The sequence below is a fragment of the Phascolarctos cinereus genome, unplaced genomic scaffold (genome assembly GCF_003287225.1).
Source record: "Phascolarctos cinereus isolate Bilbo 61053 unplaced genomic scaffold, phaCin_HiC Scaffold_5;HRSCAF=322, whole genome shotgun sequence".
NCBI classification, from domain to species: Eukaryota; Metazoa; Chordata; class Mammalia; order Diprotodontia; family Phascolarctidae; genus Phascolarctos; species Phascolarctos cinereus.
Window position 1 is genome coordinate 247,476,171 of NW_027555958.1, and position 70,435 is coordinate 247,546,605.

The 70,435-nt window shown below is 42.2% G+C and overlaps 3 protein-coding genes across 8 annotated transcripts; 2 read left to right on the forward strand and 1 right to left on the reverse strand.

Moving 5' to 3' along the window:
* Window positions 1–3,799: 3,799 nt before the first annotated feature.
* On the reverse strand, window positions 3,800–9,712 carry TCF19 (transcription factor 19). Its single transcript, XM_020974153.2, has 5 exons — window positions 9,153–9,712; window positions 8,260–8,726; window positions 5,646–6,210; window positions 4,434–4,663; window positions 3,800–4,301 (listed from the first exon to the last, which is right to left on the reverse strand). Exons 2-4 carry the CDS (start codon window positions 8,495–8,497, stop codon window positions 4,435–4,437), a joined length of 1,032 nt encoding a protein of 343 aa, XP_020829812.1. The 5' UTR covers window positions 8,498–8,726; window positions 9,153–9,712; the 3' UTR covers window positions 3,800–4,301; window position 4,434.
* Window positions 9,713–9,734: 22 nt separating this feature from the next.
* On the forward strand, window positions 9,735–23,946 carry CCHCR1 (coiled-coil alpha-helical rod protein 1). 6 transcript variants are annotated; one of them, XM_078155480.1, is made up of 19 exons: window positions 10,306–10,548; window positions 11,081–11,147; window positions 11,242–11,458; window positions 12,587–12,887; window positions 14,099–14,262; window positions 14,375–14,510; window positions 14,764–14,874; window positions 15,109–15,258; window positions 19,466–19,576; window positions 19,659–19,765; window positions 19,884–19,996; window positions 20,217–20,265; window positions 20,394–20,527; window positions 20,686–20,874; window positions 21,030–21,131; window positions 21,443–21,594; window positions 21,723–21,855; window positions 22,034–22,115; window positions 23,857–23,946. In XM_078155480.1, the coding sequence occupies exons 1-19, from the start codon at window positions 10,333–10,335 to the stop codon at window positions 23,879–23,881; spliced, it is 2,559 nt and encodes an 852-aa protein (XP_078011606.1). In that variant the 5' UTR covers window positions 10,306–10,332; the 3' UTR covers window positions 23,882–23,946. The 6 variants fall into 6 exon arrangements, with proteins under 6 accessions (XP_078011607.1, XP_078011609.1, XP_078011606.1 ...); XM_078155481.1 differs by lacking the exons at window positions 10,306–10,548; window positions 23,857–23,946 and adding an exon at window positions 9,735–9,834 and having other exon boundaries at window positions 22,034–22,279; XM_078155483.1 differs by lacking the exons at window positions 10,306–10,548; window positions 23,857–23,946 and adding an exon at window positions 9,864–9,941 and having other exon boundaries at window positions 22,034–22,279.
* PSORS1C2 (psoriasis susceptibility 1 candidate 2) lies at window positions 23,893–25,706 on the forward strand. The gene is made up of 2 exons (XM_020974159.2): window positions 23,893–23,976; window positions 24,990–25,706. Exons 1-2 carry the CDS (start codon window positions 23,925–23,927, stop codon window positions 25,337–25,339), a joined length of 402 nt encoding a protein of 133 aa, XP_020829818.1. The 5' UTR covers window positions 23,893–23,924; the 3' UTR covers window positions 25,340–25,706.
* Window positions 25,707–70,435: the final 44,729 nt, after the last annotated feature.

The window sequence follows — 70,435 nt, forward strand, 5'->3', positions numbered from 1 at the left end:
AGAACCCTGTGCCTTCCTTGATCTCTTGGTTCCTTTGTCTACATCCCACCTAGAATCAAAAGCCTTGAGTTGTAGTCTCAGTTCTGCCATTTGCTACCTCTGTGACCTTGGGTAAAACACTTCACCTCAGTCCTCAACTCACTAAATAAAGGATTTTGATTAGATGATCTCTAGCCTTTCAGCTCTGAGTCTCCATGGTTCTCCCATATCTATAGAATGTTTTCCCTTGGATGTTCCAACATCACTTGATAAGTCTTTTGTTTTTACTTCAATTGTTTCAGCAGATACCTGTCTACTACTAGTTAAGCCATTCTTATGCAACAAGTGGGGGGAGGGGAAGTTTAAGGTGACAAATTGACTGGATTTGATAATGCAGACAGTATTCCATGCTGGTAGTTCCTCACTCCTCCACTGAAAAGAGGAATCATCTATTCGTTGAAAACTAGGTCCATCAGCTTTCTTCCCAACTTACCCATTTCCCTGTGTCTGATCAACAAGCATTTATTAAGCACTTACTATGTGTTAGACACTGTGCTAAGCACCATCAATATAAAAAGTCTGTGCCCTCAAGGAGATTACAATGTAATGTGGGAAACAGCACACAAACAATTGTGTATGAACAAGATACATACAGGATAAATCGGAAATAATCTCTGAAGGAAAGCACTAAATTAAGGGCGACAGAGAAAGACCTCGAAGATGAGATTTTAGCTGAGCCTTGAAGGAAGCCAAGTGGCAGTGATGAGGAGGGACAGCATTCCAGAACTGGGGGAGAGCCAATGAAAATACATGGAGTAGGGAGATGGATTGTCTTATGAGAGAATAGCAAGGAGGTCAGGGTCACTCAATTAAAGAGTACATGGAAGGGAATAAGGTGTAAAGATTAGAAGGGCATGAAAGGGCCAGGTTGTGGAGGGTTTTAAAAGCCAAAGAGGAATTTATATTTGCTTCTAGGGAGCTACTGAAGTTTATTAAATAGGAGGGTGACTTGGTAAGACTTGAGCTTCAGGAAGACCAAAATGACAGCTAAGCAGAAGATGGACTGTCACAGGGAGAGCAGAGTCAAGGAAACCAACCAGATGGCTATTTCAATAGTCCAGGTAGGAGGTGATTATTGTCTGCTTCAGGTTCGTGGAGAGAAGTGGGTATATGAGAGATGTTGTGAAGGTAGAATGGATGAAACTTGGCAAAAGATTGGATATTGGGAAAGGTGGGATTGAGAGAAAGGAATTAAGGACAACACCTAGGTTTTGGGGGTAGCATGGGAGTATGGTGGTACCCTCGTCAATAATAGGGAAATTGGGAAGAGGGTAAAGTTTGGGGATAGAGAATGAGAATGATTTTGGACAAGTTGAGTTTGCAATGTTTGTAGGACATCCAGTTTGAGATGTCCAACAGGCAATTGAAGATGAGACACTGGAAGCAGAAAGGCTGGGTTGAATAAGTAGAAGCGAAATACCATCATAAAGAAAAATAATACAGGGAGAAAACAAGAGCGACTAAGACAGAGCCTCAGAGGCCATCCATGGTTAGTAGGTGCAACCTGGATAAAGATACAGCAAAGGAGCCTGAGGAAGAATGGTTAGACAGGGAGAACCAGAGAGCAGTATAATCAAAACCTAGAGCAGGCCTGCACAATTGTAGCCCAAGGCTGCATTTGTGGCATGCCAAAGGATTTCCTCTACCTACAAGGGATGTTTTCCTCTACATTTTTCACAAGCCACAATCTGGCATGCTGCAAGTGGCCTGAGGGCTGTAAGCCGACCACTGGCCACCAGCTGTGTATGCCTGACCTAGAGAAATGGGAGTATCAAAGAAAAGACAGTGATTGCTAGTGTCTAAGGCTGCAAAGAGATCAAGGGGGATGAGGATTGAAAAAAGGACATTAGATTTGGCAATTAAGAGATCATTAGTAACTTTCGAGGAAGTAGTTTCATTCAAATTATGAGGCCAGAAGCGAGACTGAAGAGAATTAAGAAAGAAGAAAAGAAATGAAGACACTGATTATAGACAGCCTTCTCAAACTTGGCTACAAAGGAGAGAGATGGGACAATCACTAACAGGATAGAAGAGATCAAGCAGGTTTTTTTTTTTTTAACAGGAAAGAAGAGATCAAGTAGGGTTTTTTTTTTTGAGGATGGGGAAGACATGGGTGTGCTCATAGGCAGTAGAAAAGCAGCTAGTATAATGTGGTTTGAGAGGTTTAGGGACCCCTCAAGGACTGAAGTACAGAACAAGGTCGTCTGGAATGAATTCATGGACTCAAGCATTGTTTAAGTCAAGTTGGCAAAGGCTTAATATAACGCTAATATGGCAGTCAGAACTCCTTAAGAGATTCTGCTATCTAACAGGAATGATGCAAAAGCTTATATAGGAAAAGTAGTGGATTGTGTGCCAAGTATGCTAATTAGGTGATAACATACAACCTTAGTCACATGCATTATTGTCACATGCATTATTTACTACTGGAAACTGGGGTTGCTAAGGGGTGTATTTTTGGTCTGTTACATCTGCAAGAAGATAGCTTTGGGAGTTGATGCCTATAACTCGACCTCCAGATTATATATGATAACTGTGGGAATCAGTACATGACAGTTTTGTTGATTCAAGATAATCTTGTTCACACAAGTGCAACTCTACAGAGGACAGCTTGTTCTTGTAACAGGGAGAGGTAGTGAGATAGTTTACCTCACTGGGGCCCACTCAAGAGTTATTGCCAGAAATAGGGTCTTTGGGCTGGGGAGAAAACTGTCAGGGATAGTGTTTCAAGGCTAGGGAGAAATATGATCTTGGAAGTGTGGTCCAAGTACAAGTACCCTATCAAGCAGACTGGGAGAGACTGAAGATGATTGAGAATAGGAATGATGGAGCAAGTAATCTGCTGGAGAAGACAGGATGAAATGGGATCACTCCTGCATGTAAAATGATTGGCTTTGACAAGAAGGGCCATCTCTTCATGTGAAACAGGGGTGGAGGAGATAATGGCAAAGTGCCATTGAGATGTAAGATGAAGAGGGGAGAACAGGAAGCAAGCTCTTAGCAAATGGCCTTATTTTTAAAAGTTAAGGTTTTAAAAGTGAGGAAAGGTTCTTAACTGAGAGGATCAGACACGGAGGAGTCATGGAAGGTTTAAATCACTGTGTGGAGTGGGATCATCACTTTGATAAGGGAGGTATAGTGAGGGCCCAGTTGAGATTACGTAACATGATGTAACATGAATTTGCAGTGGGTCCAGTCAACCTGGTTTTCTGAGTTTTCCTCAGCAGCCTATGGAGCAGCAGAAGCAGGGGGTGGGAGTAATTCAAAATTGAAGTTCAAAAGGGCAAAAATAAGGGAACGAGAGACCCAAGAGAAGAGGACAGTGTAAAGTTGAACTGGTTTACTATGTAGTCAAGATAGGGAAGGGAGAATGTAGGCAATGCAGGGATGATGGGAAAAACTGAAGGGCAGAGGAATTGGAGGCTGCAGTGACAATCAAAAACAGTGTTAGGGATTGTAAGGAACAAAGGTGTCATGATAACAGATGGATTCCTCCCTCCTTTTCAAAACCATTTTCAATCCATCATCAAATGTTGATGATTCTTTCCACGATGTTTATTGGATTGGCTCTTCTTTCTACTTGAATTCATTTGGCATTCTTTTTCTTTGAAATAGATCTCATTGATCTCTTCAGGCTGGGATTACAGGCTACCCAGGTCTCCCCCAGAGCCAAGTTTAAGTCAATACACACCAAAGTGGTTGTGAGGAAGAGTGTGGGTGAAGTCTATGGTGTTAGGAAACAAAATAACAGAGGGACAAATCAGCAGCTGGCTCTTTATTTGGAAATAAGCAGGAAGGAGAAAGGGCAGATCAGAAAAGACCAAAAATTGGGGAACTGGACATAATGGCCAGTAGAGCTTTGGGGTAGGCTGTTATGATGGAAGCAGCATATTTGAGGAATCAGAGTCATACTGGAACTTTTTTTTTCTCCTTTTCCCTGCCCTCTCACAGCCAAACCTGAAGTTTTCCAGATTCTCCCAGGGAAGTACTGTAAATGGCCCTCCGAAATCTTTCTCATCCAATTTTAGGGTTCCTGAAGCCATTCATCTGACATGGTCTTGACTTCCAGAGTTGGCTAACTCTGGTCCCAGGCATATGGCATCTGGGAGCAACAGGACCCTGGAATCAGTTCCATGTTCTCTAGCAACTGGACACTCCTTGATACAACAACCACAGCCAAAAGGCACTTTTCTCCATGTTACTTTGGGGGACTGCTAAGGTCCCTTAGTCAGTTAGTAATTCCTTCCTGGAAGTCTTTCCTCCTGGGAAGGGAAGTAGAGAGTATCTCTTCAGAACCCCTTTCACTCCTACCATATCCAACCCCTGGCTTTTGGGTCCCATTTCCATGAAGCAGCAGCAAGTTGCCATGAACTTTTTTAACCGATTTCCATCACCTTAGGCTTGGCAACTAGAACAGCGGTAGTCAGCCTCTTGGGCAGCCCGGTAGCTGCAACCTGCGCAGGCCACATGGAACCACTCATCACAGCCATCACATTGGACCCAGGCCACTGTCTCTTCCTGGGGTGGTTGGCAGCTGGGGGCTGCACAGGGCTCCCCTCCCCCAACTGGAGGGGGGACTGAAGTCCGAGATGACAGGTACTTCCGGGGACGGCCACGTCGCTTTCTGAAAGGGGATTTGGTGGAAAGACACAGAAAAATCCTGAACAAGGGAAGGTAGAAATGCGCTCCTATTCCTAGGGATGAGTTTAGGGTCCAACCTGATTTAGTGTGGCAGACAACAGGAAGTACTTTCCCCCATTTCTGAGTAGAGCACTGGCACAGTGGAAAGAATGTTGATCTGGTGGTCAAGAGGCCTGAATTCATATTCTGACAGTAATACTTACTTGCTGTGTGACCCAAGGGCAAATCAAAGGCTACCTAGTCCAAATTCTCATCCTTCATAGGAGGAAAACAGTGCCCGCAGAGGCTGTGACTTGCCCAGAGTGATACAGGTAGCAAGTGGTAGCGGCAGATTTTGAACCCAAGCCCTCTGTGTCCACATTCAATGCTCTTGCCACTGTACCACACTGTCTCTCTATGAAAAAGGGCCAGGAATGTGTATATGTGTGTATGTTTAAACGCTATCATTTAACCTGAAGCCATTTCTTCATCTATAAAATGTGGATAATACTTGTTACCTCAGTGAGTTATGAGGTAAAAGCTCTGTAAATCTTCAAGTACTATACACTTTTCTTTCTTTCCCATGTCTACCATTCCTCTCTTCCTCCCCACTTTTGTTCTTATTTCCTCATAGTCCCTACCAAGCTCCTGTTTCTTCTTCTGTCTTTGTCTCTTAAGACAGAAGTTGTTAGGCATCTGTAGAGTTGAATGGTGAATATGGCTTATTGGCCTGGAGTTTTTCCAGAGCCTTCTCTCCCCTTCCTCTCTTGGGAGCATTCCTTCTCTCTTCCTGAGCCAGAGGGGAGAAAGAGCTCCCCCCAGCTCAGGTCCTCTCACAGCAAAGGTGTTTATGTGCACACATGTGCGTGAAAAGGAGGAGGTGAGGGGATATGATGGCAGGTTCCAGAGAACAAAGATGTTGGTAAAGATGGGGACAGCCCTAAGTTCCCTCTGTGTCTCTGAAGTTAGGGTGGTCCCCCACTTACCCACAGGGAGTGACTGGAATCTTCATTCCTCGAGGCTTCTTCCTGGTTTCAGCCAGAACTCTGGGAGGGCTCTCCTCAGTTCCTCCCTCATCCTCTAGCTCAGCCAGCACCTTGTGTGCCGACTTCCGCCGGTTCCGCGGGGCTGGAGGTGGGGTGGGAAGGGTGGCCCCCGCCTCCCTAAAGGTCACAGGAAAAGTCACGGCCTGACCTCCACCCTGGGCCCTGGAGAATGTAAGGGGCTGAGGCTGGAGTTTGCTGAGGCTGCCAATGGAGCTGAGAATCAGGGTAGCCTTGGGAGCAGGGGAGAGGGTGCTGAGGGGACGCTGTGGGGCCCCCCAAGGGGGCAGCACAGGCCAAAAACCACCTTCACTTCCTGATGCGCCCCCAGCTCTGGGGACAGTAATAGCAGCAAAGTCCTGGGGGCGGACTCGGACTCGCTGGAACATGAAGTAGAACTCAGGAGGGCTGGCCCCCACAGGCCCCTTAGGGCCAAAGGTTAGGAGGTCACCATCATTCAGTTGCAGTTGGTGACCCCTGGGGAGCCGGATATTGTTGACCAAGGTGCCTGCAAATAAGAGAGGGAGTGGGGGAAGAAGAGAGAGAGAGAGAGAAGGAGAGAGAGAGAGAGAGAGAGAGAGAGAGAGAGAGAGAGAGAGAGAGAGAGAGAGAGAGAGAGAGAAGAAACAGATGAAGAGCAGAAAGGCAGAGAAAAAGAAGGCAAGACAACGGTCAAAAAGTCATGAAGAATACCCAGGTTTCCTAAGGTGAAATTGAGAGGGTTAAGGAAACCATGGATATCCTCTCCTCCCACTTCAGCCTCACCCAGACTGTAACCTCAAGCTCTTAGAGGACAGGGACTGTTTTGTAAACTGGTAAAGCTGAAAGGGGCTTTATCATTCATTTAGGGCAGAGAAAGGGACCTGTCATAACCTGTTCCATAACACAGCAAGTCAATAAGCTGGAATTTGAATCTGCATCTTGATTCTATAAGCAGTGAGTTCACAGGTCTAAGGGATTTGCTTCTCTCTAGTTTCCTGTCTTGCCTGGCTCCTGATGAACTGGGGAGATGGGTTCCCCCAATCTCTCTGCTCACCACTCCTGGATGTTTCCTAACAAAGTTGGCACAGAATGGAAAGAGTTAGGAATTCTTCCCCAGTCCTTTTAAAAGCTTATTCTGTAAAGCCTCAGTCATTGTTGACAATAAGAAACCAATCTGGCTAGTTAGAAACCCAGACCTGTTTTGTAAACTGGTAAAGCTGAAAGGGGCTTTATCATTCATTTAGGGCAGAGAAACCCAAACAGGGACAGTCCTAGTTTTGGGATTTCCCCCATCCCACAAATATGGACCCTAGGGCTTCTGAGGCACAGAAGTACCTACTCTTTCTTTTGAGTCAAACATTAAAAAATCTTTTAGGTCAAGAGGAGCCTTTTCTGAAATCTATGGACATCTAGGTGACTTAGTGGACAGAGCAATGGGCCTGGGGTTAGGAAGACCTGAGTTCAAATCCAGCCTCTTATGAGCTGTGTGACCCTGGGTAAGTCCCTTAACCTCTGTTTGCCTAAATCCACTGGAGAAGGAAATGGCTACTCCAAGGGCCCGTGGACAAAAAAGGCCATGGGGCATGAAGAGTCAGACACAGCTGGATGGCTGAACAACAACACAGTCAGACCAAAGAAAAATACTAAAGCTTTGGGAACCTGGACTACTAGTGAACAGCAGAGGGAGTATGTCTACCTTGGAGATGTGATCTTAAAAAGTCCCTATATTTATTTAATTTCATTGCCAACTCCTTGGAAACCTGTGCCAGAGTTTCCCTACCTTTTCTCTTCTCTTCTAGAATGAATCCCACTCACCCTCCCCTTTTTTTCTTGCTCCACAATAACATCTTTACCTTGTGTACAGTCGCCTTGGTGCCCTGTTTTCTACTTTCCAAGGTGAAAGAGCTTGCTATTTTGCTAAAACAGGGGCAGTGTGTATGGAGTGAACTTCGGTTACCCTTTGAAATTTACTAACTATGGGACACTGGGTTAAGCATAGTTAGTACTCAGTTTCTTCATCTGTATAATGGGGAATAACAAATACCCTTACCCCGTAAGCCTTCCCTATAACAAAGATAATAATATTTACACTATATACTTCACAGGATTGCTGATAGGAAAACGCCAATAAACCTTAAAGTCCTATAGAAACATGAATTAAGTCACTTAACCTGAAACTCAGAAAACTATAAAATGGGGATACCTGCTCATACTACCTATCTCATATAATTATTTTAAAGATCATATGACAGGACAAATGAAACAATTCTGTAATAACAGAACACTAAAAATGGAACTAATCTTATAACTCAACATTGGAGCTAATCTGCTCTGATAGGCTTTCCCCCTTCTCAGGTAGGAGACAGGGGATAAATTATACACACACACACACACACATCATATATATCACATTACCCTAACAAATAGCTGGTACCTTTTGGAGACAGTCTTCTGATCTTTGCTGTTTAACCCAAAGGAAGAGAAATTCTAATGGCAATGACAAACTTCTCAAAGCATACCATACCTACTTATACCTATTCTGCCTAAAAACAGGGCCAGCCATGTCCAGGCTCACCATAGCTACTGCAGTCCTCCAGGCTGACTCTCCAGTCGTCACCTTGGCCTTCAGCATGCAGCTTGGCATGGACCGGGGAGATGAGGACAGGCTCACACTGGGGCCGAAGGGCCACATCACACAGATCAGCCCTGAGGCCCAAGTGGTAGGTACAGCCAGCCCCAGTTGGGGGGTGAAAAGTATAGAGATCTCCACCCCTCCCAACCCCCATGCGAAGCAGCTGGAAGCAGGGCAACATGGGGGGAGGGGCTTTCCCCTATGGACCCCCTCCTAAAGTCAGGGAATACATAGCTCTTTCTACCCTTGGGCAAATAAAAATTGAGAGATGTTCTGATGCAAACTTGGAGTACAGTTCTTGTGCAGTTCAACTCTAGATGTACATTCTCAGTGCAGTGCAAATCTGGAAGGCACTCAGCCAGTGCAATGAAAGATGAACAAATGCAAACCGAGGGGGACAACAACTTGGCCTTGAAAGAAAAAAATTAAGGTGTCATCCCTTGTGCAACGAAAAACTAGAACATGTGCATCACACTAAATTATGGGCTCATAATCTGTGCAACTAATACCCAGAGTATACTCAGTTTGTGCAATGTTATATAAAGGGGTAGTTAACTGAGGGTGTTGGGGCCAGTTTCCACATTAAGTTGGGGCTTAATAACTTAAGCCATCCAAGTGCAATTGGGGGCGAGGTGGCCCTTTCTTTCAAAAGGGCTCTTCCAGAGGCCCTCCCCTCACAACTTTCCTGACCCAACACCTCACTTGTGTCAGCGGGATTCAGAATCTTTCAAGGTGATGTGACTGCAACCCTGAAAATGCGGGCTGAGGCTTCCTATTTCTGGAGTAAAGCGAAGCAAGATCCCTTACCTCCCTCCCCCCTGGAGTGCAGTGCAAACCTGGGGTCCTACTGCTTCCGAAGCAACGCAAACGCGGGTCCCCCCAGCCCGGGCAGCCTAATTTCGGATCAATCAGTGCCGGACAATCTCAGCGTGCCGTGCCCCTGCCTCAGGCAATACAAACCTCTACAGTGCAGGCAATGCCCCAGGCCCCCTCCACGGGACCCCCACCCCACCCGGTCCCCGCGCGCACGCTCGGGCTGAGGTTTGACAGGGCTGGCAAAAGCAGAGGGCTCCGGCAAGAGCCGGGCCGGAGAGGAGCGGGGCGGAGCCTCAGAGGACAGGCGCGCCCAACACCTTCGTTAACTCCCGGGGCCCGAATTCCGCGCGCCCCAGAGGCCCCGCCCTCTCCCAATGCCATTTCCCCATTGGACCTTCCTCATTCCATCGCCGACACTCCATTGGGTGGTGGCCAGGAAGGGCACAAAAAGGACCCGGCGCGACCGCTTTCTTTGCTTCCCGATTGGTCATCGAATTTTCCCGGGTTTCAGGGAGAGGAGGAGGAGCTCGGTGGGGAGGCGGGATCTGTAAGGGCGCGGGGACCGGTCGAGTCCCTGGATTGGTTTACCATGTGGACGCCACGGCGCTTGCGTGTACCGATTCCCCCTTGTCCCCCCCATTCTTGATGAAGTACACGAATCCAAGAGCCCGCGGGCTAGCCCGCTCTGCGCAGGCGCAGAAAGTCAGTGGAGGGCCGGGAGGTGGAGAAGGGGGAGGAATGGGGGCGGTGTATTGTGGAGGAGGGCGGGGGATGTGGGACCACCGGGAGAGGGGGGCGTCTCGCGCTGGGTAAGGGGGCGCGAGAGTGAGTCAGTTGAGGGCGGGAAGGGGCGGAGAGGGGCAGGGCAACGTGGGCCTAGGGAGCTGAGGGGTCAGGGGCAGGGTAAAGAAAGTGCTGGAGGTCAGGGGCCGTGGGGCGAGGGGGTAACAGAGAGACGAGGAACGGGGACACGGAGGTCCCGGGGAAGGGGGAGCAGGAGGAAGGGGCCCGGCGGTTTGAGGGGGGGCTTGGGGGAAGTGGGGGCGCTGAGGGGCAGAGGGGGGACCGGCAGGCGACGGGGGCGGGAGAGCTGCAGTTGTGACGAGGCACGGGCGGAGCAAATAAAGGGGAAGGCGGGGAGGGAGGGAGCCGAGGACGGGGCTGCTGGGGTGGGGGCGGGGAGGAGGCCGGCTGGAATGGATGGCGAGGGGGACGGAGAGAGAAACCATGAGAGCATCAGGGTGGGATGGAAGACGGACTTCCAGAGCAGGGCCTAGAGCTGAGCAAAAGCCTTTAAACACGGGCAAAAGACGGTTAGACTTCCTGCTTGCCCAGGAAGATGGTTCCGAAAGTTGCTATGCAGTTAATGGTAACTCGAGATCTCTGCATCTTACAGACTTCGTCTGGTGCCAAGCAGTATGCTGATGGGGAAGGGGGAATCAGTCTTGGGAATAATGGTGTGGGGAGGGAATTTCCCCAGGGCCACACTGAGCAAACAATCCAGTAGAGCTGCTTCCCCAGCCCTTTAATTCCATATGTGCTCACTCACCTTCAAATCACAGAATCAATAAGAAAAATAGAGCCGTAAGGGGAGGGAAAGGCACTGCTTAAAGTCCTGTGAATGCCATGTAGACCCTTCAGGGGTCTGGAGGCATTAACCTTAGATCGTGCTTCCCTTAGAAAATTATTTTTTGTCATAGATTTTGTATAATGGAGTCTCTTATCAAACCTGGATAGGGCCAACCACTGATTATTTCCTAGATGTTCCAGTTTGTCTCTTTCAAAAGGGGGGTGATAGGGATGGGGAGGTTTGAAAGGAAAGTAATGACTGCTGCATAGACCTTAAATCATCTAAGGAATTGGGTAGGTTATTTTAGGATCTTTCCCAGGGATTAGTTGGAAGCTTGGAAAATGAATTGGAGCTTGAGGTGTTTCTCTTGATTCACAGGAAAGAATGGATGGTTGGAGAAGGAACCTGGAACTCCCATCCACTTTCAGGATGCTCCAGTCTTCTGGTAAAAGGGACAGGAATTGGAGCAATGGAATTGGAGATTGCACACTCTGTTCCTATACCTTCGATACTGACCCTTCTATTCTCTTTTTGCTCAGGTCTCAGCAGGCTCATGCCTCCATCTCATTTCCAGAAACGGCCCATTCCAGGCATGTCCAGGATCACTTCTGTACAGTCCCCACCCTTGCCCCTGGTCCTGCCTTCACCCCATCATGGTCATGATAACAGTGATCATAGATGGAAGCATCATGGACTACAGATTTTGAGAGAACAAAATGGGGCAGGTGATAGTGAGGATCCCAAAAGAAGGATCAGGTAGGGACCTACTTATCCTAGCTTCTGCCTGTAATTGTTCTTCACTCCTGTGTTATTTTTTTAAAAAGTTTTATTGATGCCTTTTTCTTTTACATTCCATTAATTTCCAGATGTGCCCTTCTCTCCTATCTTGCCCAGCAAGCCTTCACTTGTAACAAAGATAGAAAAAAACCAAACAGTTCTAATTGTTTTTTGATCTTATGTACCTTCTGCTTTCATGTGTGAAATTTGAACCATATTATTTGATTTTTTTTTGTATTTTTTCTTGTCTCATGTCTGTATCCTGACTCTTCTAAACTGTACTTTAATGTCTTAACAAAATTACTGGCTTTAAAGTGGAGTTACAGTGGAGTTGGATCTTGTCTGCTAGGGTTTTTTGCTCCTAAGTTACCAAAGGACTTTGTTATAAGTAGTCATGGATTCTAAAATAACATTATAATGAGAATAGAGCTGTTTCTCAAGGACGGGACCATGTCTTATTTTTATTGCCTCCTCTCAGAAAGTTTAGGACAGTTTATATAGTAAACTCTCAATAAATTATTATTAACTAGCCCCATATTCTCTCCACATTAGGAGAGAATCCATTTCCTTCTCTGCCTCTACCTCAGAATGGAGTTCAGGCTCCTCATTCTCTCACTCAACCACAAAAGACCCAGTAATCCTTCCCTTTTTCACCTCAAGCAAAACTCTTACCAGATATCCTAGCACTCATTGTCTTTACCATTCATGAGGCACACTTAATAGATGAAACTATGCAATAGATGCAACTATTGTCTTTAGTATTTGCCTTCCCTTCTCAACTAGATTAAGGCCCTTGATGACATATACCTTTTTATATCCCTAGCATCTAGCTTAGTGCCCTCCACATAAAAAGTGCTAGATAAATATTTGTTAAGGATAATCTCTTCAGAGTAGACCACAGAATCCTTACTTTTGCAGGTTTTGTATCCTTTCGTGTGTCTGACTGACTTCCAGTTTCCCCAGAGGCCCCCTTGTTCCTTCCTCATCCCTACATATCAGAGCAGGGAAGTCGTCCTCATAACTACCTAGATGGGAACAGAGAGGCCCATTTGTCCTTTTTTGTATAAGAGCAAAGAGACCGTATCTCACCTGTAACTTTCCCTAAAGGTCCCTGGACCATGTAGGGCCACAGGGCTTGAAGTCCCAGACTGAGTTCACTCAGCACCTGGAAGAGATGCGGAGTCTTGAGATGGAGAGTCAGGCCTTGCGGTTGGCTTCAGTCCATCAGAAGGCTCGGTTGGCAACTCAGGCTGAGGAGCTGAAAGTGTTGGGACAGGCAAAGGAGGCTATGCTTATTGAAGTAGAGGAGCTTCGTGCTGCCTTGGCTGGGGCAGAGCTCATTCGGCAGAAATTGGAAGAAGAAAACAGACAAGAGCTGGAAGAGACCCAGAAGCTGCACAAGGAACAGGTAAATGAGAATAAGGAAATATTAGGTGTTAGTTGGGATTTGTCTCAGTTCCACATTGTAGGGAATTAGTCTGAGGTAATCACTTTAGCAAAGATCCTTTGGTATTCGATTAGAACACTAATCTGTTTGGCCAGGAGGATGTTGAGAATCCAGAGTAAAGAACTTGAAGCTAGCAGGCTGGGGCAGTTAGGTCATTCTACATTCATCCTCTTTGTTCTCTCTCTCCACTTTTCAGAATTCAGATATCCTGCTTCTTTCCCAAAACTTTCATTTATTTCTTAGTACTCAAGTATTCTACCTATTTTCCTTTTGGAACCCAAGCATATGTTAAAATATCTGCCTAGACTATTGAAGTAGTCTCCTAAAAGTTCTTCCAACCACTACCCTCCCCACTCTTATCTATCCTCACATCATTGCCCTACATTAATATTCCTTAGCAGGTATATATTTGGTTGAATCACACTTATTCAAAATCCTTCAGTAGCTCCCTATTGCCTAAATAAAGTTAAAACTCTTTAGTTTGGCTTTCAAGAGTGTCCAAAATCTGGTCCTACCCAAACTTCTCTGGCCTTATTTCATATTACCCCCTTCTGTACACTGTATATGCTTCAGGATAAATTGGATGGTCCTTCATATATATCCTGTTCTTTCCCACCTCAGTACCTTTGTTCAAATTGTACTGTGTGCCTACCTGGAGTACCTCTTTGCTTAATGAATTCCTACTCGTTCTTTAAAAACTAGATTAAATGCCTCTTGCTCAAACAAAAGCCTTCAAACCCACAATTTTCCTGATTCTCCTTACACAGCACTTAATTTACACTTCTTTGATAGCCTTATTCACACACACACACATACACACACACAAACACATTATATGTTTTTTTTACTATAGACAATTGCATATGTGTCATATTCTCTTGGATCATCAACTTGATGAGATTAGGGACAATTTCTTAATTTAAGAATCTGTATCTGTCCCAATGCTTAGCACAGTGCTTAAAATACAGTAGCCATTTAATACAACTTTATCAGGTATTGGATTAATTAAAGTAAGAGAGTGGGGAAGATAGAAATATTGGCCCAGGAAGAGAAGGGACATAGGAAGGGAAGACAAGTAGGCCACTGGAAAGTTTGAGGAAGTGGGAACTTTTAGAGGAAAAGTGAGAAGCTTCTTCTTGCTGAGCCCCTGCTGTCATTCTTTTCTTCTTGAGATCTCCCACATGACTGAAGCTCACCAGGAAGCTCTTGCTGCCCTGGCTAACAAGGCCCATGAGTTGGAGGAGAAACTCAAGACCATGGAATCTAAGAGGGACAAAGAGACCAAAGAGTTGGCTGTTGTACAGAAGGAGGCTAAGATGTTAAGGGAGGAACTAAGGTGAGGAGGAATATAGGGTCAATAAAAGGAGTCAGCAGCAGTGTGGGAAGAGCAGGTTTCTGGGGCCTTTCAGTGATAGCCTTTACTTTCTCACTCCTACTCACCAATTTAGTAAGGCCCATGCAGAGCTCAAGACCCAGGTGGCCCTTGTTGAGCAGCTTAGGAGGTATGTAGGGGATCAAATCCCACCAGAGAACAAGAACCAGACGTGGGAGCAGGAGAGGAAGCAGCTGCTGGAGAAGATACAGGTGAGCCATAAGAGGAGTGGTTTTATCTTTGGGGTGGAGATAGAGATATGGGTTGGGAGATTGGAGGTGGATAGAGATTCTTTTGGAGGTGATGAATATATGTAGCTTCTAGGATGAATATACATAGCTTCTAGGGGAGAACAGTTCTTAGCTTAGAGGGTACACAGAGACCTGAGGGGAGGGAGAAGTAGGCACATTTTAGGGACAAGTACAAAGACACTACCATAGATAAGAATCTCCTTCCCATGGCCAGCATTTGCAAGAGGATCGGGATGCCTTATGTGCCACTTTGGAGTTGCTACAGGTTAGAGTGCAGAGCCTCCAGGACATCCTTGCCCTACAGGAAGAGGAGCTGGGTCGGAAGGTAAGCTTTGCTGTCTTCACAGAATTCAAGTATTCTTGCTTCCTCCTGGAACTTAGGGATCCCTTACCAGCCCAGTTCTTCTTGGACTCTTCCTCTTATCACTCTGCCTTCTTACTTTATAGATTTTCATTTTTATCTTGATCTTTTTGTTGTTCAAGATAGGCAGGAGCAGTAATGGATATTTACCTTACTCCCGTGGAAGCCTTGACCTCATGTTTCTTCTCTGCCTTGAAGGTCCAGCCCACAAACCCCCTGGAGTCTGATGCAGCCAAGAAGGCTCAGGCCCTGCTGAGCCGTTGGAGGGAAAAGGTGTTTGCCTTGATGGTACAGTTGAAAGGCCAGGAGTTGGAACATAGTCAGCATGCCCAAAAGCTGAAAGGAAAGGTAACATCACTTTTCAACACTCTCACACTCTCACTCTCTCTCTCACTCTCACTCTCACTTTTTAGGTGTATAGATCATTGACTGGGGAGATGTGAAATTCTTCGAGGGGAAAGGGATGAGGTGAAACAAGGAAGATAATGTATTCTACACTGGAGGCAGAGCCAAGATAGAGGAGTAGAAGGAAGCAGTATAGCTGAGCTGCTTGCCATAAAACTTCTCTAAATAGACCTAGAAAATATACTAGACCAAATCCTGATGGGGGCATCCAGAGAAAGTCACAGTGAGTCATTTGATCTATCCAAGTCATCATAGCAGGGAGACAAGAGAGGTCTGCTGACACTAGGGATGGTGTTGGACTAGAAATATGCTATGTGTGGAACATTCCAGAGCCCAGGGTGAGGTTGTGGTCCAGGGCAAAAGGGGGTCCCAGATCCATACTAGAGCACTAGGACAGAGACAGGTAGGAACTGGCAGCCTACTACCTAGTTCTCATAGATCCAGAGTGGACTGAGAAGGGGACTTGTGCCCTGGGGTGGTGTTCCCAAGTAGGGAGGCCCTGGGTGGAAAGGAAGAAGTTTAGAGGAAAGTAGGAAGGGTATGGTTTAGACCCCAGGAGCAGAGCTGTTTCTCACTTCTATCATCCAGCCCAGCCTGCAGAAGAATAATCAGGGTAGGAATTGCAGATTTAAGGGGAGTCAACAGTTCTGTCACTCTAAACCAATAGAACTTTCTGGCTGGCTGATAGTGTTTTGATCTGAGAGATTTAGATCCCTCAAGGACCAGAGTATAGGTTGGGGTAATCTGGAATGAATTCACAGACTCGAGCATTCTTTAAGTCAAAGTGGCAAAGATTTATTGTTACGGTATACAGCAGGTAAGGATTTTCAAGGAATCTGCCATGGTGGGTAGAACTCTTTAGGGAACTTGCAACCTAACAGGAATGATCTAAAAATAGGGAAATATATAGGAAAATCAGGGGATTATGTGCCAAGTATATTAATTAGGCGATAACATACAACCTCGGTCACAGGTGTCATTCCCTACTGAAAACCGGGGAGGGGGATTTCCTTAAGGGGTGTGTTTTTGGTCTGTTATGTTTGAAACAAGATAGCTTTAGGAGTTGGCATCTATAGCTTGACCTCTGGAGTGTATACGGTGACTGTGAGCATCAGTACTTGATAGTTCTGCTTGTATAAAATAGTCCTGTTCATTCATATAAAGGAAATTCTACAAAGGTCATCTTGTTCTTGTAGCAGGGACAGATAGTTTGCCTCACTGGGCCCACTCATTAGTTATTGCCAGAGATGGGTCCTTGGCCTGGAGGGAAATTGCCAGGTATAGTGTTTTAGAGGCCAGGGAGGAACTGGAGTCCAAGCACAGGTACCCAGGCACCCCATCAATAGGATCTGAGACCAACAGCTGTCTGCTGTTGCTTAGATGCAATCCCAGGTCAAGAACTTGCAGAGCTCAGGCTAGGGGGACAGCAGTTGGACTTTGCCCTGGGTTAGATCCCATTGGGAGCATTGAAAGCTTGCAGGTCCCCAGTCTGTTCCTGAATAACACAATACACAGTACCCCAAGAAAGCAACAGCAGGACCAGCCCATGCCTTCCCCCAGAAGTGCCACAGAGGCCATCCCTAACGTCAAGTCTGAAGTTAGGAAGTAGGTTGGAAGAATGAGCAAACAAAAAAAGAATCCCATTATAAAGAGCTATTATGGTGGCAGGGAATTTCAAGACACAAACCCAGAAAAAGAGAGTGACTCCAGAAAAATCTATAAGCAAAGCCTCAGAGCAAAACACAGCTTGGACACAAACAAACTCAATTGGAATTCCTAGAAGAGATGAAGGAAGAGGTTTGTGTTTTTTTTTTAGTTAAATTTTTTTTATAAGTAAAATGAGAACACTTGAGGAAAGAAAAATTGGAAAAGAAACAAAAGTTATGGTAGAAAGAATTGGAAAAAAAAACAAAACTGGCAGCTTGGCACAAGAGTTATAGAACCTTGTCCAAACAGATTGCCTAAAAATTAGAATAGACCAATGACTCCTTGAGGCAGCAAGAAATATTAAAGTCAAAAGACTGAAAAAAAATGAAATCTCTCATAACAACAACTGGCCTAGAAAACAGATCTTGATTGAACTCTGAATGCCATGATCAAAAAAAAGAGCATAGATATCATACTTAAAGAAATTTTTTTTTTTAAGATTTAGACCTTTACTTTTGAGTTTGTGAGAAAACAAGCAGTATTTTTAAATTTAGATCATGAATTTCCATTCTTAAGTTATTAGAGAACAACTTGAGTTCTTTGTTCTATATGTCCTAGAAATCGGATTATTTAGAGCAGACAGAGACAGTTTAGTTGCTAACATTTCTCATAAGGTCATTAGCTTCCATTTGCTCAATTCTAATTTTTAAGGAATTCTTTTCTTCAGTGAACTTTTGAACCTCCTTTTACATTTGGCCAATTCTGCTTTTTTTTCTTCATTGAATTTTTTGCCTCTTTTTCCATTTGGCCTGTTCTGCTTTTTAAGGCATTCTTTTCATTGGCTTTTTGGACCTCTTTTGCCATTTGGCCTAGGTGTTATTTTCTTCAGTATTTTTTTTTGTGTGTGTGTGTCTCCTTTACCAAGCTGTTGAATAGTTTTTCATTATTTTCTTGCATCACTCTCATTTCTCTTCCCAATTTTTCCTCTACTTCTCTTCCTTGATTTTCACAATCCTTTTTGAGCTTTTCCATGGCCTAAGACCAAGTCATACTTTTCTTGGAGGTTTTGGATGTAGGAAGCTTTGACTTTGTTATCTTTGTTTGTTTTGCTTTTCCTTGTCACTGTAGTAACTTTCTATGGTCAGAGTTTTTTTTTTCTGTTGTTTGCTCATATACTTAACCTATTACTTGACTTTTAACTCTTTGTTTAAGTAGGGCTCTGCTTCCAGGGTGGAGGGCACACTGTCCCAAGCTTCAAGGGTTTTGGCAGCTGTTTTCAGAGATACTTCTAGGAACCTGTAAGTTTCGAGTTCTTCCAAGGTGGTATCCAAGGTGGTATGATCTAAAGAGAGATGCATTTACTACTCTCCTGGCCTGTGCTTTGTTCTGTGAGTGACCACAAGCTCTCTTTTCTGCCCTGGAACTGTGAGGAGGGACCCTGCTCCACTGTGGCCTCAAGCTCTGGTGTGCTAGTGCTCCTTCTTGCCCTGGGACTGCCACCCAGGATCTGGATCTGAATATAGGCAAAGCAACAGAGTTCTACCTCAGTGCTAGCAAAGAGACCCCTGTAATCTTCTGACCATCTGTGGGTGAGAGCTCCAGAAGCAGCCGCTGCAGCTACTGCAGCTACCGATTCAGTGGCTCCGTTTTTTTGGTTTGCTTGCCAAGGCCCTGGTGATATAGCCTGTGCTGGATTGCACTTCTCTTTCACCCTGGTGTGAAAGATCTTTCCTGCTGATCTTCTAAGTTGTCTTGGGCTGGAAAGTTGTTTCACTCTGTCTTTTTGTGGATTCTGCTGCTCTTGAATTTGTTTAGACTCATTATTTAATGGTATTTGGAGGGTTTGGGGGAGAGCTCAGGCAAGTCCCTGCTTTTTCTCTGTTATCTTGGCTCTGCCTCTTCCAAATCCCACCTTCTGCAGAAGGCCTACCCTCCATCTCCCATTCACTGCATCTCCAGTACTTAGCATAGTGCTTGACATGTAGCAAATGCTTGTTATTAATTGAAAGGACAAATCCTTGAAAGAGAATATATACTGTGTAAGGACTGGTATGAAATCTTAACTCAATTTTGTAGTCTTTCAAAGGTCTAGCACGGTGTTCAACACACTGAGTAGCTAGGCACTGAATTATTTATAGAAACAGACTTTTCGCATAATAATGTAGTGTCCCAAATATAGGTTGTATTCCTCAATTGAAGTCTTTTAAAAGAGGAAAAAATACATAGGTAAACATTGGGAAACAATACTTATCAGCCATATTCAGATTTTGTACAAAGCTAGCTCTTAAGAGAGTTGGGGTAGGGGGTAGGGAAGAGAGTGTGACCTATATTTAGACAATTAGGATATATTTTTGAGAAGGTAACCCTAAATTGGTGTCCACTTCCCTCAAGAACCTTAAGCATTCTGCTACCAAGTTACTTAGGGTAACCTGTTCCTTTGTCTCCACTTGTTGTTTTCCTTAGGGATACAGGAACTTGGCACTCAATTTCTTCTTTATCCCAGGTGGCAGAACTTGAAGGGGAAGTAGTGTCTTGGGGCCAGGAGTCGGCCATCTTGCACCAATCCCTACAGGACAAAACTGCTGAAGTGGAGGTAGAAAGAATTAACAGCAAGGTGGGTACATGAGAAAAGGAGGCATGAGCTGAGTCATCGTGGGCTCTGGTCAGAGTCTTTCTCTCCTTTCCGTCCTTTCCAGGTGCTGCAGGGGGAGCTAACCCGAGCCCAGGAGGCTGGGCTGTGGCAGCAGCAGCAGACAAAGAAGGCTGAGGAGCACATGAAGCTTGTGGCCAATGCAGTGAGCAGGTATTCTAGATGTCTTCTCTGTCAAGGGGTCTTGGGTGAGAAGGGACCAGAAAGCAAGGGGATTTGGGGAGGAAAGAGGATTGTTCTTGGGGTAGTTGATGTTCTCTTGTCCCTTCAGTTCCCAAAACTGGCTACAGGATCGGGTAGCTAAGGTGGAAGAGGCTGTAGCTCAGCTTCCAAGCCTCAACAGCCGCCTTGGCTATGCTTCCCGACAGGTCCGTACTGTTCAAGGTAGGAAGGCCATTCCATTCAGATGCCCTTTTTCCTATTTAATTTCCCCCCTCCACACTCATATTTATCCTCTGTGTTTTAGATTCCATAATCTCCCTTGCATGTATCCCTTCACAAATCTAGCCAGTGATCACCTCTTCCCATTTTCCCTCTCTTTGCCTCTTCCCTTTGTTTTTTGCAGTAACCCAGCTCTGCTTTCTCTCTCTCCCCATTTTTAAAGGCCTTATGGCTCGGAAAATAGCACTTGCACAGCTGCAGCAGGAACAGAGGTAAGATTAGAAGGCAAAGAACCATTGGTCCTGGGAAGTGAACCTAGGGAGAAAGAGTAGGGCCAAAAGGGTTAGATGCTTGTGATGCTCTCTCTACTTGACCTGATATCTCTGTCTACTTCCTACAGTCTTCCACCTCCGCTGTCTGAAGAAATGAGACTTGAGTTGCAGCAGCTAAGAGAAGAAAGGGACCACCTAGAAAAAGAGCTACAACTGAGTGCCCACCTTATCCAACAGGAAGTGGGCCGAGCCCGGGCACAAGGTAGCACAAGGCTCTTGAGAATGGTTGGGTTTACTCTGAAGATATGGAGAACTATAAGTAGGAGAGCAAGATACTTATGGGGCGAGTGATGGTGGGTAAAAACCAAGCATCTACATTCTGATATGGTGGTGTGACGTTATTGATTATCTGATACTTAGGGGAGGAAGAGCGGATTCGGCTAAGTGAGGGGGTCCGGCAGTTGGAGCAGGAGCTGCAAAAAACCCAGGAATCTTTGGCGGAGGTTGGGGTTCAGCTGAAGGCAGCTCGAGTGAGCCAGAAGGAGAGCACAGAAGAGGCTGCCTGCCTTCGGCGGGAGCTAACCCAGCAGCAAGAGACCTATGGGAGAGGTACAGGGGAAAATGAAGAATTCTGAAAGGAGTGGAGGTGGGGAATTCATTCTGCAGTCTCATACCTAGCTCATGGATCCTGATTCTGAGGCAAGGGGTTCACAGGGGCAGACACTAAGGTAAAATGGGACTTAGATCTCCCCTTCCCTCCCTAGACTTACAGAAGAAGGTGGCTGAAGTGGAGTCGAGGCTTCGAGATCAGCTTTCAGAGTTGGAGAGAAGACTGAATGAAGCCCGGAAGGAACATTCTAAAGCTGGTGAACTCAGGGGTTTGGCCATGGAAAGGGAAAATAGCATTAGACAGCACCTTCTTGTTCCTCTGACATCACAGATTTATAGATGAATAGAATTTTAGAAGTAGAAGGAACTATAAAGATCATTCAGTCCAGCAGCTCTCATTTTTTTTATAAATGAAGCCTAGATAAGTAAAGTGATTTGCCCAAAGTTGCATAGCTATTAGCTGGAAATCGGCAATTAGAACACTGGGCTCCCAGTTCCTTGTCCAGGAACTACTTTGACAATAATCCCATTGGATTAGTCCCTACACCTCTTCCTTCTGTCCCTCCAGTGGTCTCCCTGCGCCAGGCCCAGCGCCAAGCAGCCCGAGACAAGGAGCGTAGCCAGGAGCTGGGACGTCTGCAAGAGGAAGCCCAGAGGGAAGAAGGCTTCCGGTTGCAGCAGAGGCTTCAAGAGCTGGAACGAGACAAAAACCTTATGTTGGTATGGATTTTACCCCTGTATGAGCTATAATTTTTCTCTTTCGTAGTCAGAGGACAAAGGAAATTGGAACTCTATCCTGGGAAGAACTGGGGATGGAGAAACATCTATTCTAACCGTCTTCTTCCTAGGCCACCCTAAAGCAAGAGGGTCTCCTTTCCCAATACAAACAGCGGCGGCTGTTTGCAATTCTTCCTTCCCCATCATTGGAACCTGGACCTGGAACCTCTCAAACTCAACACCCTACCAAGCAACTTTTGAAAGGTAGAATTCAGAAGAAGTTTGGGACCTTATTACCCACTAGGGATCCACAATATCTCTTAACTTTTTTTAGATTTTTCTCTTCTTTAGTATCCACACCAAACCCTCCCCTCTGCCTCATTTCATACCAAATATAAGAGCTTTCTCTTATGTAACTCCACTTTTATGGATTCCTTCTCAGGATCCTATCTCTCTGCATTGCTGGAAGATCTGCAGGAAATGAGTGAGGTTATCACTCGAGAAGAGGAGGGAGACAATGGGAGGTGCTCAATTGTAACATCCTCCTCTTACCAGTTGTAAGCTGTAAAGGGGAACAGAACAGGTGGAGAATATAGCAGATATGACCACCTGCTGGCTCTAATCCCCAAGCTACATCTGCCTTGATGTCTGAATTTTCTTACACTAAATAAAGGAGGTTTTAGTAGGATCTGTGAGTTTGGAAATATTCTGTCTAAGGATTTAAGAATGTCTTCCCAGCAGCTCTCTTTGCCCCATATGCCTCCTTTCCCCTTTCCTATGAAATGAAAGATTTTCCCTTTGTAGCTCACTCCCAGGAATAAGAGCCTTTTTCACATCCCCCCTTCCCTTTTTGGATCTGGATGATATTTTGAGAAGCAAATTTTTTTATCAATTAAAGATTTTTTCCAATTAAAATCAACCTTAAAAAAATTAAAATCAACCTTCTGTCTCTCCCTACCTTAGGGAAAAAAAAAGAAAGAAGGACAAAACCCTTATAACAAATATGTCAAGCAAAACAAATTTTTGAATTGTCCATATCTAAAAATATGTATGCCTCAGTCTGCACTCTCAGTCCATCACCTCTCTGTCAGGAGGTGGGTGGCATGTTTCATCATGAATGGAATTGTAATTGGTCATTGCCTTGCTCAGAGCTCTTAAGCCCTTCAAAGTTGTTGTTTTTTGCAATATTATTATTGTATAAATTGTGCTCTTAGTTTTGTTTCTTTGTCTGCATCAATTCATACAATTGAGAAGCAATACATTAAATAATAATTTTGAAAAGAAAAGCTTTCACCACTGGAAGAGGCAATTGAATGTGAAACCTGAAAGACTTCTAGGACTCGAAGGAATGACAAACTTTGAAATGGGAGTGGGGCCTAGAGAGACAGCTGTATGAGGGCAGAAGAGGGGGAAAGTGGAGGAGGAGAGCACTGAGGGACAGGAGAAGAAGATGGGCAAAGAAGATGACTGTTCATAATGTGGTACTTCTGCTGAATAATCTTTTTGGCTTGGCTGCAAAAAGGGGAATTAGGGTTTCCTGCTATTTCCTTCCTTGAGTCATTCTGAATCTGCTCCAGTTTCTTCCTTGTGTTGTTTTGTGTAGGGTGAAGTTTACAGGTTTTACAGTTTTTAGGTTGAGCACTTGGATCCCTGAGGAAGGGTAGGAATGTGGAGCAAAGATGGTTCCTGAAGAGAACAGGAACTGTAGGGAGATGTTTGTGTCCTGGGAAAAGATCACCCTGAGGGGTGATGTATAGGTATAGTGTCCCAGCTGTGACCCTTGTGTTCAAAGGGCATATAACACTTCCCCCCGCCTCCCTGAAAGCCAGGCGTCATTCTTGCTTCTGTTTCACTGCCTCTGTAATTAGGCTGCTTCCCCAAACATGATTTGCATCCTGTCTGTGACTCCTGACTGAGGTAGGACATCAAAAATGGAGGCCTCAGTATGAGTCTGGAGGGGGAGGAGTGTGTATTGACTTGGAAGCTACTTGGGTAGGGCAAGGCAGGGACAAAGAATCTAGGTGCCCCAGATTGCTGATGTGGAGAGCCAGGGAAGCTGGCAACCAGGACAGCTGAGACTGCCCTGAGACTGAGCTTAGAATGAGTAGCTATCACACCGAAAATGCAAACTCTCTGAACCCCCTCTTCCCCCTCCCAACAAGTCTGTCCAGTTATGTCCCTGCCTCTTTACTGGTACCAGATGAGTCATTGGGGTTTTCCCTTCTCAGAGCTTGGGCTCCTCCTCTTTCTCTCTTCCCTATAAAGTCAGTTCCTAGGCACTGCGGACTGAATCTCTGCCCCTCCTCTTGGGGCACAGGAGAGACCGCTTCATCATGCTGAATTGGAAGCTACTGGGAATACTGGTTCTTTGTCTTCTTGCAGGAGGTGAGCAGAGGAAGCAGGGGAGAGATAGTGGAATGGAGGTGCAAGAACAACTTGGTGATCTGAGGGGTGGGGGAAGGAAAGTGATAAAAGTGGGAGGTGACATACAGGTACAGGTTGGGAAGGTATTTGAGGGAGATGTCCAAGGTTTGTATAGATCCAAAAAATAAAATGGAGTAAATGCTATTTCAGGGTATTATGTTTTAGGGTATCAAATTAATTTGGGGCCAGACCATCTTTGGGATATAGGTCATGCTGTGGACTTCAGGGGTTTCTTTTGTTTGGGGATCTGGCTTGGTGTGGAGGTTAATGGATCAGAATTGAGGTGGAAATTAGTATCATAGCCAATATTAGTATTTAGAGGAATTTCTGCCTTCCATCTTGCCTGTTGAATTCCTACCTGTCCTTTACAACTCATACCCACCACCTTCATGTTCCTTCTCTAATCTCCAATTCCCACCTTAGACTTTTCCTAACATGTTGTTTTAAACCTTTTTGATGTAATTCTGGTTTATTCTTCTACTAGACTACAAGCCCTGTGAGGCAGGGATAAATTTGTATCTATGTATCTACTTTTTATCTTTCCCCCAGTGCCTAGCAAAGTGCTCTGCACTCTTTAGGTATTTAATAAATGTTTGAATGAATGAACAAAAGACATTTGAGAGATTTGAATGATTTTAGATTTGATGATAATCACTTTAGAAGCATAAATAAGTTTAAGAGGATGTGTTACTTTGTTGGCCCTTTGAATTTGAGCTTAGTTTGAGAGAACTCATCAACAAAGTTTGCACACCTTTAAGGGTTTAGGTCAATGTAGCAGACTGGTCAATTCAAGTTCAGTTAAAAATTCAGATTAATTTAGGACGTCATGGCGATTTAGGAATTTCTAGATTCTTGGTTTTCAGGGTTAATGTCCATTTCAGAATTTAGACAAATTCTGTCGTTCATAGCATTTGTGGGGAGGGCATCATCTATTCCAGTGACTTCACCCCACTCTATTTTTCTGTCCTTTACAGGCATCACAGGGAGCAATGACCATCCTTTGCCACCAGCCCTGGAGGCCCTTGAAGAAGAGGGTGCACCAACATGGCCACAGGGCCCACCAGTCCCTGGTGATCCCTGGCCAGGGATACCCCCTGTTTTTGAAGACCCCCCACCCCCAGGCCCTAGTCGTACTTGGAGAGATCTGCCTGAAAGTGGAGTCTGGCCCCCTGAGCCCCCTAGAACAACTACTCCCCAACCTCCACGGCCTGATGACCCCTGGCCTGCTGGACCCCAGCCCCCTGAGAATCCCTGGCCTCCTGGCCCTGAGGTAGATGCTCAGGATGAGTCAGATCTCGATCCACCCAAGGAGGAATACAGATAATTGGGTGTTCTCAGTTGCCTTCTCTCATGCACACGAGGCCTGGTTCATCTAACACATCTTCCTCATTCCCCTGGATCAGTAATCTTTCTGTACCTCAATACCCCCTTATCTTTGCCCTTCTGATTCCACTGTCCTCCCAAAGATTTACTCTTTCTCTCCACCTTTAATTCCTGTTGGTCACCCCCAAAGCATATCCCTGCCTCATGTTCTGACCTCTCTTTCCCGTACCAATTCTTCCAGAATCTCCACAACTGGGATGGCATAGCTGTGTTTTTCTGCCACCATTTTGGTGGCTGTGAACAGAGAGGTGAAGATGGACAATACCAGAACTTCCATGAAGTGGAAAAATAAAACCATACTAATAATCCTTGTGTATTCATATCCTTTTATTCTTGAATGAGGTTGCTAAGAATTTCTGTTAGCTTCCTAGTCACCCAAAGTGGGGAATGAGGAGGAAGAAAGGGGAGAGAAGCCTTACCCATAGTTTAAAAGTATCTTGATCCTCCTTTCATCTTCACAGTCCCTACTCCCTTCAGGGACCTGGGCATCTGGTTTATTAGTCCCCTATCTCAGGAACTCAAGAAATGTAACTTGGACCCATTGAGACCCAGAGAACTAGAGGGTCCCAGTTTCTGTGATAGCTGTTGATGTTTTGGGCTGGGGTTAAGAGAATAAAGGAATAAACATTCTTTAGGCCTCAGAAACCCAAAGGCTCAAAATATGGGACTAAGAGAAGTTGATAGGCTTAAAAGTAATATATATTATACTTTCAGTTTACAATGTGTTTGTATTACAAGCCTAGGAGTTAGGTAGTAATAAGTATTTTCATTTTACAGGTGAGAAAACAGGGTCAGTGATGTGTCTTGTGGCCTAGTATGTAGCCCAAGGACTCGGGTTTGACCCCAGATTGTCCATTTCTCTGGCTTGTTGCCCATGGTTTAATCCAGAAAAATTATCCAAAAGAAAGCCTCAAGTATAGTTTGTGACTAGGGTGTTCCCAAATTCTGCCCAGACACTCAACATTGTGATATATGGTTATTGGGTGTGGTATAATCTTTATTTTGCCCCACAAAGAAAAAAGGATCCTAAAAAATCATAAAGCATTCAGAAAGCTCAGCCGTTTTCCCAGAAAGGGAACCAACTTTGGGGTACATCATGTTGCAGTGAAAAGAGCACAGGACTTGAAGCATTAAACTCACAGGATCCGACTTCAAATTTAGACTTACAACTTGTGAAGCTTTGGCCAAGTCACTTAATCTCTAGGTCTCAGTTTCTTTATCTGTGAAAGGAGAGGGGTTGGATTAAGTAGCCTTTAAGATCTGCCTTCCAGATCTAAATCTATGATCCCAGGAGCCTATGGTACTTTCCAGATGCACACAGCTAGTAAATGTCAGAGCAGGGATTTGAATTTGTTCCCTAAATTAAAATCAATGCTTTCCCACTATAGTGCAGAGCCTGAAAGAAATAGCAAATCCATAGTATGTTTTGAGCTGGTCTGAATTCATTCAACATTCCCATTATGAGCATGTAGGATATGAACAGCTCTGTGCTAGAGAGGTTATAGGGGAGATAGGAAAAAGTGGTTCCTGTCTTTTAATTTTTTTTAAATTTATTTATTTTTAGTTTTCAACATTTCATTCCACAAGATTTTGAGTTCCAATTTTTCACCACATCTCGTCCCTCCCTCCACCCCAAGATGGCATGCATTCTGAACATCCCTTCCCCTAGTCTGCCCTCCCTTCTACCTCTTCCCCCCCTTCTCTTATCCCCTTCCCCTTCTGCTTTCCTGTAGGGCAGGATAGTCTTCTGTACCCCACTTTCTGTATTTCTTGTTTCCCAGTTGCGTGTGAAAACATTTTTTAAAAATATGTATTTTTAAAACTTTGGGTTCCAAATTTTCTCCCTTCCTCCCTCCCCACCCACCCTCATTGAAAAGGCAAGCCACTTAGTATAGGTTATACATGTGCAGTCATGCAAAACACTTCAGTAGTAGTCATGCTGTGAAAAATTAACTCTATTTCCCTTAATCCTATCCTGCCCCCCCATTTATTCTTTCTTTTGACCCTGTCCCTCCTCAGAAGTGTTTGCTTCTAATTACCCCCTTTCCCAATCTTCCCTCCTCTCTATCATTTTCCTGCTGTCTTGTGCCCTTGTCCCCCTGTTTTCCTGTAGGGTTAGACAGCTTTCCATACCCAACTGGGTGTGTATGTTATTTCCTCTTTAAGCCAAATCCTATAAGAATAAGGTTCACTCATTCCCTCTCACCTTCCTCCTGTTTCGCCTCCACTGTAAGAGCGTTTTCTTTTCTGTTTTTTTTTGTGAGATAATTTACCCCATTCTACCTCTCCCTTCTCTTCCCCAATCCTCTCTCATCCCTTAATTTTATTCTCCAGATATGACACCTTCATCTTCAACTCACCCTGTGCCCTATATCTATTGATCTATCTATACGTGCATATAATTTTTCCCTCCAACTACCCTAATACTGACAAAGGTCTCATGAGTTATAAATATCATCTTTCCATGCAGGAATGTAAACAGTTCAACCTTAATAAGTCTCTTATGATTTCTCTTTCCTGTTTGCCTCTTCATGTTCCGCTTGAGTCTTGTATTTGAAAGTCAAGTTTTCTATTCAGTTCTGGTCTTTTCATCAAGAATGCTTGAAAGTCCTCTATTTCACTGAATAACCATTTATTCCCCTGAAGGATTATACTCAGTTTTGCTGGGTAGGTGATTCTTGGTTGTAATCTTATCTCCCTTGCCCTCCGGAATATTATATTCCATGCCCTCCAGTCCCTTAATGTAGAAGCTGCTAAATCTTGTGTTATCCTGATTGTGTTTCCACAATACTTGAATTGTTTCTTTCTGGCTACTTGTAATATTTTCTCCTTGATCTGGGAAATCTCTAATTTGGCTACCATATTCCTAGGAGTTTTCCTTTGGGGATCTCTTTCAGGAGGAGATCAGCGGATTCGTTCAATTTCTATTTTGCCCTCTGGTTCTAAAATATCAGGGCAGTTTTCCTTGATAATTTCTTGAAAGATGATGTCTAGGCTCTTTTTTTGATCATGGCTTTCAGATAGTCCAATAATTTTTAAATTCTCTCTTTCTGGATCCATTTTTCCAGGTCAGTTGTTTTTCCAATGATATATTTTTCATTCTTTTGGATTTGTTTTACTACAGCGTCTTGATTTCTCGTGAAGTCACTAGCTTCCAATCACTCTATTCTAATTTTTAAGGAAGTATTTTCTTCAGTAATCTTTTGGACTTCCTTTTCCATTTGTCCAATTTTGCTTTTTAGGGCATTCTTCTCCTCATTGGCTTTTTGAACCTTTTTTGCCATTTGGGTTAGGCTATTTTTTTAAGGTATTATTTTCTTCAGTATTTTTTGGGTCTCCTTTAGCGTCACTCTCAGTTTTTCCTCTACTTCTCTTACTTGCTTCTCAAAATCCTTTTTGAACTCTTCCATGGCCTGGGACCAATTCATGTTTTTCTTGGAGGCTTTGGATGTAGGAGCTTTTGGCTTTGTTGTCTTCTTCTGGTTGTGTGTTTTGATCTTCTTTGTCACCAAAGTAAGACAATATAGTCTGACTTTTTTTGTGCTGCTTGCTCATGATCCTGGCCAATTACTTGAGTTATAAACTCTTTGTTAAGGTAGGAGTCTGTTTCCAGTGTGGAGAATGAACTGTCCCAAGCTTTGGGGGTTTTGTGCAGCTATTTTCAGAGATACTTCTAGGGATCTGTAAATTTTCAGTTCTCCAAAGGTGGTATGATAAGGGGCAAGGTGTTTACTCCTTTCCTGGCCTGTGCTCTGGTCTTCTATGAGTGACCACAAGCACTCTTTTCTGCTTTGAAACTGTGAGGAAGATTTCCTCTTCACAGTCACTACAAGCTCCACCATGCTGGCTCTCTTCCTTGCCCCAGGACTGCCACCCAGAACTGTGACCCAGATCCAAGCATGGGCAAAGCAAGAGAATCCTGCACCAGCAGAGAGATCCCTGCAATCTCCCTCTGATCAGCCACCCAATTCCCCCTCAGTCTGTGGCCCGGAAGCTTAGGAGGCAGCTGCCACCCCCGGCCTGTGCTTGGGGAATGGACCTGAGACCACTTTGCTTCTCTCAGCACTGCAGAAACAGACTTTTCCCACTGACCTTCTAAGTTGTCTTTGGCATTCATGGGTTGAGAAGTCTGGAAACCGCTACAGCTGCCTGCGATTCAGTCCTCTGAGGCCAGCTCTAGGTTCTCTGTGGCCTGTGTGCCCATGACAAACCGCACTCCTCTTCCAGCCCAGCATGATATACCTTTCCGATCAACCATCCAGGTTGTCTTGGGCTGGAAATTTGTTTCACTTTGTCTTTTTGTGAGTTCTGCTGCTTTCGAATTTGTTTAGAGACATTTTTTATAGGTATTTGGAGAGGTTTGGGGGAGAGCTCAAGCAAGTCGCTGCTTAATGAGAGGGTAGTACTACATGTCTCTAATGTTCTTTCCACTGTCTTATGATCCTAGTTGGAGAGGTGAAGTGCATGCATGAAAAAAAGTTAAATAACTTTCCCAGGTCACCTAACTGGTAAAACAGGGACTAGAAAGCAAGTATTCTGAATTAAGGCCTATCTCTTCCTATCAGTTTGCTGCCACAGAGGGTGATAAAATGTGGATTCCACTCTCACCAATACATGACTTTCATTAACATTAACAATGGAAGATAGCAAAGGGAGTATACAATTTAAATTTAAGGGGAATTATTTAAGCAAAGATGTTTTGAGTAGGTGCTGGTTCTGTTCTGTCACTTTTCAGTTTTGTCCGACTCTTTGTGACCCCATTTGGGGTTTTCTTGGCAGAAATACTGCAGTGGTTTACCATTTCCTCCTCCAACTCATTTTATAGATGAAGAAACTGAGGCAAACAGGGTTAAGTGACTTTCCCAAGGGTCACACAGCTGGCAAGTGTCTGAGGCCAGATTTAAACTTAGGAAGAGGAATCTTCCTGACTCCAGGCCCACTGCTCTAATCCCTGTACCACCTAGCTGCCCAGTAGGTGCTTAATGAATGTTTATTGACTGATTTGACCGATATCAAGACAATATAGAAAGCAAATGGAGATGTAATCATTTTCATACAGGTTGTTACAAACTGAAATGGTACCAGTTTCCACAATAGAGTCATAGCTAGTTTTTATATAGTGCTTTAAGGTTTGCAAAAGGGCCTTACAAATATTTTCTAAGTTTGACCCTCACAACAATTCTGGGAGGTAGGTACTATAATTATACTCCTTTTACAGGTGAGGAAACTTAGGTAGAGAGAGGTTAAATGACTTATCCAGGTTCATATAGCTAGTTCATGTTTGAAGCTAGATTTGAACTCAAGTTTTCCTGCTTAAAGGCCTAGAACTCTATGCAGTGTACCATCTAGCTGCCCCCTAAAATGGAAATAATAGAAACCTATATTAAATTCCATGACATAGGAAAAAGGAAAGTTGGAAAAAGGAGACACAGGTTGATCAGTCAGAAAGGTACGAGGAAAACCAGAAGACTGGTATCCCTACAGTCAAAGAAAATATCAGGGAGAGGAAAGTGGTCAACAGAGGCAGCAGGAGTTATCTAAAAGGCTGAGAATAGAAGGGAGCATATTGAATTTGGCCAGGAGGTCATTCTTAGTTAATGAAAGCCATGAGAATCCAGATTTTAGGCCCTGGGTGGTTGCAAACTGGTGGCAACGACTCTGAACCCTGTATATCTGGTTTCTAGATGCAGTTTTTCCATATGTGACTTGGGGTAAATTGTTTCCTCACTCTGGTCCTCAATTTCTGGTGCAACAGCAGATTGTACAGAATATGTGTAGATATTCACTAGCCACTTCTGGTCACCCATAGGGAAGTTCTGGGGGTTGACACAGAACCAGGTATAACTCAGGCGCTTGCAGTGGGGAATAATTGTGTATCTTAATAATAAAGAAATAATATTAATAAATTGATAGATAATAAATTTAATAAAAGTGTCTTAATTGGCTGCTAGGCGGAAAGAGCTGACATTGCACATGTAAAAGCTATCAGTCTGCCTTTCTTTCCTTCCTTTTAGGCTGTGAAGTATGCAGGTTGTTTCCAGCTACATCTAGAAAATCTAGTGACAGAAGAGATGATTGCTCTGTCCCCCATCCAGCGTTTAGGAGGCCTCCAGAGGCCAATGAGTATCCAGGGGATGTGTCCTCAACTGGCCGAGAGCTTGCAAATTCTGAAAGGTCCTAAGTCCCAGGAGACCCATGTTGGGGAACTCTCTCCATCTCTTTCAATTCAATTCAATGCAATTTAATTTAATCCAACAAACATTAATATTAATATTAATAACAATATAACATATAATACATTATATTATAATATGTAATAAATATATCAATAGTGTATATAATATAATGATATATTCTATGTAATATATTATGACACAATTACATATAATGTTATATATAAATATATAATTATAATATAAAAATAATAACCAATAATAGCAATAATATTACCATTAATAAACTATGCGTCAGGCACGGTGCTAAAGTGGTAGGGATACAAATAAGAAAAGTAGAGATAATCTGTGCTCTCAAGGATTTACAATCCACAAATGGGAAGTAGGAGGACCAAGGGATATGCTGTCCCAGGGAGGCAGATCCAAGCCCTTTATAAAGGAGGATTTTGGGAGGTTAGTGCTCTACCCTCTAGCCCTCCAATCAGAGGAGAGAGGCAACTGAGGGAGATGAGGTTTTGAGAAGCAAAACCAGAGTCAGTCAGCAAGTGTGGGGATGAGATTTCAGGTGATCAGCTTATCCTGGGTGAGGCAGGGTGTTCCCTGGAGTGGAAACCTAGCAGAGCTGCTGATGGAAAATGGGGAGTACGTCTGTCTTGAGAGATATCTACCCATTAGGAAGTGTCTGATGACTGTGGGTCAAAGATAGGTGGCCAAACTAAAAGCAAAAGAGTTTTATCACAGATTTAGATTCCTGGGATACAGATTTGGTTTTTGTAACCTTTCCCGCCTGCTTAGTGTACACAGCAAATCAGTAACATTCTGCACCAACTCAGGATAGATAAGTAAAGCATTTCACAAGAGAGGAAGGGGTAGATTAAAAAGCAGATCAGCCTAGGGAGAAAAGAGGAGTATTTGGAATGGCAGGATTTATTACCAGAATAAGAAAAAATTCCCTATTCAAGGATAAGAGACAAGGGGAAGACTAAATACAATTTCACAGTTGTGCAAGAAGTTCTAGACAGGGGAAGCTAGGTGGCACAGTGGATAGAGGACTGGGCCTGGAGTCAGGAGGACCTGAGTTCAAATATGGCCTCAGAAACATAATACTCACTAGCTGTGTGACTCTGGGCAAGTCACTTAACCCCAACTGCCTCACCAAAAACAAAAACAAAAAACCAAAACAAAAAAAGAAGTCCTAGACAACTCTAGAATCTCTTGTCCAAGGATGGCAAGTGGTTGTTACAACAGTGAATGAGACCATCTGCTTTACTGTGTGCTTGCATAGTTTGTAATTTTAAAATTTCTTCTTATTTTCCACTATCAGTCTACCAAGGGGATGTGAGATTGGTGTGTTGTTTGTCCATCAAGGGGATAGCTAGGTGTGGAAGTGGATGGAGTGCAGGGCCTAGAGTTAGGAAGACCCACGTTCAAATGTGGCCTCAGATACCTGGGCAAGTCACTAAACCCTGTTTGCCTCAGTTTCCTCATCTGTAAAATGAGCTGGGGAAGGAAATGGCAAACTACTTCAGTGTCTTAGCCAAAAAACCCCAGATGGGATCATGATGAGTTGGACACGATTGAAATGATTGAACAAGTCCATCAAGATATTGCAAAATATGGAGAACAGTTTGGAACTATGCCCAAAGGGCTACAAAAATGTGCATACCCTTTGATCCAGCAATAGCACTTCTAGGGCTATATCCCAAAGAGATCAAACAAATGGGAAAAGGACCCACATGTACAAAAATATTCATAGCAGCTCTTTTTGTGGTGGCAAAGAATTGGAAATAGAGAGGATGCCCCCTCAATTGGGGAATGGCTGAGCAAGTTGTGGTATATGAATGCCATGGAATACTATTGTGCTATAAGAAATGATGAACAGGCTGACTTCAGAAAAACCTGGAAAGACTTATATGGTCTGATGTTGAGTGAAGTGAGCAGAATGGAGAGGACTTTGTACACAATAACAGCCACATTATGCAATGACTAAGATTGTTAAACTGAACCCTTCTCAGCATTACAAGGATCTAAGAACTCTCCAGAGGCCTCGGGATGGAAAACGCTGTCCACATCCAAAGAAAGAACTATGGAAGTCGAATCTCTATCACTTATTTTTACCTTCTGTTGAGTTTTGTTTCATCTTTCTGATGGTTCCTCCTATTGGTTTTAATTTTTACTTACAACTTCACTAATGTGAAAATATGTTTAATGGGTATATAAATGTAAAGCCTATATCAGATTGTGTGCTGTCTTGGGGAGGGTGGGGGGGGAGGAAGGGGGAGAAAAATTTTCAACTCAAAGGCATATGGAAGTGATTGTTGATAAATCAAAATAAATTAATTTAAAAAAAGATATTGCAAAATAATTGTAATTCCTATTCTCTCTCCTTGCCCCCTTCCCATCCCCCTCAAATGTGCAGGACGTAGCATTTTATAGGGCAAGTTGTTCTTCTGGTCTCCCTGGCTCTGATCCTCAATACCAAATTAACTCTATTTTGTTGTTGAATTCTTTGGGTCTGCCCTCTGCTAGGTATAGCACCTCCTACTGGGTGTAAAGCTCCATTGCAAGATGGCATTGCAGATGGCATAGGTGAGTAGGAGAGAAATCCCTCGCTCTTCCTCCCACTTCCCCATGCTACTTTGGAACAAGTGCAAAGGAAAGGGTGAAGAGCCACTCCCTCTCAAGAACTGGATTCTTCCTCCATAGCTAGCTAGTTCTTTTCTCTACTTCTAGAAAGAGGATTCTCTTAGAGTTTGCTCTTTTTTGAAGGCCAGCAGGGCTAACTAAGCCTTTAGCCAGCCAATGGGTAGCTGCCTGGTAATTCCATCAAGCTGACTAAGAAACTTCCTCATACCTATTAAAGGAGTAAAGATATGGAGAGCTAAAGATATGAAGAGCTAAAGGGATAAACCCGAAATAAAGTGAGAAAGGGCTTCTCTCAGTTTTATAACTATTAACACCTGGTCATCTAGAATGTGAGCCACTCGAGGGTTTCATCCTCTTTACAAAGCAGTAAATACAATCACTTGAAGTCTGAAAGGGGCAAAAATCTTAATGCTTCATTGTCATATTACATCTGCCACTTACATCCCAAAATTTCATCAAATGGCTCAGGGCAGACACAATCAATCAACCTCCCAATATAGGCACTAGAAGAAAAAGATAGGTCCCATCCACTCATATGCAAAAGTGCTCAGAAATTAGAGCCCCCAGAATCTGTTCCTGCTTCTGCCATGCAAGTGAAATGGAGGAGGTCAAGCTCAGAGAGTCCGAGCAGTGTCTTGTGTAAATGCGCTCTGAGGAGCTACTCAACCATTCTCCCTTAGTGTTGATATAATGCAAGTTTTCCAAGGAGGAAGGCACATACCTCTTCATATTCATTTCAATTTTTTGCTGCCTTGTCTTATCAACTGCATTTGCATTGCCAAAACCCAACCTTGCATTACTCCTACTGCTCACAGCTCTGACTTCTATTCATGTGTTGCTGAATGGTATGGTAAGTCATAGAATTGTGTTGACTATGTCCACTACAAATTTATGATATCTAATCTCCGTTGGGCTCTTAGCAGCAAGTCAGTCCTTCTGTTTCTTCCTAATTGGTTTTCTTTCCCATTCCTCACAATGGCTTTTCTCCTCAAGCCTCTCCCTCCATCTCAGCAGAAGACTCTCTTCATTCTTTATAAAGAAAATAGAGGCTGTTGACTTTTAGAACTGTTGACATCTTAAAAGCTGTTGACATGCCCAGTTCTCTCAACTAGTACCTTGATTCCATCTAGCAAATTGCTCTCATAATCATTCCCTTTCTCAATCTTATCTTTAATCCTTTCTTATCTGCTACCTTATTTCCTGCTGCCTACAAACATGACTAGATTTCCCTAGCCTTAAAAAGTCTTCATGTGATCCTACCATCTCCTTAAGTTATTGTCCTGTATCTTCTTCCTGAATTTGTTTCTGCTTTCTTTTGTTCTCACTCCCTTTCAACCCTTTTCAATCTGTCCTCTGACCTCTTCACTCCACTGAAACTGTTATCTTTCAAGTTACCAGTGGTTTACTTTTTAATAGTATTTTATTTTTTCCAATTACATGGAATTACAATTACAAATAATTTCAAGATTCATTTTTTGAAAGATTTTGAGTTCCAAATTTTTCTCCCTCTCTCCCCTCCTGCCTCTCCAAGATGGCAAACTGTCTCATATAGTCTGATATGGGTTATACATGTACAATAATGTAAAACATATTTCCATATTAGTCACGTTGTGAAAGAAGAAACAGAACAAAAGGAAAAAAACAAGGGAAAAAACAACAAAGAAACCAAAAATAAGATAGTATGCTTTGATCTATATTCAGACTCCACCAGTTCTTTCTCTGGATGTGGTTTGCATTTTCCATCATGAGTCTTTTGGAATTGTCTTGGATCATTGTATGCTGAGAAGAGCTAAGTCAATCATAGTTGATTACTGCACAGTATTACTGTTACTGTGTACAATCTTCTTCTGGTTCTGCTCACTTTACTCAGCATCAGTTCATGTAAGTCTTTCCAGGTTTTTCTAAAATTAGCCTGCTTATCATTTCTTATCTAGCACCATAGTCCATTGGTCTTTTAAAATGTTTTAATTTTTTTGTTTTAAGCTTAACAAATACCAAATAAAATGAGCATTTTGAAATATATTATTTCTCTTGTTTTTGTCCTCTGTTTTCAGAGGACCAATGATGTTACAGGGTGAGGTCTTGACTTGAGAGTGAATTAGATTTGAATGAGGCAGAGTTACACAAAGTTGTTAGCCTCACTCTCCCAGAACCATTGAACTCTAGTGGCAAGATGAAAGTCAAGATGACTGGCGTTGGCCTGGGATGTAGTGGATGACCTTGGCATCTTTGATGTCTGGCCAAGCTCTAAGTGCTCCACAGAGCCTGCTTCAGCCACCTTTATGGCCATTGGAACCTTTTCTGATCCACCCATTCAGCCCAGGGGGAGTCTTCACCAGCTCTGGGTGGGCACCTCTTCTACCTCATAGATGGGCTTATGACCCATTGGTTATCCTCAATCTTGTTTAGCCAGTCTGCCTAGACGATTTATTGGGGTGTGGCCTCTGTGTGTACCATATTACAGTTTCTTGAAGCTGAGGGTGAGAGTTCAGTGTGAGGTGGACACCAGATGATGAGCAGCCCTGAAAAGAGCTCCGTAAGCCCTCACACCAGAAATGCTAGTCCTTTTTTGTTATTGTTGGGCTTTTTTTTTTTTGCTAGGCAATGGGGTTAAGTGACTTGCCCAGGGTCACACAGCTAGTAAGTATCCAGTGCCTGAGACCGCATTTGAACTCAGGTCCTCCCGACTCTAGGGCCAGTGCTCTATCTATTATGCTACTTAACTGCCCCATTAGTCCTCCTTTTGAAATATATAGTCAGATAGAAAAAGAGGATTGTAGATGAAACTGCAAATCTCTATGACGCGCAGCTTGCTTTTCTTTTTAAATATATAATAAATTCAAAATTTAACTCTAACAGCTGTCCTGCTTGTCTGTGATTTTGGCCTTCTTTTTGCTTGTATATTAAAAATTGCATCAGTGTCTATGTACGTGATATGAGGGGAGGGTGGGAGTATCTGTGCAGTGGATGGAGTGCAGGACCTGGAGTCAGGAAGACCTGAATTCAAACCTGGCCTCAGATACTTCCTAACTGTATGACCCTGGGCAAGTCACTTAACCCTCTTTGCCTCAGTTTCCTCAACTGTAAAATGAGCTGGAGAAGGAAATGGCAAACCACTCCTGTATCTTTGCCACAAAAACTCCAAATGGTGTTAAGAAAAGTTGGATGTGATGGAAAATGACTAAACAACAACATGAGGGAGGATATCCTGTCCCTAGATTCCTTTACCCTCTGATTCTTTCTCTTTTTTTTAAATTTTTAAGGCCATTGGGGTTAAGTGACTTGCCCAGGGTCACACAGCTAGTAAGTGTCAAGTGTTTGGTCTGAGGCCAGATTTGAACTCAGGTCCCCCTGACTTCAGGGCCAGTGCTCTATCCACTGTGCCACCTAGCTGCCCCTGATTCTTTCTCTTAATTGAAAATGAAAACAAAAACAAGCCCCTTGTAAACTTGCTACTCATATCAAACACAGCTGCTTTCATTTTAAATCTTTTCCTTTCTCACTTCCTCCATCTTCTTGCACTCACTGGGATCTGGCTCCCTCCTCTTAACACAGCCTCCCAGGCCTCCCTTTCCAGCACTAGCTGCAATTTCATTCATTCCCCCAAATCATTGGTTGAGGGGTGGGAGGAGTTGGAATACTCCTTGCTCCCCATTGCTACTTCTAGGTTCTCCCTCCACCAGCACTCAGTAACCTCTTCTTTTTTTGAGGTTCATTTAGTCCATATCTACTACCCAATCAAAATTCTGGTAGCTGTTGTCTTCCAACCCCGAGAATGCCCCTCTTCTTTCTTCAGTGAATTCAATTCCTGGCTCACAGTCCTACCTTCTATACTAGGCAAATTCAACAAATATAATGATACTCCCTTCTTTTCTATACTCCTGTGCTTAGCACAGTGCCTGGTACACAGTAGGAGTTTAATAAATGCTTATTGACTGACTATAACAATATGCATAGTGAAGTAAAACAAAATCCTATACTGCTATATTGGAAAATGAATATCTCATTTTGCATCTTGAGTCCATCACCTCTCTGTCAGAAGGTAGGTAACATGCTTTTTATTCTAAGCCTTGTGTAATAGTGTCAGTTAGAGTTCTCAAATCTTTCAAAGCTGTTTTTCTTTTTCTTTTTTTTGTTTATTTTTGCTAGGCAATAGGGTCAAGTGACTTGCCCAGGGTCATACAGCTAGTAAGTATCAAGTGTCTAAGGTCAGATTTGAACTCAGTTCCTCCTGACTCCAGGGCTGGTGCTCTATCCACTGCACCACCTAGTTGCCCCTAAAGTTGTTTTTCTTTAAAGTGTTTTAGTCATAGTAGAAACTGTTCTACTGCAACACACTTTGTTCTGCATCAGTCCACATAAATTTTCTGTTCCTTTTGAAATTTTTCTTTTTATTCTTTTTTATATTACAACAATATTTAATGTCATTCATAAACCATAATTGGTTCATCCATATCCCAACTAATGGCCACTAAGCATTCTAGTTCTTTGCTATAACAAGAAGAACTATTATAAATCTTGCTTTTAAAGGTATAGATTATTTTCTCATTTTTAAATCTCTCTTGAGTATAAGCCTAATTGGGGAAACTTCTGAGTTATACTTCCAAATTGTTCTGCAGAATGGCTGGACCAGTTCACAGGACCACTGGCAGTGTAGCCCTGTGGTCCTTCAAGTAATAGTTGTTTTCTTTTTTTTTTTTTTTCATCTTTGTCAATCTGATGGCTGAGGTAGAACCTCAGCGTCACCTTAATTTGCTTTTTACTTGTTTAGCATTTTTTCATAAGGTTGTTGATTACTTGAATTTCTCCCTTTGTAGGCTACCTATTCATTTCCTTTGACTATTTATCCATTCAGGAACGACTCATTCTTATAAATTTGAATCACTACTGCATCTTGTTTACAATGTGACTTTTTATATTTAACATGTATCCATTTAGAGCTCATCTTGGTAAGGGGTGGAAACAATTATAATAATATTAGCTAGAATTTATATGGTTGCTTTAAGTTTTGCAAAGTGCTTTACGCTTATGATTTTTATCTGATCCACATAACAACCATGTGATGTAGATGTTACTATTATCCCTATTTTATGGATGAGGGAACTGAGGTTGACAGAGATTGTTGGTTGCTCAGGATCACACAGCTACTAAGTGCCTGAGGCAGGTTTGGAAATCATGTTTTCCACGGGTAGCTAGGTGGCACAGTGGATAGAGCACAGGCCCTGACGTCAGGAGGACCTGAGTTCAAATGTGGCCTCAGACATACAACACTTACTAGCTGTGTTACCCTGGGCAAGTCACTTAACCCCATTGCCTAGCCAAAAAAATAAGAAATCATGTCTTCCTGAGTGTAAGTACAGCACTACAACACCTAGCCACTGACATAATGTGGGATGTAGGTCTACATCTAATTTCACCTAGCTGCCTTCTCAGTTTTCCCCAAGCAGTTTTTGCTGAATATTAGTTGGTCAGTAGGTGGCATCTTTTCGTTTATTTAACTCAAAGCTACTATGTTTGTTTGCTTCTGTATTTTGTGTGCTGAATACATCCTACTGATTGACTTCTCTATTTTTAACTGACACTAAATAGTTTTGGTGATTATTGTTTTGCAATATAGTTTGAGATCTGGTTCAGCTAGACATCCCTTTCTTTCCCATTTGCCCCATATTTCCCCTGGAGGGGAAATTGTTCCTCCAGATAAATTTCCTTATATTTTCTATTTCTATAATAATTTGATTAGTATGATACTGAAAAAGTAAATTAATTTTGGTGGTATTGTCATTTTTATTATATTGGCACAGTTTGCCCATGCACAATTAATATTTCTCCAATTATTTAAGTTTCTTAAATTTTCTAAAGAGCATTTTATATTTGCATTCATATAGTTCTTACTTATAGACAGACTTCCAAATATTTTATACATTCTATAGATATTTTGAATAGAATTTCTCTATCTTTTCTTACTGAGTTTTGTTGATGGCACACAGAAATGCTGATTTACATGGATTTATTTTATATCCTGAAAATTTGCTGAGTTTATTGTTTCCATTAATATTTTAGTTGACTTTTTTTAGAGTCTCTAGATCAGGGGTGGGAAACCTGCTGCCTTGAGGCCTCATGAGACCTTGAGGCAGCAGATTCCCCACCTCTGCTCTAGATAGATCATCATATCATCTGCAAAAAATAATAGCTTTGCCCCTTCTTTTTTTTTGGTGAGGCAATGAGGTGAAATGACTTGCCCAGGGTCATACAACTAGTGAGTGTCAAGTATCTGAGGCCAGATTTGAACTCAGGTCTTCCTGAATCCAGGGCCAGTGCTCTATCCACTATACCATCTAGTTGCCCCCTGTTTCCCCCTTTCTTTTCCTATACTTTATTCCTTATATTTTTGTGTGTCTTATTTGTTGTAGCTAGTGTTACCAATGATCTCTTAATTACCAAATCCGATGATTTTTTTCTCAGCCCTCATCCTTTTTGATCTCTTTTCAGCATGTTGACCAATCTCTCCTCTGACACACTCCCTCTTCTCTAGATTTTCCTGATACTACTCTCTCTTGGTTCTCCAACCTGTCCAGCAGTAAACACAGCACAATGCAAAATGTCAATTCATATAGTTGGTTTAGTAACTTTATATCTCCATTACATGTAGAACATATCATTTGCACATTCAGCAATACTACTTGCATGCCATTTGGTGTAGGAACAAATAAACATAAGGTGGAGCAGAAGAAACACAGATACCATTAGTGAATAAATATACAAAACACAGTAAAAACACATCCTAGAAACTATGCAGTCATGGATGATACATGAATCAATACATAGCAACATAATGCAGTTATATCCTAGGGATCTGTCACCTGCACATCCAGTAGTGTTTTCATTTCTAGAGGCATGTTTAACCGCTTCTATTTCTCCGACAACATTATAGGTTAGCTTGATAACTGGCTGAATGGTTCTAGCCCTTATATGACCTACTGACCTTTCGGTACTGACATTTGAGCTGGTTAGTGGTCTAGACTGACTGTCACCATTCTCTGACCAGCAGACCGATGTGGTAGAAGACCAAGGCTATCAGCATTCTCAGACCTGGATTGTTCTCCACCCTAGGGGTGCAGCTGAAAGCACTAGGGAGGACAGGAGCTATCTCTGGGTTCAGTCCTCCCTCCCCTCTTTTCCCCTCCTCTCCCCGTCCCTCCCCACCAAAATCTCCATCAGGTAAACTCCATTAGGAATTAGTGTGAAGTGACTGACTTCTTTCTTCTGAATCATCACCTTAACGAACTATTACTTTAGTTCATTAACAGTCACTCTCTGTCACACTCACAGTCTGTGTACAATGGATTGCTAGGTTCTTCTCCTCAGAGTCCACTGAACTGACTATCCTTTATTCCTTTTCTCCTCCTCACTAGGGAGTCCAACTAATTAAAGCCAAAGGTGGTTGTGAGAAATTTTCTTTGTAGGGTTCCTACTATTCTCTGAGGCTATTTAGTAAACAGGCAAATCTTTCAAGTACTTGGCATAGAGTGGCTTTTCACCGATTTGTTATTTTGTCCAGGGGACCCGGAGTTTAGGGGCAGGGCTCTCTTTCATCTTCCTAAAGCTCTTGATAGTGCCTTGAGCATTATGCCATCATTTGTTTCTGACAGAGCTCTTCTAAGTCATGGAAGCCATGAAAGTCTTTGGAGTCTGAAGTCATAGCTCCTGGGCAGGTTTTCTTTAGGTGTGCTTTTACCAGAGTTCTGCTGGTCCTGTGTCTATCTCTGCAACCCCTCCTTCCTCTGGAACTCCACAGTTCAAGGTGGGTGCATCTCTTGCCTAAGTATCAGCAAACGTGGGGTGAAGGTCCTGTACACACGCATTAGTAGTGCTACACAGGGACAACTCTGGGCTTTTGGCTCAGGCCTTAGGGTTCCTCTTAGAGCATTTAGCATCAGGCTCAAAAAGTCCTGTTTGGGCCCTTTCTCCCTTTCTAGGCTTCTAATACTCCACCCACTTATAATCCACCCAATCTGGCCACAGCTGCCTACTTGTTTACTTTGCACAAGACACAACTTCTATCTCTGTGGCTGTCCATGGATAGAGAGCTGGGCCCGAAGTCAGGAAGATCTGAGTTCAGACACTTACTAGCTAATGTAAGCCTGAGGCAAGCCACTTAACTTCTGTCTGTTTCAATTTCCTCATCTGTAAAATGGGGATAATAATAGCACTTACCTCCCAGGATTATTGTGAGGACCAAATGGGATAATAATTGAAAAGCACTTAGCACAGTGAATGGTACATTGTTAGTGTTATATAAATGTTAACCAGTTCTTTAAAATGCTCTCCTCATCTCTGGTGCTTGGGTTTCCTGTTTTCCCTCAAGATTCAACTCAAATTCTATCTTCCACAGGAAGCCTTCCTGGTTTTCCCAGCTACTAATACCTTCTTTTATGAGAGTTCCTGCCATTTAACACCTATGTGTGCTTGTGTGCGTGTGCTCATGCACGTGCATACACACACACACACACACACACACACACACACACACACACACACGTCTTAGTTTTCCTGGGGCAGTAAGGGAGAAAGATAAAGGTAGAATGGAATTCACTTGATCCCACCATGATAGCAGTTATTTCCAGCTGTTTCTGGCAGGTGCCAGTATTGCTCCAATGTGGTCTGTATTGCAATGCCCACTCTTGGTGAATGCAACCCCAGGCTTGGTCTTCTAGGTTCAGGGATGGTTGCATAAGAATGATGTCAGAGGCGGGGGCAGCTAGGTGGCATAGTGGATAGAGCACCAGCTCTGAAGTCAAGAGGACCTCAGCTCAAATTTGGCCTCAGACCAAACACTTGACACTTACTAGCTGTGTGACCCTGGGCAAGTCACTTAACCCCAATTGTCTAAAAAGGAAAAAAAAAAAGAATGATATCAGGTCTCAATGTCCCACCCAACTTTACTGAAAGAATGGTCAAGCATTTTATCAAGGGGGGAAAAAAACCAGCAAGAAATTCAAGAACCACCTCCAACCACTTCCCACCCTTAATCCTATCTAAGCTCCATTCTCCCTTGGCCACCCCTGGAGTTCTGTTACCTCATAGACTACTTGGCCACTCCTAGATCCCTCCCGTAGTCTTTCTGTATATAAGGTCCATCTTGTCTCCATTAAGATGCTCTGATTCTTATAATCTAGCCACTGCTCAGATTTTTACAATCTAGCCAATAGCCCAAGATGCTCAGATTCCTTAAGAGTCTGGCTAATATGGCGGATCTTTAATAAACCTTGTTTTTGGCTGAAAAAAAAAGAAATTCAAGAACCTCAATCTTTTTCTTTCTCTCTTCCCCTCCCTTCCTCTCTCCCTCTTCTTCTTCTTCTTCTTCTTCTTCTTCTTCTTCTTCTTCTTCTTCTTCTTCTTCTTCTTCTTCTTCTTCTCCTGCTCCTCTTCCTCCTCTTCCTCCTCCTCTCTTCTTTCTTCCAACAAAAACTCAAAGACTCTAGGAAAATGTATGACCACACACCTTTCCTAGCCTACTTGAGCCTCTCTAATCCTTTACCTTGGCCATTTCTGGGAGGTCTTAGAAAACTGCCTCCATAGTAAGAGTAAGGCACCCTCTAGGGAAGTACATGTCACCTCCTTGCTTCTTGGCTTGCATTACTTTTGATAGTCCTTCATTATGTCATTTCTCCCAGTCATGCCAATCATCCAAGAGCAAATGAGGCAGAGATGATTTCCTCAATGAAAGGAAATTTAGCAAGATGGATTTCTATCAGCTGCCCTATTTGACTGTGGCCTAGATCCTTGGTTATGGCAGATAGTCTTCACCCTTTCTAGTGGTATCACTATAGCTTCAATATCATGTTGCATATTAGATGGAATGTTCACATTCATGATATTTTTCCTTGGAAATTAGTGTATCCTGAATTCACAGTTGACTACCCACCTCTGAAAAGTAGTGTCCAACTTGGCGCTGGTCAAAATCCATAGATCAGTAGCTCTTTGATACTTAAAACTTAGCTCCATGCATGGGGTCTTTGAACTTTTGGGTGACAGCCTACTTCAAAACCAAGAACTACAGTTTTCGTGTGGTATAATGAGCCTCATTGTCAGTCCTCTACTGGCCAACGCAATCAATATTTGGTGACAACCTATGGTTCACTTTGGACAGGATTGCTCCATAGCTTTTCAGGTTGAAGGACAAGCGGCTTATTGGGTTTCTACAGGCCAGCACTGACGTATGGCCAGGTCCTGAAAAACTTGTTCACATCATCAAACCACTGATCTTTATATGGTTTCAGAAGGTTTAGATCAAACTGAACTTTCTTGTCCTTTTGTTTCTGGTTTTCCTCAATCATATGTTTATCAATGACGTCTCCAGATTGTACTTCTGAACTTCCCTTTACTATCTCTTAGCTTTTCACCGTAAAGCTCATGCTAGCAATGGAATTTACCCATTGGACATATTGTCTGCCCTGGTGGCCTCTCCCTTTGATTGCCTGGACATTTCCAGAACCTTCATTTAAGGAGGTTACCAGGCCAGCTAGGTCTTCTTCCTCTTCTTCCGGACTTTCTCTACCATGCTCCCATGCTGGCTACTTATAACCTTGTGCCCCGACCTGCAGGGCCAGTATACGTGGGGGGGTCGAGGAGGACCCTGGCTGAAGAGAATGGGTGAAAAGGAGGAGTGAGACCAAAAAGATGGTAGGCAAGGTCTAATTTTATTTTTTAGCATTACAAGCTTATGTAGGGCGAAGCGGGGAGGAGCAAAACTTCTGTTGACGTGGCAAAAGAGGAAAATAGGCCTCCGGGACTTTCCAGGGCGGTGTGCCAACATCTTACGGTTAGCACTTCTGTTGACCTGGCACGTTATGGTACGGTTTGTCCCGGAGCAAGCTGCCCGGGGTGTGGTGTTCTCACGGGGTCAGGGGCCCACTACCAGGTGCTGGCCTCCAACAACCTTGACTTTTTCAGCTTTCTTTTTGATATTGTCCTCCCCTATTGGAATGCAAGCTCCTTGAGGTCAGAGCCTGTCTTTCTTTCTATTTGTATTTTTTTTTCTGTGAGGCAGTTGGGGTTAAGTGACTTGCCCAGAGTCACATAGCTAGTATTATGTGTCTGAGGCAGGTTTTGAACTCAGGTCCTCCTGACTTCAGGGCCCACGGTCTATCCACTGCTCCACCTAGCTGGCCCCGGGTGGATTCTTTTGATGACTATTTTACCCTCTGGTTCTAGGACCTCAGTTTTCCTTAACAATTTACTGCAAGATGCTGTCCAGGCTCTTTTTTTCCATCATGGTTTTAAGGTAAACCAATAATTTTTAAATTGTCTCTCCTGGATCTATTTTCCAGGTCAGTTGCTTTACCAATGAGGTATTTTATGTTTTCTTCTATTTTTTCATTCTTTTGTTTCTGTTTGACTGATTCTTGATCTCTCATAGAGTCACTAGCTTCCACTTGCCTGATTCCATTATTTATTTATTTATTTTTGGTGAGGCAATCAGAATTAAGTGACTTGCCCAAGGTTACACAGCTAGTAAGTGTCGAGTGCCTGAGGCCTCATTTGAACTCAGGTCCTCCTGACTCCAAGGCAGGAGCTTTATCTACTGCACCACCTAGCTGCCCCTCAATTCTAATTTTTAACAAATTGTTTTCTTCTTTTAGATTTTGTGCCTCCTTTTCCATTTGGCCAATTGTAGAATTATAGAATTTTTAACGAGTTGTTTTCTTTAGTGTACTTTTTTTCCATTTGGCCAATTTTATTTTTTAAGGACTTGTTTTCTGCAGTTAACTTCTGTTTTTCCTTTTCCAAGCTATTGACTTTCTCTTGCATACCTCTCATTTCTTTTCCCAATTTTTTTCCCTACCTATCTTATTTGACTTTCTAAATCCTTCTTGAGCTCTTCCAAGAAGGCTTTTTGGGCTGGAGACCAGTTCATATTCCCCTTTGAGGTTTTGGATGTGGTATATTGACAGTGTTGTCCACTTCTAAATTTATGCCTTGATCTTCCCTGTTCCCATAATAAGAATCTATGATTATTGTCCATTTTTGCTTTTTGCTCATGGTGTTTGTCTATTTCCTGATTTTAAAAAAAGTTGAGCTCTTCTGCTGGAGCACAGGGGGCACTGACCCAACCTTCTTGTGCTGGGAGCCCAGGACCTGGTCACTTGCTTTGTGTGCTGGGGCCTCAGATGCTGGCAGTTGGAGGCTGTAGGTTTCTGGAAACTTACTTGGTGTTGGTCTGGGCTCAGCAACACTGGAGCTCTCAGAGTAAGAGTGGGGACTCTGGCCCCTGGTGGATGCTTGCTCATCCAGGCCTTGCCATGCATTTGGCTGCTGGAGAATGCCTGTCAACCTGGAGCTTTGCCTCTTGGAGTTGTGCTTCCCAGAATTGTGTTGAAGCACCGAGAGATTTGGCTTCTGGAGAGTGTCGTCACACATGGTGGTTTTCCAAGCCGGTGTTTACCGGTTCTTCTGTTTGGGCCAAGGCATGTGGTGGTTGGAGGTGAGGTTCCTGGTGTTGGCATTTGCCTGCTCCATCACCCTGGGGCTCAGTATCTCCCCCTGGTAGGCTGAGGTGGGGCTTGCTGCAGGCTTGCTGGAATGCCTCTCATCCTGTACTGCTCTCAGTCCTCCAGAGTGAGGGGGGCTTTTCCTGTTATTCCCCAAGCTTCCTGGGCTACAAGACTGCTGTACCCCATATTTCTGCTGACTCAGGGTTTTTTCCTGGGGTGTTATTTTCTGGGCTTTCAGAGGTCAATAAGGGAGGGTGAGAGCAACTTACTTCTTACTCTGCCATCTTGGCTCCCAGAAGCGGAAGTCCACAGTTATTCTTCAAACAATATTGTTGTTACTGTATACAATGTTCTCTTGGTTCTGCTCATTTCACTTTTCATTATTTCATGCAAGTCCTTCTATGTTTTTCTAAAATCAACCTGGTCATCATTTTTTACAGCACAGTAGTATTCCATTGCAATCATATACCATAACTTGTTTAGCCATTCCTCAACTGATGGGCATCCCCTCAATTTCCAGTTCCTTGCCACTACAAAGAGAGCTGCTAAAAATATTTTAGAACATATAGGTTCTTTTCCTTTTTCCCTGGTCACCTTGGGAAACAAGCCTAATAGTGGTATTGCTGGGTCAAAGGGTATACAGAGTTTTATAACTCTTTGGGCATAAGTCCAGATTGCTCTTCACAATGGTTGGATCAGTTCACAGTTCCACCAACAGTGGATTAGCTTCCCAATTTTTTTGCATCCCCTCCAGCATTTGTCATTTTCCCCTTCTATTATTGTAGCCAATCTGATAAGTGTAAGATATCCCAAAGTTGTTTTAATTTGCATTTCTCTAATCAATAATGACTAGAGTATTTTTTCATATGACTATATATATCTTTGGTTTCTTCATCCAAAAACTGCCTACTTATATCCTTTGACTATTTATCAATTGGGAAAAGACTCATATTCTTATAAATTTGACAGTTCTCCATCTATTTGAGATATGAAACCTTTATTTGAGAAACTGTCTATAAAATTCTGTCTCCTCCCTCCCCCCAAATTTTCTACTTTCTTTCTAATCTTGGCTACTGTGGTTTTATTTGTACAAACTCTTTTTAATTTCATATAATCAAAATTATCCATTTTACATCTCATAATTCTATCCCTTGTTTATTCATAAATTCTTTTCCTATTTATAAGTCTGATAGGTATTTTGTTCCATGTTCCTCTCATTTACTTATATTTCCCTTTTCATCTAGGTCATGTATCCATTTTGACCTTATCTTGGTAAATGATGCAAAATATTGGTCTGTACCTAGCTTCTGGCTGACTGCTTTCCAGTTTTCCTGAAAATTTTTACCAACTAGTAAATTCTCATCCCCAAATCTTAAATCTTTACATTTGTCAAACATAAAGTTGCTATAATCATTTATTACTGTGTATTATTGTAGGTCTACTCTAGTCCACTGATCTGCCTTTCTATTTCCTAGCTAGTCCTAGATTGAGTTTTGATAATTACCATCTTATAATACATTTTAAGATCTGGTACTGCTAAACCTCCTTCCTTTACATTTGCTTGCATTAAACTCCTTTGATATTCTTGACCTTTTGTTCTTCTAAATGAATTTTGTAATTCTTTTGTAGGGCAATAAAATAATTTTCTTTGGTAATTTAATTGGGATAGCATTGAACAAGTAGATTAGTTTAGGTAGAATTCTCATTTTTATTATATTGGCCCTGCCCACCCATGAACATTAGCATTTCTCCAATTATTTAAATCTGACTTTATTTGCATAAAGTGTTTTATAATTATGTTCATGTAGTTCCTGGGTTTGTCTTGGTGGATATACTCCCAGGTATTTTGTGCTGTCTATGGTTATTTTAAATGGAGTATCTCATACTGTCCTTTCAGAGTTTTGTTGTGATTTATAGAAATACTGATGATTTATGTGGGCTTATTTTATATCCTGCTACTTTGCTAAAACGATTGTTTTAACTAGCTTTTTAGTTAAATCTCTAGGATTTTTCAAGTATATCATCAACTACAGGTAACAGGTTTTATTTTTCTTGTTTTCTTAATGGGAGGGAGACAGAGAAAATTTGGAATTGAGAATAAAATAAATTGATTTTTTTTGAAAAAGAAAGGAAAATAGCCTTCAACTAAAAAGCTTCCATAACTTTCATCCCTCTGCCACCCTCTAAAATCTCAAGAATGAGCTCCTATGTATAAAGGCCATATGCCTACAAACAGGGGACATTTCAGTTGGGAGTGGAGTGGGGGAAAGGATGGCACAACTGTAATAACTCCTTGGGATGCTATATCTAGGCAAACCACCAGGTGGCATTAGGAGCTCTGAGCCATAAATGTGAGCCACTATGCATGGACAGCCACTACCCTTTACAAGCTTGAGCAACTTGGTTACTATCTAGTTATGTTGAGACCACAGCTGCCTCTAGACGCCTTTCCCTGTTTTTCTATCGCAGGGTATAATAACTATTCTCAATAATAATTCACAACTTATCAAGTAGCTCAAACTGTCACTGTCCCTCTCTTCCTGCCCCTCTCTCCAATTTCAAAGGAATTGAATTTCTTTCCTTTGTTAATGTAACTCCAAAAAGAAGTACATATAGATTAAATGGTCTTAACTAAATATGAATACAAAAATAAGAAATGCAGGATAAGAATTAAAATGCAATGGAAATCCAGGACTATTCTGGACAGGACCTGATGTCACAACTTTATCCCATCTCCCCCCATTTTCTGTGCATGGTTTTCTATGCATACAGCTAAAAGGCTTTTTTTGTGTGTGTTAAGGACAAGTGAGAAATCGAGAAAAATCATTCTGCAGAGCTCCAGCTTTCTCTGTTGTTTGGGTGAATGGCTGGGGTAAATAATCTGTACCTCCTAGCTAGCAAATGAGATCCATTTCCAAACTTCTATTGGGCAGCATACAGCACAGGCATGCTTTCAATGTTCCTCCAGGCTTCTCCCAGTGGGACTGCCAGGGACTAGCTAGGAAATAGAAAGGTAGATCAGTGGACTAGAGTAGACCTACAATAATACACAGTAGTAAACGATTACAGCAACTTTATGTTCGACAAATGTAAAGATTTAAGATTTGGGGATGAGAATTTACTAGTTGGTAAAAATTGTCGGGAAAACTGGAAAGCCGACTGGCAGAAACAAGGTACAGACCAATATTTTGGCTTCCTCTCTTGCTGGCTGATTGTGTCTCCCACAAAGCATGATAAACTCTTTTCAAATATCCTGCTCCTAGAACAGTAGAACAACCCTAGAGAGAATTCTAGAATGCTCAGAATTCATCACAGTCCTGCCTTTCCTGAGAAATCCAGAAAGTTGCAAATGGGGGGGGGGCGGGGAGCAGAAGCTGCTTTGTCAAAGAATACTTTTACCTTTATTTTTTAAATTATTTTTTTTCAAAGAACAAAAATCACTTTTCTCTTCCCCCATTGAAAAAAGGAAATATTAATTAAAAAAACCCTTTGTTATATATAGGTACAGATATGGTAAAACAAAACACATTTTTGCAATGGCTCTGTCCAAAAAACAGACTTTTTTTTGTACCCTGAGTCTGTCATCTTTCTATTAAGAAATCTGTTTATCAGTTCTCTGGAATCATGATGGGTTTCTATGTGGATCAGAGTTCTTAAGTCCTTCAAAGTTGTTTGTTTTTTTACAGAGTTGTTGTTGTATAAACTGTTTTTATTCAGCTCACTTTACTCTGCATCAGCTCATACAAGACTTCCCAAGTTTCATTGAAACTGTTCCTTTCATAATTACTTATTGCACAATAGGATTTTATTGCATTTGTTCACAGCCATTTCATTATCGAAGGGCTCCCCCTTGGGTTCCAGGTCTGCTTCTACCAGAAGAGCTGCTATAAATTTTTTTGTTTGTATGAGTTCTTTTCCTCTCTGATCTCAGTGGGGTATAGGCTTAGTACTATTATCATTGGGTCAAAAGGTGTACACAGTTTGGTAGCTTTTTAAGCATAATTCCAAATTGTTTCCAAAATGGCTTTACCAAAAGAGCATCAGTGTACCTGCTTTTCTCCCACTTGTCCAAATATGCGTCATTTTCCTTTTTTTTTATTTGTCAATCTTGCCAATCTGGTAGATGTGAGGTAGAGCTTCAGCGTTACTAATTATTAGTGACTTGAAGCATTTTTTCATATGGCTATTGGCAGTTTGGATTTTTTCTTTTGAAAGCAGCCTTGACCATTTATCTGATGAAGAGCTCCTATCTTTATGTATTTGAATAAATTCTTTATTTTTAAAAAATGAAACCTTTATCAGAAAAAAAAAACTTGTTGCAAAGATTTTCCCAATTATCTGCTCTTCTCTTTTAATATTAACTTCATTGGTATTTATGCAAAAGCTTTTTAATTTCATGTATTCAAAATTGTCCATTTTATCTTCTATGATGCCCAAGGGATACTTTCAGAAAAGCCTCTGATAAATCTAGTCTTTTTGTTCTTCTTAAAGGATATTGTAGGGCTAGCTAGGTGGAGCAGTACATAGAGCATCTGCCCTGTAGTCAGGAGGACCTGAGTTCAAATCTGACCCCATACACTTGACACTTACTAGCTGTGTGACCCTAGGCAAGTCACTTAACCCCATTGCCTAGCAAAAAACCAAAAAGATATTGTATTCAGGAAAACTAGTAAAGAGCAGGGAGTTAATACTCTGGCAATTCCTGTCCCTTGTCAATCTGTTCCCAACTAATCCTCATTTGACAACCTTTTGAAGGAACTGGGGATGTTTAGTTTGCAGAATTAAAGACAGTGTTTTCAAGTTTTTGAAGGACTGTCATGATGAAGAGATTTGTTCCTTGTGACCCCAGACTTTTTAGGGAGGCAGAGCTACTTAAAAGTGGTTTGGGTTTTTTTTTGGTGAGTTATCAAGCTCCCCCTTACCAGCAATCTTCAAGTAAGGTCTGGATGTCCAATTTTAAGACAAGGGATCTATTCATTAAGTGAGAGTTTGGGATTGAGGATCCCTAAGATCTTTTCTAACTCAGCATTCTTGTAGTTCAAAATGCCAAATGAACCATAAAGATAATATAGTTCTTTGAGTTCAAAGGCAAGACTCAGTGGGAGCTAGATGAGTTAGGGAATGCTTCATAAGAAGAAGAAGGGACTTGGATAAGATCATGAATATTGAATACTATAGAGAAGGCCCTGTAATAAGAATAAGGATGGCAGAGCTGTGAATAGATTGTTCTAAATGGAATAGAGATTTTATGTAGTGGAAGAATGGGAGATTATGTTGAAAAGATATTTTGGGACAAGATTGCCTAAGGCCTTGAATGACAGATTAATGAGTTGTTTAGTCATTTCAATCTTGTCTGACTGTTTGTGACTCTATTTTTTTGGGTTTTCTTGTCAAAGATACTAGAGTGTTTTGACATTTCCTTCTCAAGCTCATTTTACAGATGAAGAAATTGAGGCAAACAGTAAGTGTCTGAGGCTAGATTTGAACTAAGGTCCTCCTGACTCCAGGGCTGGCCCTCTAAGCTGTCCTAATGCATTAATGAGTAAAGAACCAAATATCCTATTTCTTATCTGGAAGAGTATTACTGATCATGAGATATAGACATAAATGAATATGTTTATTACAAGGGAAATGTGGGACAAAGAGGTTGAAGTTAAGGAAAGAGAGATATAGCACTCGGGTCCTTGACTTCCTCAAGCTTGGGAACAATCACGAAAGCCTTCCCCAAAAGGTCTTATTCTATTGGACTCATTATTATCTCCATCCTGATTTTACTCTGGGAATTTTCCAGACCTATTTGTTTACATCTGAAAAGGAAACATATTTTAAGCAGAGGATAGCCTTTATTTTGCCACACAAAAAATGTAAAAGGCTCAAAGAACTCATCACAGCCCATAATAGATATGGAAAAGACGTATCTCGTAGTTCTCATAGTAGCTCATAAACCGTCAACACGATTCTCGTTTTGTGGTAGGTTCTGCTTTTCCGCCAGGGTCTTAAGAGCGCTTCCAATTCTGTACCACCCGGTGGCTTTGACTCCCCAAGGAAGATAACTGAACCTGCGGTAGTTAATGGGACACATTCCAGTGGATTTCTAGCTATTCGAAGAAAATCTTCCGAAGTCCCTCTCAGTCTCACTATGCCACAGCGCTGGAATCTGGAATCTCCCAGCCTCCTCTCAAAGGAAACATACCTTTGGGGCTGGTATACAGATAATCCCCTTTCGGTTAGATCTGCATTGTCTAAATAACTCTTGGTGATACTTGGGAGTAAAAGCCTTCTGCTTCCCTGTGTCCCGGCATAAGTCCCTTCCTGACCTTCCAGCCTCACATGCCTGAACTTCTTCTTTCTCTAAGAGTAGCACTCTCTCTAGAAGGCAAGATTTCTTAATTCCCCAACTTGAAGTTACTCACAAGGCAACCCCCAATAAGTGTTCCTTCTCTAACCAGAAAGCATTATGCTGCCTGGGAAATCCCTCCTTCTCTAACTAGAACTTTAGGAGTGACATCGTCCATGAATTTACCAAAGCCTCAGCTTTCTTGTGTTTTCGCCTTAGGCAGCTAAGTGATGCCATAGATAAAGAGCTGGATCTGGAGTCAGCAAAGATCTGAGTTCAAATTCAGCCTCAAAGTGCAGAACCCCTCCCTCCCCACCCCAGTAATCTCTCAGCCTCAGTTTTCTCACCTATAAAATGGTGTTAATAACAGTTCCTACCTCCCAGAGTAGTTGTGAGAATAAAATAAGACAATGTTAGTAAAGTACTTTGCATATTAAAAACATATTAAATGCTAGCTATTATTTTAATTAGGCCTCTAGGCAGCCATTATTAACTCTTGAGGGAAAATCTCTTCCCTACCCTTCCTCACTTAGATTAATCTGAATAAAAATGGAGAAGTGAAAGAATCATTTTTATAAATCCTTAGAAAGGATAGCTTCTCCTGGGAGTCCATCTTCAGATCTGAGCTAAGCCAATCATCTTGAGGGCAGCCCCAGTCACCAGAACTTTATCTGGAGTATCTTTAGTTCTCTTAACAATGTGATGGAACTTATCTGAGTATCTTTAGTTCTCTTGACAATGTGATGTACCGTAGAAAGAAAGGTATGGCCTAGCAAAGAATCTAAACAAAGGCTCGCCTCCAGATAAAGATGGGGAAAAGCTCTCGATCAATCTCTTCCCAAGCTAGAGGGAAAGAAAAAAGAGAGTGGGAGGACTGGGGATTTAAACAACTATAAATAGCCAAAATCTGTGTGCAGATCTACATTGCTTTATTAAGGAGCATTTATTTGTATTTATTAAGGAGTGTCCTGACTAAAATATTGTGGACTGGAGTTTTGTAAACAAGCTTCAAGATCCTTAATTCAGATCATACAATGTCGATTCCAGGCAGACAGGACTTGGACTGCTTGAGCTAAGACTGCACCACATCTTAGAAGATGCCAGCAAACACAGAGAATAGAATCATAAAGTAGCACGGACTAGCACCTAGTGTTTAATAAACACACATTTTTGTTTTTCATTTTTTTTGTTTTTAGGCAATGGGGTTAAGTGACCTGCCCAGGGTCACACAGCTAGTGTTATGTGTCTGAGGCTGGATTTGAGCTTAGGTCCTTCTGAATCCAAGGCTGGTGCTCTATCCACTGTGCCACCTAACTGCCCCAATACACGTTTAATACGGGTTTGTTGAAGAAGTGAATGAAGAACAATCAATTAATCAGTAAACATTTATTAAGATCCTACCATGTACTAGGCACTATGTTAAGTGCTGGGGATACAAAAAGAGACCATCCCTGTCCTCAAAGAGCTTACAGCCTAATGGGGGACACAGCAGGCAAATGTATACAAAGCAAGCCATATACAGGATAAATAGGAAGTAATTAAGAGAATGAAGGCACTAGAATTAAGAGGAGTAGGGAAAGGCTTTCTCTAGAAGTGGGATTTTGGCTGGGACTTAAAGGAAGCCAGGGAAGGCACAAGTCTGAGCAGAGGAGGGAGAGGTTCCAGGCATGGGGGACAGCCAGAGCAAATGCCATAGAGCCAAGAAATGAAGTGTTCCTTGGAACAGCCAGGAGGCGGATGTCACTGAATCTAAGAGTGCATGTTAGGGAGCAAGGTGTAAGAAGACTGGAAAGGTAGGAAGGAAGTAGGTGATGAATGTCAAAGGGTGCATTTCCTATTTGCTCCTGGAGGCAATGAGAAGCCTGTTATGGAGGGGAAGGGGTGGCAATCTGACGTGAGCTTTAGATAAATCACTTTCTTTAGCGGCTGAATAGAGTTTGGATTGGAGTGGGAAAAGCTACTGGTAGGCATTTACGATAATCCATGTGTGAGGTATTGAGGGTCTGCACTAGAGGGGTCAGTGACAGCGTCAGAGGAAAGAAGGGTGAGGGGCGGCACAGATGTGGCAAGGGTGAAATCCACAGGTCTGGACAAGGGATTGGAGTCTGAGAGATGAGGAATTCAGGATGGCTCCTAGGTTTCGGCCTGAGAGAATGGGAGGATGGTGACGCCCTCTACAGTGATGGGGAAGATGAGTGGGTAGGTGGGGAGGATTTAGGGAGAAAGATAGTTCTAATCTGAGTTTCACAGTAGTAGATAGAGCTGGATGGATTCTTGAAAGATCATCCCATCCAGCCTTCTCCCTTCTGGCAGTTGAAGGCCTAAAGAGCAGATAGTCCACATGCCACCTATAGATCTTCCGGGATAAAAATCAATTCAACCCAACAAATATACAGTACGGCAGCTAGATGGTGCAGTGGTTAGAGTTTTGCACGTGGAGTCAGCAAGACTTGAGTTCAAATTTCACCTCAGATAAGCTAAGTGACCCTGAGAAAGTCTTTTTTTTTTTTTTGGCTAGGCAATGGGGTCAAGTGACTTGCCCAGGGTCACACAGCTAGCAAGTGTCAAGTGTTTGGTCTGAGGCCCCTTATCAGCCCTATTTTATAGATGAGGAAACAGGCAGAAAGTAGTTAAAAGACTTTCTTATGGGGTAGCTAGGTGGCGCAGAGGATAGAGCACCAATCCTGGAGTCAAAAGGACCTGAGTTCAAATCCTGCCTCAGGCACTTGACACTTACTAGCTGTGTGACCCTGGATAAGTCACTTAACCCCATTGCCTAATTCCCCCCCCAAAAAAAAGAGATGCATGGCCTCATTTAGGGCAGTTGGTTGGCACAGTGGATAGAACATCGGCCTTGGAGTCAGGAGAACCTGGGTTCAAATCTGGTCTCAGACCAGACACTTGACACTTACTAGCTGTGTGACCCTGGGCAAGTCACTTAACCCCAATTGCCTGCTTCCTCCCCCCAAAAAAATAGGGCTGGTAATAGCAGCAACCTAATTACTTTGGCTTAATTATTTCATTTTATCCTGCATATAGCTTGTTAGTATATAGTTGTTCACATGTCTCTCCCATTAGATAGTGAGGTCCTCCTCAAGGGCAGAGAATATCTTCTACCTACTTTTGCAATCCCAGTGCTTGGCACAGTGCCTGACATACAATAGTAGCTTAATAAATGTTTGTTTACTGACTGTTAGAAACATACTGCCTCATCCCAGACACAAGAGGGTATATTCATCAAAGCACTGCAGCACTTTATTTTTTAATATTTTATTTTTTCTAAGTACATATAAAAACAATTTTTAACATTCATTTTTAAAAATTTTGAGTTTCAAATTCTCTCCTTCCCTCCCTCCTCCCCCCTTAGACTGTAAGCAATTTCACATATTATACACATGCAATCATGCAAAACCTATTTCCAGATTAGTCATTTTGTGAAAGAAAACACTGAGAAAACACACACACACACACACACACACACACAAAATAAAGTGAAAAGTAGTATGCTTCGGTCTGCATTCAGACTGTGTCAATTCTTTTTCTGCAGATGGATAGCATTTTTCATCATAAGTCCTTTGGAATTATCTGAGATCATTGTATTGCCAAACAGCACTTTCTGCAAGAAATCTTTCCTGATCACATCCGCTGCTAATGCTCTCCTTCCTCTTTTCCCTCCTTCCCAGAAACCCAGTATTTAACTACGTGGTATTTATTCTATATATACTGAAACATGTATTTGTTCTCTTCTCCATTAGAATGGAAATTCCTTAGGAGTAGGGATTGTTTTGATCTTTGTATTTGTCTACGCAATGCCTACCACAGTGCCAGGCACATAGTGGATTTTTAATAAAGTGCTTGCTGATGGATTCTCATCATCTCTAGAGATGATTCTTATCACAGTCTAGGAGACTTTTTATTTTTTACTTTTAGACAATTGGAGTTAAGTGACCTGACCAGGGTCATACAGCTAGTAAGTGTCAAGTGTTTGGTCTGAGGTCGGATTTGAACTCAGGTCCTCCTGACTTCAGGACCGGTGCTCTATCCACTGCACCTAGGAGACTTCTAAGAGGATGACTCTCTGCCCTAGGGTAGCTGGATGATTCATTGGGCCTGGAGTCAGGAGGACCTGAGTTCAAATGTGGCCTCAGACACTTATCAGCCATGTGACCTTGGCCAAGTCAGTTAACCTCGGTTTGCCTTAATCCACTGGGGAAGGAAATGATAAACCACTCCAGTATCTCTGCCAAGAAAACCCTACGAACAGTATAGTTCCACAGGGTCATGAAGAATTGGACATGACTGAACAACTACAATTCTGCCCTCAGTGAGTTTACAACCTAATAGATGGAGACAAGGAGTACATAAGTGACTACAATATAAGGAAGAAAATGGGGTCAGTGTAATGCAGGCTTAGAAAGAGCCACAGGAGATCTGAGGAAGACACATCACTGAGTCACATTCTGTTTCCCAATGGAGACATTTCTGATTTTGGTCCTACTGGAGGCAAAGCCAGAGGGTGGGGTCCTTCCTGCAAATACAGGGAGAAGCCGGGAGCCATAGAATGTCAGAGCTGGAAAGCCACGTGGAGAGCATCTACTCCAGGCCTTCTTAATCTTTTTTGTGTGTCTTGGTCTCCTTTGGCTATGCCTTTGGAGCCCTTATCAGAAGAATGTTTGTTGCCTCCATTCATCACTGAAGGGAATGCTAAATTTCAGATAGGTGCTAGGGAAAACAAAGACATACTTTTTTTTCCTGGTCCAAGTTCATGAAATCAAGTTAAGATACTCTGATCCAGTCCAATTTCCTCATTTTACAGATGAAGAAATAAGGCTGTGACTTGTACAAGGTCACACAGGTAGCTAGTGTTAGAAACAGGTGTAACCAGGAATTTTTTTCACCTGTAACCTAAAAACCCACACCAAACCAAACAACTATCGAAAGTGAAAGAGAAAAAACAAGTGAAAGAGAAAACAGCAGAGTTAAGAAGAGCAGGAGTCAGACTAAGAAAGTGACTGGAGGACCAAAGGAGGACCAAAAAAGCTATCCAATCCACACTCTTCTCTGGTCCTTCAAGGCTCCTCTCCCATTATCTTCCCCTTTTCAGGGTCAGTCTCCATCCCACACTCCACGAGCCTTCATTCCCATACCCGCTTACTGTGGGAGAGTAGGGAAGGAGTGCCCCACCCCCACGAAGTTTCCTGTTTACCCCTCCCATAATCTTGTCCTAGTTATGTTCTCAGAAATATAACTTTTTGGCTTTTGGGGGCACAGTCTTTTAAATATATTTCAATATAACACTGGTTCTACATCAGAGACTGATTGGAGACTGAGTATGGGGAGAATCAAGGTCAAGGTGAATTGGCTCCATCTGTAAAAATTTCTACTCATGCAATCTACATTCATTGATTTGTGTTGAGAGAGCGGCACAGAGGCAAGAGAAGACAGTGAGAGAGTCCTGGGGAAAGCCTCTTGCCTGCCAGCTCATGCAGAGTAATGGCGCCCTGTGAACAGCATCCCAGAAGGGTGTTCTGGCTGAGCCTTGTCTCTCTGCTCTGCCCACTGGAGGAAGACAGCCTGCAGTCTCAGGTTTCCGGGTGCACTATGATAATAAAGAGCTGTCAGAGCAGCACCCGTGGGAAGAAGAGCTATTTCACAGTAACGAATAACAATTGCACTGAGGCCCGCCCAGTTTCTCCAACACCCCATGGATCAGAGAGCGGGAAAATATTATTCTTGACCACAAAGCTAATCACAGTTTCTATTTTTATCTCCTCATGAGGAAGGATGGAGAACCTGGATCACTCATCACATCAAGGGAGCAAAAATGGGGAAAGATGACTGGCACTTGGGACCCTGGGTCTGGCCCAGCCTCACAGGCCAATGCCTCATCTCTCCCAAAGCAACTGAATTAAAATCCTGGCTTGGGTCCTTCATAACTGTGACCTTGGGCAAAAGTTCACCCCTCTAAATTTCAGTTTCTTCATCTGGGAAATGGAAGATAACACTCGTACTGTCTGTTTCACAGTGTTTGCAGAAATTTGAGCTATTATTCTCAGGCCCTGGGAGAAAGAAATAACAACAGTATCCCTACTTGAGGGAGGTACAGGTATTGAGCCTTGGAGTTACAAAGATCCTAAGTTTGAACCTTGCCTGAGATACTGGATCTCAGTTTCCTCATCTACAAAGTGAGGAGTTTGGACTCTGCAACCTCAAAGGTCTCTTTTGGTTCTAAAGCCATGATCCCATGGTTCTCTTAATTGTTGTGTTCAGCTGTTCAGTCATGTCCAATTCTGTGTGGCCTATTGGGGTTTTCTTGGCAAAGATACTAGAGTGGTTTGTCATTTCCTTCTCTAGTATGTCCCCATTTTAGAGATGAGGAACTGAGGCAAATGGGGTTAAGTGACTTACCCAGGGTCACACAGCTAGTAAGTGCCTGAGGCCAGATTTGAACTCAGATTTGGCTAGTTCTACGCCCAGCGATCTATCCACTGCACCACCTAACTGCCCCCAATTCTCTTAGCAGAGGTCAATCAAGGCCCTAAAAGAGGGATAAGTATATGGCTTAGTGGGCATAGAAATAGAAAAGGAGCGAGCAGAGTATTTTATGTTTTAGAAGAAGGTGACTTTTACTAGAAGGTGACTTTTACAGGACACAGAAGAGCAAGGTAGGGTATAGAGTACACCATCGGAGTGTGTTCTAGAGTAAGAGCCTAGAGGCAGGCAGGGTAGGGTAAAGATGGCAGCTATAGAAGAGAGTAAGACACACTAGAACAGAAGGGTGGGATGGAGAAGCTCAATTCGTTAGAATACGTGGTCTCATGAGGTTACTGTGAGAACTTCAGCCTTAACATGGGCTAGTTCATCTAAGCGAAAGAAAACTTTCCAGCCTTGGCTAGTCACTTCACTAACCAAACTCTCGGTCACAAGGAGGACCAGGTATATGACTCAATGCTACTTGTCCCTACGACCAGAAAAACAACTCAGAGCAGATGCCAAAGCAGTGGGGGTGGATCAGAGCATCATCTTTATATGTGAAGAGCAACACAATGTTCTTATTATTAGAGATATAAAATATATGAGGACAGGCAGCATGGTGTGGTGGACGGAGGGTGAATGGACCTCAGAGTCATGAAGACTTGGGTCCAAGTCCTGTCTCTGTCATGTATGAACTTTGAGACCATGGGTGAGTCACTTAATTTCTCAGTGGTGCCAGGAAACTCTGTCAAAGAGACGAGAGGAGAGGAGATTTGAAACAAGTTATCTGTCTCTGTGGTTGCATCTCAAGGAATCTTGTATGGTCTTAACATGTGCACAGAAGATAACTTGCCTTTTTGGAGGGAAGCTTTTAAGGCTCCATTTCAAATCCTTAAAAAAAAAACCCAACAATTGACATACAAATACAGCAGAACCTCTACCCTTCTGAGTTAACCATGTAACTGTGAAGATGTGTAGGAGTTTAATATATGACAAGTGCCTAAGAGGGGCACAAACCAGAATACCATGTAAGGTCCAAGAGGGGAAAAGTGGTTACTGATTGGAGGGATCAAGGAAGTCTTAGAGCAGGAGGTAGTATTTTAGTTAGACTTAAAAGAATTGGCTAGAAATGTAATAGGGGTTGAGAGTGGAGCAAAACATTTCAGGCCTAGGGAACAGAATGAACAGGTGTGGCAGAAGAAGGGAAATCAGTACTCCAGTTTGAGTGGAATATAGAGTATATGAAGGGAGTGATATGACAAGGCTGGAAAGGAGATGGTGAAAGGTCTTGACTTCCAGGCAAAGGAGTTTGACTTTTTAAATTATTATTATTAATTTATTTTCATTTTCAACATTCACTTCCACAAGATTTTGAATTCCAAATTTTCTCCCCATCTTGTCCCTCCCCCCACCCCAAGATGGCGTGCTTTCTGAATACCCCTTCCCCTAATCTGCTCTCCCTTCTATCCCCCCCCCCTTTTCGTATCTTCTTCCCCTTCTATTTTCTTGTAAGGCAGGATAGATTTCTATACTCCATTGCCTGTATAGGTTATTTTCCAGTTGCACGTGAAACAATTTTTAACATTTGTTTTTAAAACTCTGAGCTCCAAATTTTCTCCCTTCCTCCCTCCCCACCCACTCTCATTGAGAAGGCAAGCATCTGTATAGTAATGCAAATCACTTCCATACTAGTCATGTTGTGGAAAACTGGCTATATTTCCCTTCATCCTATCCTACCCCCAGTTTATTCTATACTCTCTTTTGACCTTGTCCTTCCTTAGAAGTGTTTGCTTCTGATTACCCCTTCCCCCAATCTGTACTCCCCTCTATCATCCCCCTGCTCTCTTGTCCCCTTCTCCCCCTATTTTCCTGTAGGGTAAGACAGATTTCCATACCCAATTGAGTGTGTATGTTATTCCCTCCTTAAGCCAAATCCAATGAGAATAAGATTAACTCGTTCCCTCTCACCTTCCCTCACTTCCCCTTCACTGTAAAATTGACTTTTTCGTTGTTGTTGTTCAGTTGTTTTAAGTTGTATCTGACTCTTTGTGATCCCATTTGGGATTTTCTTGGCAAAGATATTGGAGTGGTTTGCCATTTCCTTCTTGGGCTCATTTTATAGATAAAGAAACTGAGGGGGCGGAGCCAAGATGGCAGAGTGAAAGCAGTGACTTGCTTGAGCCCTCCCCCAAACCCCTCCAAATACTCATAAAAAATGGCTCTAAACAAATTCTGAAGCAGCAGAACCCACAAAAAGACAGAGTGAAAAAAATTTCCAGCCCAAGACAACCTGGGTGATTGATTAGAAAGGTGTATCACGCGGGGCTGGGAGCGCACCACAGCGCAGCATGGGCCCGCAGGCCACAGAGAACCTAGAGCTGGCCTCAGAGGACTGAATCACAGGCAGCTGTAGCAGTTTCCAGACTCCTCAATCCACCAATGCCAAAGACAACTTAGAAGGTCAGTGGGAAAAGTCTGTTTCTGTGCGTGGTCAGAGAGGAAGCCGGGGTTTCAGCTCCATTCCCCAAGAGCGTGGCCCTGGGGGGGGGGAGCTGCTTCCCGAGCTTCCAGCCCACAGACTGAGGGGGAATCCAGTGGCTGATCAGAGAGGGATTGCAGGCATCTGTTTGCCAGTGCTGAGGCAGGAATCTCTTGCTTTGCCCATGTTGGATCTGGGTCACAGTTCTGGGCGGCGGTGCTGGGGTGAGGAGGAGGCGCTGGTGGTGGAGCTTGTAGTGGCTGTAGAGAAACCCTCCTCACAGTTACAGGACAGAAAGGAATACTTGTGGTCACAGGCCAGGAAAGGAGTAAACACCTCGCCCCTTATCATACCACCTTGGAAGAACTGAAAATTTACAGGTCCCTACAAGTATCTCTGAAAACAGTACAAACCCCTGAAGCTTGGGACAGTACACTCTCCACATTGGAAGCAGACTCTTACCTTAACAAAGAGTTTAAAACTCAAGTAATTGGCTGGGATCATGAGCAAGCAGCGCAAAAAGAGTCAGACTATATTATCTTACTTTGGTGAAAAAGAAGATCAAAATATACAACCAGAAGAAGACAACAAATCAAAGCTCCTACATCCAAAGCCTCCAAGAAAAATATGAATCAGTCCCAGGCCTTGGAAGAGCTCAAAAGGGATTTTGAGAAGCAAGTAAGGGAAGTAGAGGAAAAACTGGGAAGAGAAATGAGAGTGATGCAAGAAAATCATGAAAAACAAGTCAACAGCTTGCTAAAGGAGACCCAAAAAATACTGAAAAAATAACACCTTAAAAAACAGCCTAACCCAAATGGCAAAAGAGGTCCAAAAAGCCAATGAGGAGAAAAATGCCCTAAAAAGAAAAATTGGCCAAATGGAAAAGGAAGTCCAAAAGATTACTGAAGAAAATACTTCCTTAAAAATTAGAATAGAGCAATTGGAAGAGTGACTTTATGAGAAATCAAGACACTGTAAAACAAATCCAAAAGAATGAAAAATTAGAAAACAATGTGAAATATCTCATTGGAAAAACAACTGACCTGGAAAATAGATCCAGGAGAGAGAATTTAAAAATTATTGGACTATCTGAAAGCCATGATCAAAAAAAGAGCCTAGACATCATCTTTCAAGAAATTATCAAGGAAAACTGCCCTGATATAGTAGAACCAGAGGGCAAAATAGAAATTGAAAGAATCCATAGATCTCCTCCTGAAAGAGATCCCAAAGGAAAACTCCTAGGAATTTGTAGCCAAATTCCAGAGTTCCCAGGTCAAGGAGAAAATATTACAAGCTGCCAGAAGGAAACAATTCAAGTACTGTGGAAACACAATCAGGATAACACAAGATTTAGCAGCTTCTACATTAAAGGACCGCAGGGCATGGAATATAATATTCTGGAGGGCAAAGGAGATAGGATTACAACCAAGAATCACCTACCCAGCAAAACTGAGTATAATCCTTCAGGGGAAAAAATGGTCATTCAGTGAAATAGAGGACTTTCAAGCATTCCTGATGAAAAGACCAGAGCTAAACAGAAAATTTGACTTTCAAATACAGGACTCCAGTGGAACATGAAGAGGTAAACAGGAAAGAGAAATCATAAGAGACTTATTAAGATTGAACTGTTTACATTCCTGCATGGAAAGATGATATTTGTAACTCATGAGAACTTTGTCAGTATTAGGGTAGTTGAAGGAAAAAAATTGTATGTATGTATATATAGATAGATAGATAGAGGGCACAGGGTGAGTTGAAGATTAAGGGGTCATATCTGGAGAATAAAATTAAGGGATGAGAGAGGATGATACTAAGAGAAGAAAGGGAGAGGTAGAATGGGGTAAATTATCTCACAAAAAAAAAAAAGAAAAGTCTCTTACAGTGGAGGGGAAACAGGGAAGTGAGAGGGAATGAGGAATCTTATTCTCATAGGATTTGGCTTAAGGAGGGAATAACATACACATTCAATTGGGTGTGGAAATCTGTCTTACCCTACAGGAAAATAGGGGGAGAAGGGGACAAGAGAGCAGGGGGGTGATAGAGAGGAGGGCAGATTGGGAAAGGGGTAATCAGAAGTAAATACTTCTGAGGAGGGACAGGGTCAAAAGAAAGAATAGAATAAATGGGAGGGCAGGATAGGATTAAGGGAAATAGAGTTAGTTTTTCACATGTCTACTAAGGAAGTGTTTTGCATAACTGCACATGTACAACCTATATTGAGTTGCTTGCCTTTTCAATGAGGGTGGGTGGGGAGGGAGGAAGGGAGAAAATTTGGACCTCAAAGTTTTAAAAACACATGTTGTAAAAAAATGTTTTCACATGCAGCTGGGAAATAAGAAATACAGGAAATGGGGTACAGAAGTCTATCCTGCTCTACAGGAAAATAGAAGGGGAAGGGGATAAGAGAAGGGAGGGGGAGAGATAGAAGAGAAGGCAGACCAGGGGAAGGGGTATTCAGAATGCATGCCATCTTGGGGTGGGGGGAGGGGTGAGAAATTTGGAACTCAAAAACTTGTGGAAGTGAATATTGAAAACTAAAAATAAATAAATTTATATTAGAAAGTAAAAAAAAAAGAAACTAAGACAAAGAGGGTTAAGTGACTGGGCCAGGGTCACACAGCTAGTAAGTGTCTGAGGCCAGATTTGAACTCATCTTCCTGACTCCAGGCCCAGAACTTTATCCACTGTGCCACCTACTTGACCTTTACTTAGCAGGCAATTGGGAACCACATAAAGCAGAAGCCCAACATGATCAGTTCCATGCATAAAGGAGGTACATCTAGCACCAAGACGAAAGAAGGACTGGAGTGGGTAGGAAGGAGGAACTCTTAGGAGACTGTTGCATAAGTCCAGGTGGATGGTGGTAAGGGCCACCTGTACTGGGTGGTGACAGTAGAAAGAGAATGGCTCATTTGCTGCTTTCTCACATCTAATCTTTTCTCTTTCTCTGTTCATCCCATTGAGGATCAAGTAAGCTGCTGAGCCGCCACCACCAGGATTTTCCTAGGCCACATAGGAGAGTACAGCAAGAGGTCGAGAGGACAGCAGGGGGTAGAGCACTGCATTGAAAGAGAGCAGTGTTCAGACCAGAGTGGAATCTCTGTGAGGTGGAATACAGGGAGGTGATGCAGCCACTCAGCACATATCTTCCCAAAGCACTATTTTCATCATATTATTCCCCTGCTCAAAAAACCTCCTTTTGTTTTCTGTACGTTTTAAAATGCTTCATTGATGTGCTTTCCCCTCATCTCCTTTCTCCTTTCTTTCCTTCCTTCCTTCCTTCCTTCTTTCCTTCCTTTCTCCTTCCCTCCCTCCCTTCTTTCTTTCCCTCCTTCCTTTTCTCTCTCCCTCTCTTCTTCTTTCTTCAAATGAGATAATATAAATATACCACTTGTGAAACCTTGAAGAGATATATAAATGTTACTTTTTTTTTTTTGCATTATTGTTACGGGTCCTTCTATTCTCAACCTCCAGCCCATCACCTCTCTGTCAACATGTGGGAAGCACACTTTATCCTCAGGCATCTGGAATTATAGTTGGTCATTGCATTGATCAGAATTCTCAAGTTTTTCAAAAGTCATTTTTCTTTACAATGTCTTAGTCATTATATAAATTGTTCTGGTTCTGTTCACTTCACTCTGAGTCAGTTCACGCAGATCTGTCAAGATTTCTCTGAATGTCCCTTTCATCATTTATTATGGCACAATAGTATTCCATTACATTTATATACTAAATTTGTTTAGTCATTCCACCATTGATGGGTAGCCCCCTTTATCCAATTCTTTGCTAAAATAAAAGGTATTTCTATAAATATTTTTGTACATATGGGTCATTTTCCTCTTCTACCTTTATGGAGTATAAATCTATAGTAATATCACAGGGTAAAAGGGAATGCACAATTTAGTGATTTAGGGAGCACACTTTGGGGCAGCTAGGTGGCACAGTGGATATAGTATCTGGTATGGAGTCAGGAAGACCTGAGTTCAAATCCAGCCCCAGATACTTACTAGCTGTGTGACCCTGGGCAAGTTACTTAACCCTGTCTGCTTCAGTTTCCTCATCTGTAACATGAACTGGAGATGGAAATGGCTAACTACTCTAGTATCTTTGCTAAGAAAATCCTAAATTGGACCACGCAGAGTCAGACACAACTGAAATGACTGAACAACAACAACAACTACTACTACTACTACTTCCAAATTGCTTTCCAGAATGAGTGGATCAGTTCACATCTCCAGCCACACCATATTAGTGTACTTATTTTCTCATATCCCACAATAGCAATTTTTGGGGGTCATCTCTGACAATTTGATGGATATGAGATGGAAGTTAGGGTTATTTCCATTTTGTTTCTCATTATGTGGAACATTTCTCCCATATGTTTGGTGATAGCTTGCTTGTCTTCTTTTGAAAATTGCCCATTGATATTGGTTGGGGAATAACTCTTATTCTTCTATATTTTAATTCATTCCCTATAAATCTTAGATATTAGATCTTTTTATTAGAGCTAGATTTTTGCGTAATTAACTTCTTTCTGTTTTTAAGAGTTGCTAGTTTTGTTTGTGCAAAACCTTTTAAATTTTATGTAATAAAAATTGTTCATGTTATCTCTTGTGATGCTCTTTATCTCTTGTTAGATTAATAATTATTCCCCAATTTATAATTGTAAAAGCTGTCTCCCTCCTTGCTCCTGTAACTTGTTTATGATGTAACATTTCGTATCTAGGCCATTTGGTACTTATTGTGATATACAGCAAGAGATGTAGGTCTAACTTCTAGAAAGGCTGATGATTTGCACAGGTTTATTTTATATCTTGTTACTTTAATGACTTTATTAGTTGTTCAATTAATTTTAGGTGAATCTATTGAGTTCTGTAAGTAAACCATCATTTTATCAGCAAACAGCAATAATGTTCCTCCTCTTTGCCTATGCTTAATCTCTCCATTTATTTTCCCTGTCTTATTGTTACACCTAGAATTTCTATAATATACTATATTAAGTAATAGTTGTGAAAATGGACATCCTTGATTTTTTGGAAGGTCCTCTGGCATTTCTCCATCATACATAATGCTAGTGCTTTATTTTAGATACTATTTATCACATTAAGGAATGAACAATAATTTATTTCTATGTTTTAAAATTCTTTTAACAGAAAAGGATACTGTGTTTTTCAAGGTTTTTTTTTCGCTTCTGCACATATAATCTCAAGATTTTTATTGTTTTTGTTATTAATGTAGTCTGTTATATTTATATCTTTCCTAATATCATATCGAACCAATTTGCATTCTTGTCATAAATCCAATCTGGTCATAGTATATAAACCTTTAAAATATATTGCTTCAGCTTCTTTGCTGGTACTTCATTTAATATTTTTGTTTTTATATTCATTTGGGATAATAGTCTATAGCTTTCTTTTTCAGCTTTGTCTCTCCCTGATATAGGTTTCAAAACTATATTTGTATCATAATAGTTAGGTAGGTGGTGCAGTGGCTAGAGTGCTAGGCTTGGAGTCAGGAAGTCTCATCTTCGTGAGTTCAAATCTGGCCTCAAACACTTCCTAGCAGCGTCACCCTGGGCAAATCACTTAACCCTGTTTGAATCAGTTAAAATGTTTGCTGCATTGGAAGTAGCAAACCACTCCAGTATTATTGCCAAGAAAACCCCAAGTAGGGTCACAAAGAGTCAGATGTGACTGAAAAAACTGAACAACAACAAAAGCTAGTATTCATATAGTATTTTAAGGTTTGCAAAGTGCTTTACAAATATTATCTCATTTTATCCTCACAACAACCCCGGGGATATAGATTCTACTGTTATTCCCATGTTATAGATAAGGAAACTGAGACAAACAGGGGTCAAGTGACTTGCCTAACATCACATAGGTAGTCAGTGTCTAGGGCTGGATTTGAACTCAGGTCTTTCTGACTTCAGGTTCAGCATTCTATCCACTGGGCCACTCATAGAAGGAATTTCATAGGATATCTTCTTTTTCTAAATTTTTTTTTTGCAAACAGTCCATATAATAATGAAATTAACTGTTCTTTGAATGCTTAATATAATTCATTTGTAAGTCTGTCTGGTCTTGGGTTTTTTCCTTTTGGGAGCTATTTATGATTTGATTTGCTATGTTATCTCATTGTTTTCATTTTCTTTGAGAAAATTTCTTTTTTTTCTGAGGCCATATTATATTCCTTATTTCTTATTGTTAATCTAGATATTTTATAGTTTTGTAAATATTCATCCATTGTATCTAAGTCATCAGTTTTTTTAGCATACATGTGTCAAAATAATTTTTAATAATTTCCTTTATTTGTAGCAATTTTTTAAAATTTTGGTATTTTGTTTTCCTCTCTTTGAAAAAAAATAGCTAATGACTTATCTGTTTAGATAACTTTTTCCACGAGAGCTCCTAGTTCAGTTATGTTTTTTGCTTTCAATTGTGTTAGCTTTTTCTTTGATTTTCATAATTTCTATTTTTGTATTTAATTGTGTTGTTTTGATTTGTTGCTTTTCTAGTTTGCTTTTAATTGTATATCCAATTCGCTGATCTCTTTTTTCCCCCTTTTGTTGAGGGATGTGTTTAGCGATACAAATTTTCCCCAAGGACAGCTTTGGCTGTATCCCAAAAGTTTTGACATGCATGTTTGTCTCATTGCATCATTTTCTTTGATGAAACTATTATTTATATGATTGATTATTTAACTCATCAATTCTTTAGGATTCAATTAGTCTCCATTTAAATTTTGATCCTTTCATGAAAGAACCTTTATTGATTACAATTTTTATTATGTTTTGGTCAGGAAAGGATGTATTTACTATTCTGCTTTTCTGCATTTGTGTATAAGGTTTTTCCGCCTAACATATTATTACTTCTTTGTGTCTTGTTGTCCCAGCTTGACTCTAAGGGTCTTGAAGACATCTATCATCTATCTCTGCATCCCTCAGCCTCTGAGCTCTTACTGAAGACGTCTTCTTGGGGTTAATGGTAGCAGCACACATTCTTTTCCTTTTAGACTCTGCACAGAACATCCTCTATGACAGTGGTGCCCAGCTTTTCAAGCATATCTTTCTCCTTTGCATGCCTCATTTGGGGGCAGCTAGGTGGTACAGTGGATAGAGCACTGGCCCTGGATTCAGGAGGGCCTGAGCTGAAATCCGGCCTCAGACACATAATACTTACTAGCTGTGTGACCCTGGGCAAGTCCCTTAACCCCATTGCCTAGCGCCCCCCCCCCAAAAAAAAGCCTCATTTGATATAGAGAATCAAAGAATTGCTGAACAAAGTTGTCTCCTCTCTGGCTATATCTATTTGAAGAGATCCATGACAGCTCAGATGATATCTGCCTAACAATTCACACAATTAAAACCGAGTAGATAAAGAACGCACCTTGCCCAGAGTATGACATGCAGTTGGACATACTGTTCCCTGCTTCCGAAGCTCGTGTTTGAATTTTTTTTTTAACACCAATATCCTCCCAGTGATGCTATGTGGCTGTGACTCATGAAACACCATGATCTCAGAAAAAAAAAGCCCAAATCCCAAATAACAACAAAACCCCCTAAAACTCCATCCCCCGAAATTGGGTGGCCCAAGGGACAAGAACAAAGATATTTAGGTAGACTCCAATGGATTACCAATGAAAACTTGTACACAAGGATTATAATAAAAGATATTATCTAAGAAATATAAGATTGGCAAAGGTATTTGGCTAGTCATGAAAGAAAAGGGTAAGGGATGATTTTGATTCTGTAGGGCAATGGTAGTGCAGGTTTAGATGGGAATGAGCAAGCAATTCTTAGAATCAGAGATGAGGAAGGTTAGCATTACAGCCAAGGGATGCAGTCTATGCAAAGGCTTAGAGATGAGAAATCACATTTCACATCAGGGGAACATGGATTAGACTAGTTTGGCTGGAACAGAGTGTATCAAGGGGAGTAACATGTAAGAAACCTGGAAAGAGAGTTTGGAGCCAGACTTTGGAGGGTTTTAAATGATCAGGAGCTCACAGAGTCTTATCTTACAGGTAATCATGAGACCCTGGATCTTCTTGAGGAGGGGAGTGATGTGGGTAAAAGCTGTAAAGGTACATCCTGGGTAAGCTTCATGATCCTCTGCCTTGTGATGGTGTTTCTGGAAATGTCAGCCCCTCATCGTGAGCAGATTCCCATTGCTCCAAGGAAATTAGAGAATAAACTGTCAATGGGCAAACTAACTAGAGACAGATGTGAATGTGGTCTAGGTCTTTAAAAAAACTATGCTCCAGATATGCTAAATGCTATAAACTGTCCTTGATTAAATTTGCATATTTTTTTTTGCATGAGAGGGCAGGGTGAGAGCTCCTGGGTCCCTCAGTGGAGGTGATTGGTAATAGAAGAATTTCCTGTATCAAAAAGGATGGCCACTGACATTGATGAACCTAAACCCTGGCCTGG

Coding starts and splice junctions, on each gene's coding strand:
- TCF19 (XM_020974153.2), bottom strand. CDS start 8,497: ATGTTGCCCTGCTTCCAGCTGCTTCGCATGGGGGTTGGGAGGGGTGGA. Junction 6,211..8,259: donor GGAGGACTGCAGTAGCTATG/GTGAGCCTGGAC, acceptor TCTTATTTGCAG/GCACCTTGGTCAACAATATC. Junction 4,664..5,645: donor ATTCCAGTCACTCCCTGTGG/GTAAGTGGGGGA, acceptor ATCCCCTTTCAG/AAAGCGACGTGGCCGTCCCC.
- CCHCR1 (XM_020974149.2), top strand. CDS start 10,333: ATGGCGAGGGGGACGGAGAGAGAAACCATGAGAGCATCAGGGTGGGAT. Junction 14,511..14,763: donor AGCTGCTGGAGAAGATACAG/GTGAGCCATAAG, acceptor TCCCATGGCCAG/CATTTGCAAGAGGATCGGGA. Junction 19,577..19,658: donor TAGAAAGAATTAACAGCAAG/GTGGGTACATGA, acceptor CGTCCTTTCCAG/GTGCTGCAGGGGGAGCTAAC.
- PSORS1C2 (XM_020974159.2), top strand. CDS start 23,925: ATGCTGAATTGGAAGCTACTGGGAATACTGGTTCTTTGTCTTCTTGCA. Junction 23,977..24,989: donor TCTTTGTCTTCTTGCAGGAG/GTGAGCAGAGGA, acceptor TGTCCTTTACAG/GCATCACAGGGAGCAATGAC.